This window comes from Mus caroli, unplaced genomic scaffold (genome assembly GCF_978045245.1).
Source record: "Mus caroli unplaced genomic scaffold, Mus_caroli_1 scaffold_6, whole genome shotgun sequence".
Lineage (NCBI taxonomy): Eukaryota > Metazoa > Chordata > Mammalia > Rodentia > Muridae > Mus > Mus caroli.
The window spans coordinates 60,168,093-60,240,181 of NW_028227261.1; positions in this window are offsets into that span (position 1 = coordinate 60,168,093).

The window sequence follows — 72,089 nt, forward strand, 5'->3', positions numbered from 1 at the left end:
TTTTCTCTCTCTACACAGTTGCTGTCAGCTCCACTTAATTTTCTTTCTTTATACCACCCATGTTCTGCCCAGGGTCTTTGTGAATGGGGAGATCTGGGACCACAGGATGAGCACAAATGCAATGTTTAAATAGTAAGAGTCACAGAAGACCTTGACACAGGCATCATGAGTCTACAGTGGGGACTCGGGTTGGAGAGCAGAATGAAAATGAAACCCAGGTTCCCTGTCTGCCCAGCCAATTTCCATAACATCAAGATCAGTCCCCAGAGGCAGACTGGCTGTTCCCAATAGTGCTTAGGGAACAACATGCCCCCGCCTTGCCCCTAGGCCACTGCCAACATTTGGATTGTTTCCTTTTTGGTTGTTTATGACTGGAGACAGCACAGCTGTAAACATCCAACCTCTGAGCAGAGATGGCCATTTTATTTTGAATTATTTTTTTCCCCCTGAACTTGCATCTTCCAAGTTGAATTACTAGGTCAAAAAGTACAGACAGTATTAGCTCAAAGAAAACTAGACTCCTCGAGCCTTCCAGCAGGGAGGGACTTCCCATTTTCCCAGAGGGCTTATGAGGGCTGGAGATGCCAGTGTTTGAATTAAATCTGGATGGGCAGACGAGCCCTGGGCTGAATCTTCAGGTCAGCAGTTGATACAACTGTGGCTGGCAGGAAGTTGCACCAGCTAGGAGTGAGATGTTGATGAAACAGTGGTACCTTCTCTAAGAAATGGAATTTGGATTCGTGCTTCTCTCAGATCATTGTGCGTAAGGACCTTATAAATACGTATCTCTGATGTACGGGGCCTGGAATACAGCCCCAAGCTTCTATGTTTCTAGTAAGTTCTGGCTGAGGTTGATTCTCCTGATAAAGAAACTGCATTTTCAGGAAGCAAGGATTTAGATGACCCTGTCTTTATCCACATTATTCTTTTGCCTGACACATTATTCTCAACATTCTTTTGTCTTCAGCTCCAAATATTTCCCTCGACAGACAGGGTTAGGCATCATCCCAGCACCCATTACTATTCCAGCTCTTCCTCCTGTATTCTTCCCTGCATCTGGGTAGGAAAATATAGCAAAGCAGCACACTTGGCTGCAAGATCATTACTCTCCAGTTGGCTCTCATGAATCGCCTTCGCCTCCCAAAAGCCTGCAGTTGGTGACCCTCCTCTGATCCTTGACAGCTTTTTCTAGGCCCCCCAAAATGCCGGCCCTGAACCAAGAATGAACCCAGATAAGTGAATAAGCTCCAGGAAGCTTAGCGTCCCTCACAGGGTGGCTCTAATAAATTCCAGAAAACAAAAAGCAGGTGTTGGCCATCTTTCTTCTGCCCAAAGAGTTATTTACACAAGTTTCCAAAGCAATCGGCTCCATCATTTGACATGCCTATTACACGGTCCTCTTTGGGGAGAGGTCTGGAGTTGGTTAGCTCAGTGGATTAGAGAGCAAGTCCCTCAAGGCCAAGGGTAATGGAAGCCTTTTCCTTCTCTCCACTCCCCTATTCATGGTGCCTGTGTCCTGCCAGGTCCTTATATTAGAGAATGAGCCCAGGCAATGTTCCCCATTCCTCTATCCAGAATAGAGGACAGCCAAAGCTCAGATGGAAGCTGAGCTTGGGCATCACACACCTGAGGTACAACACAGACATCAGAGATCATTTCCAGCTGCATCATCATTTATGTTGAAATAACTTCAAATGTACAGAAAATCTCGAAAACAGCACAGGAACCTCCTGTGTAACTTCTGCCCAGATTTACCAATTTATAACAGTTTGCAAATTTTCCAGATTATTCTCCCCTCACCCCTTTGTTTCAGTCTCTTTGATGGAAGCTAACAAAAATCTTACTGGAATAAAAACCATGGAATTAAAAAGTGTTATTCAAAAGTCACAAAACTAAAATTAAAGAAATAAAAGGACATTTTTAAAGAAAATTTAGTTGGTAACATTTCTACTTTAAGAGCTATTAAAATTTAAAGTTGGACCAAGGGTTTTGAGATATTACATGACAGTAATATATCAGAGTGTTTTCTGGAACCATTTGAGAATAGCTTGTAAGTATAAAATTCCCTTTAGGATGCAGTGAATATGTTAATACGCTCATCTAAGAACAGGGATGTTCTTCTATGTAACCCCTGTGAAGCCTCAGGTATCCTGACAATGATAGAATATTTTATTTAATACATGGTCTACATTATATATTTTTCATGTGTATCAATAACATTTTAATAAACCATATTTTCTTCAAGTACCTGAAGAACCTGTGTACATCTGTTTCTGTTTGCATTCACCTTTATGGTTTTCCTTCTAGGCTTAATTTAATTTATTTTTAATTTTTATTGTCCAGCAGTTTCATATACTTATATAAAGAATTTTAGATTTTCCTGTAGCTTCTCTGCGCTCTCTCTCTCTCTCTCTCTCTCTCTGTTTCTCTCTCTCTGTTTCTCTCTCTCTGTCTCTCTCTCTCTGTCTTTCTCTTTCTGTCCCTTGCTACAAGCTGGAAGCCCACTCCTACTTTCCTGTCTGTTAGAGTGTGTCTCACTTGAGTTTAATCAGTTTCTTGCCTGAGCATGGTCGGAGGTTAGTATGCACGACATTATTACTATAACCACTGGGGGGGGGGGGGCATCCCTTCCCTAGGAAGCATTTGACTATCAGTAGACCCTCAGGGAGGGACGGGGCCTCGTGCTGCTCCTCCTAGTGAAGGATGGTTGTTTGTTTGGTTGGTTGGTTTTTGGTTTTTCCAGACAGGGTTTCTCTGTGTAGCCCTGGCTGTCCTGGAACTCACTCTGTAGACCAGGCTGGCCTCGAACTCAGAAATCTGCCTGCCTCTGCCTCCCGAGTGCTGGGATTAAAGGCGTGTGACACCATGCCCGACTCCTAGTGAAGGATGAACTGCTTATGCACCCGATGTCATGCAGCTCTTACAGATAACCACAGTACAGTGAATTCCAAAGTGCAGTGGCTAGATCACGTCCAGAAGATGTGCCTTGCTGCATCTCTCCCCATCCTCTGTCTCTTGTATCTTTCTACCTTCTTCTACAGACTAATTTTATTTTTTGAACAGGAAGATTAATATGTTTCCAAAGTTAAAATACAAAGCAACAACAACAACAAAAACAAAAAACAAACAATCATACTCAGAAACATCCTCTTTCCTTCTTTCTACTCCAAGGACAGCCCATAATAGGTAGCCCATTATAATCCCTATATTACTCCTAGATTATTTTTAAATTTAAAACAAGGAAGCAGATAGATATGTGTGGGTTTTTGTTTATTCTTTTTTTTTCCTATGTACAAGGTAGAGCCCTATATGGACACTTTTGCACTTTGCTCTCTTCTGGCAGTTACTCCACAGATGTTCATGGCCCCATTCCTTATTAACCTTGCATATTCAGAATAGATTTTTCATAAATTATTTGCTGTTCCTCTCCCCCTTCAGAATTGCTTTGGGCAACAGTAAATAGACTATATCATGTCCTGGACTTCCAAGTCAAGATCTTAGAGGACTGTGGGTTTCTGCTCTTGGAAGGAGCCACCATGCGTACAGAGGCTCAAAGGACACTATTGGGCAGTGAGAGGGCATGATCTGAGTGGTCCTTGGAAGTAAGGACCAGCTTGATCTTTTAGCATCAGTTGAATGTGGTCAGCTGAGTGACCTTAGCCTATATCCTGTGGTGTTGAGGCTTTGGTCTTTTGTTATGTATTGTAATGCTAAATACTGGCCCCCAAGGCCTGGTTGCCCCCAGGGACAAGAGAATGTCAGATGTACACAAAGTGATGCTATGTGACCTTGTCTCCCAAGTTATCTTGATGAATAAAGATTCCTAAAGCCTATAGCTGTGCAAGAGAGATAGTTCCTGGACTTGGGGTCAGAGGAGACTCAAGAGGAAAAGGGAGAAGTTGGAGGGAAGAGAAGACACCATGGTTGAGTGAGTCAGGAAAACATAGTCATGAAGGCTGGCTAACGGGATTTAAAAGCAGCCCAGATGGAAAGTGGCAAGTTATAATTTGAAGTTGGTGGAGAAATAGATTCTAATAGCCTACAGGGTAGTTATCTGCCCAGCTTTAATACATTAAAGGCATGTTATAAATATAAAAGTTGTGTGTCTTTTATCTGGAAACTGAATATCAAAGGCAAGGTAGAAACCTCCAGCTGAGATTAAATAATTACAACACTGGAGCTAAATAGAAACAACCACATGACCAACAGAATGATGAAGGGTACGTTGTGAAATAGCTAAGGCATTAAGGTTTTTTGTTTCTTTGTTTTGTTTGTTTTTGTTTGTGTTTTTTATTGGGTATTTTCTTCATTTACATTTCCAATGCTACCCAAAAAGTCCCCCATACCCTCCCACACACTCCCCTACACACCCACTCCCACTTCTTGACCCTGGCATTCCCCTTACTGAGGGAAAAAAACTTTGCAAGACCAATGGGCCTCTCTTTCCAATGATGGCTGACTAGGCCACCTTCTGATACATATGCAGCTAGAGACACGAGCTCTGGGGGGGTACTGGTTAGTTCAAATTGTTGTTCCACCTATAGGATTGCAGATTCCATTAGCTCCTTGGGTACTTTCTCTAGTTCCAACATTGGGGGCACTGTGATCCATCCAATAGCTGACTGTGAGCATCCACTTCTGTGTTTGCTAGGCCCAACATAGCCTCACAAGAGGCAGCTATATCTGGGTCCTTTCAGCAAAATCTTGCTAGTGTATGCAATGGTGTCATCGTTTTGAGGCTGATTATGGGATGGGTCCCCAGGTATGGCAGTCTCTAGATGGTCCATCCTTTTGTCTCAGCTCCAAACTTTGTCTCTGTAACTCCTTCCATGGGTGTTTTGTTCTCAATTATAAGAAGAGGCAAAGTGTCCATATTTTGGTCTTCTTTCTTCTTGAGTTTGATGTGTTTTGCAGATTGTATCTTGTATCTTGGGTATTCTAAGTTTCTGTGCTAATATCCACTTATCAGTGAGTACATATCATGTGAGTTCTTTTGTGATTGGGTTACCTCATGCAGGATGATGCCCTCCAGGTCCATCCATTTGCCTAGGAATTTCATAAATTCATTCTTTTTAATAGCTGAGTAGTACTCCAATGTGTAAATGTACCACATTTTCTGTATCCATTCCTCTGTTGAGGGACATCTCGGTTCTTTCCATCTTCTAGCTATTATAAATAAGGCTGCTATGAAAATAGTAGAGCATGTGTCCTTACCAGTTGGAACATCTTCTGGATATATGCCCAGGAGAGGTATTGCTGGATCTTCCAGCAGTACTATGTCCAATTTTCTGCAAAACCGCCAGACTAATTTCCAGAGTGGTTGTACAAGCTTGCAATCCCACCAAAAATGGAGGAGTGTTCCTCTTTCTCCACATTTTCGCCAGCATCTGTTGTCACCTGAGTTTTTGATCTTAGCCATTCTGATTGGTGTGAGGTGGAATCTCAGGGTCGTTTTGAGTTGCATTTCCCTGATGATTAAAGATGCTGAACATTTTTTCAGGTGCTTCTCTGCCATTCGATATTCCTCAGGTGAGAATTCTTTGTTTAGCTCTGAGCCCCATTTTTAATGGGGATATTTGATTTTCTGGAGTCCACCTACTTGAGTTCTTTGAGTTCTATATATTGGATATTAGTCCCCTATCTGATTTAGGATAGGTAAAGATCCTTTCCCAATCTGTTGGTGGCCTTTTTGTCTTATTGACAGTGTCTTTTGCCTTATAGAAGCTTTGCTTTTTATTAGGTCCCATTTGTCCATTCTCAATCTTATGGCACAAGCCATTACTATTCTATTCAGGAATTTTTGCCCTGTGCCCATATCTTCGAGCCTTTTCCCCACTTTCTCCTCTATAAGTTTCACTGTCTCTGGTTTTATGTGGAGTTCCTTGATCCACTTAGATTTGACTTTAGTACAAGGAGATAGGAATGGATCAATTTGCATTCTTCTACATGATAACCACCAGTTGTGCCAGCACCATTTGTTGAAAATGCTGTCTTTTTTCCACAGGATGGTTTTAGCTCCCTTGTCAAAGATCAAGTGACTATAGGTGTGTGGGTTCATTCCTGGGTCTTCAATTCTATTTCATTGGTGTAGATGTCTGTCGCTATACCAGTACCATGCAGTTTTTATCACAATTGCTCTGTAGTACAGCTTTAGGTCATGGTGATTCCACCAGAGGTTCTTTTATCCTTGAGAAGATTTTTTGCTATCCTACGTTTTTTGTTATTCCAGATGAATTTGCACGTTGCCCTTTCTAATTCGTTGAAGAATTGAGTTGGAATTTTGATGGGGATTGCATTGAATTTGTAGATTGCTTTTGGCAAGATAGCCATTTTTACAATGTTGATCCTGCCAATCCATGAGCATGTGAGATCTTTCCATCTTCTGAGATCTTCTTTAATTTCTTTCTTCAGAGACTTGAAAACCTTAGTAAGAGTCATGCCAAGGTATTTTATATTATTTGTGACTATTGAGAAGGGTGTTCTTTTCCTAATTTCTTTCTCAGCCTGTTTATCCTTTGTGTAGAGAAAGGCCATTGACTTGCTTGAGTTAATTTTATATCCAGCTACTTCACTGAAGCTGTTTATCAGGTTTAGGAGTTCTCTGGTGGAATTTTTAGGGTGACTTATATGTACTCTCATATCATCTGCAAAAAGTGATATTTTGACTTCATCTTTTCCAATTTGTATCCCCTTGATCTCCTTTTGTTGTCGAATTGCTCTGGCTAGGATTTCAAATATTATGTTGAATAGGTAGGGAGAAAGTGGGCAGCCTTGTCTAGCCCCTGATTTTAGTGGGATTACTTCTAGCTTCTCACCATTTACTTTGATGTTGGCTACTGGTTTGGTGTAGATTGCTTTTATCATGTTTAGGTATGGGCCTGGGATTCCTGATCTTTCCAATACGTTTATCATGAATGGGTGTTGTATTTTGTAAAATGCTTTCTCGGCATCTAGCAAGATGATCATGTGGTTTTTGTCTTTGAGTTTGTTTATATAGTAGATTATATTGATGGATTTCCATATATTAAACCATCCTTGCATTCCTGAAATGAAACCTCCTTGGTCACAATGGATGATTGTTTTGATGTGTTCTTAGATTCGGTTAGCCAGAATTTTATAGAGGATTTTTGCATCGATATTCATAAGGGAAATTGGTCTGAAGTTCTCTATCTTTGTTGGGTCTTTCTGTGGTTTAGGTATCAGAATTAATTGTGGCTTCATAGAATGAGTTGGGTAGAGTACCTTCTACTTCTATTTTGTGGAACAGTTTGTGCAGAACTGGAATTAGATCTTCCTTGAAGGTCTAATAGAACTCTGCACTAAACCCATCTGGTCCTGGGCTTTTTTTGGTTGGGAGACAATTAATGACTGCTTCTATTTCTTTAGGGGATATAGGACTGTTTAGATCATTAATCCTTTCCTGATTTAACTTTGGTACCTTGTATCTGTCTAGAAATTTGTCCATTTCATCCAGTTTTGTTGAGTATAGCCTTTTGTAGAAGGATCTGATGGTGTTTTGGATTTCTTCAGGATCTGTTGTTATGTCTCCCTTTTCATTTCTGATTTTGTTAATTAGGGTGCTGTCCCTGTGTCCTCTAGTGAGTCTGGCTAAGGGTTTATCTATCTTGTTGATTTTCTCAAAGAACAAGCTCCTCCTTTAGTTGATTCTTTGAATAGTTCTTCTTTTTTCCACTTGGTTGATTTTGCCCCTGAGTTTGATTATTTCCTGCCTTCTACTCCTCTTGGGTGAATTTGCTTCCTTTTGTTCTAGAGCTTTTAGGTGTGATCTCAAGCTACTAGTGTGTGCTCTCTTTAGTTTCTTTTTGGAGGCACTCAGCACTATGAGTTTTCCTCTTAGAAATGCTTTCATTGTGTCCCATAAGTTTTGGTATGTTGTGGCTTCATTTTCATTAAACTCTAAAAGTCTTTAATTTCTTTCTTTATTCCTTCCTTGACCAAAGTATCATTGAGAAGAGTGTTGTTCAGTTTCCACGTGAATTTTGACTTTCTATTATTTATATTGTTATTGAAGATCAGCCTTAGTCCATGGTGATCTGATAGGATGCATGGGACAATTTCAATATTTTTGTATCTGTTGAGGCCTGTTTTGTGAACAGTTATATGGTCAATTTTGGAGAAGGTACCAAGAGGTGCTAAGAGGAAGGTATATCCTTTTGTTTTAGGTTAAAATGTTCTGTAGATATCTGTTAGATCCATTTGTTTCATAACTTCTGTTAGTTTCACTGTGTCCCTGTTTAGTTTCTGATTCTATGATTTGTCCATTGATGAAAGTGGTGTGTTGAAGTCTCCCACTATGATTGTGTGAGGTGCAATGTGTGCTTTGAGCTTTACTAAAGTTTCTTTAATGAATGTGGCTGCCCTTGCATTTGGAGCATAGATATTCAGAATTGAGAATTCCTCTTGGAAGATTTTACCTTTGATGAGTATGAAGTGTCCCTCCTTGTTTTTTTTTTTTTTTTTTTTTTTAATAACTTTGGGTTGGAAGTTGATTTCATTAGATATTAGAATGGCTACTCCAGCTTGTTTCTTCAGACCATTTGCTTGGACAATTGTTTTCCAGCCTTTCATTCTGAGGTAGTGTCTGTCTTTTTCCCTGATATGGGTTTCCTGTAGGCAGCAAAATGTTGGGTCCTGTTTGTGTAGCCAGTCTGTTAGTCTATGTCTTTTTATTGTGGAATTGAGCCCATTGATATTAAGAGATATTAAAGAAAAGTAATTGTTGGTTCCTGTTATTTTTGTTTTTAGAGTTGGGATTCTGACCGTTGTGGTTGTCTTCTTTTAGGTTTGTTGAAGGATTACTTTCTTGCTTTTTCTAGGATGTGGTTTCTGTCCTTGTATTGGTTTTTTTCTGTTATTATCCTTTGAAGGGCTGGATTCATGGAAAGATAATGTATGAATTTGGTTTTGTCGTAGAATATTTTGGTTTCTCCATCTATGGCAATTGAAAGTTTGGCTGGGTATAGTAGCCTGGGCTGGAATTTGTGTTTTCTTAGTGTCTGTATAACATCTGTCCAGGCCCTTCTGGCTTTCATAGTCTCTGGTGAAAGCCTGGTGTAATTCTGATAGGCCTGCCTTTATATGTTACTTGATCCTTTTCCCTTACTGCTTTTAATATTCTATCTTTATTTAGTGCATTTGTTGTTCTGATTATTATATGTCGGGAGGAATTTCTTTTCTGGTCCAGCCTATTTGGAGTTCTCTAGGCTTCTTATATGTTCATGGGCATCTCTTTCTTTAGGTTTGGGAAGTTTTCTTCTATAATTTTGTTGAAGATATTTGCTGGCCCTTTAAGTTGAAAATCTTCATTCTCATCTCTCCTATTATCCGTAGGTTTGGTCTTATCATTGTGTCCTGGATTTCATGGATGTTTTGAGTTAGGATCTTTTTGTATTTTGCATTTTCTTTGATTGTTGTGCCGATGTTCTCTATGGAATCTTCTGCACCTGAGATTCTCTCTTCCATCTCTTGTATTCTGTTGCTGATGCTCGCATATATGGTTCCAGATTTCTTTCCTAGGGTTTCTATCTCCAGCGTTGCCTCACTTTGCGTGTTCTTTATTGTGTCTACTTTTCTTTTTAGGTCTTGTATGGTTTTGTTCATTTCCATCATCTGTTTGGTTGTGTTTTCCTGTTTTTTTTTTTTTTTTTTAGGGACTTGTAACTCTTTAGCAGTGTTCTCCTATATTTCTTTAAGTGAGTTACTAAAGTCCTTCTTGATGTTCTCTACCATCATCATGAGATATGCTTTAAATCTGGGTCTAGCTTTTCGGGTGTGTTGGGGTGCCCAGGACTGGGCGAGGTGGGAGTACTGGGTTCTGATGATGGTGAGTGATCTTGGTTTCTGTTAGTAAGATTCTTACATTTGCCTTTTGCCATCTGGTAATCTCGGTGGTCCAAAGATCGCGTGGAGAGTCCTCCAGTGGACCCTGGGGATGTCTGTGCTGGTGCTGACTAGAAGGGATTTGTGACACCAGTCATACTGGGGTTTCTGTCTCCCCAAAGCTTTCCCAGGTCCCGAGTGACTGGATTGGAACAGAAATTGTGTTCTACTCACTGGTGGTCCCAAGATCGCGTGGAGAGTCCTCCAGGGGATCCTAGGGGTGTCTGCCGACTCTGCACCCAAGGTGACCTGGTACTGGCACTGACCAGAAGGGAGGCACTAAGTTTTGAGATGATGTGTTACAAAACAATCTAAAAATGGAACTAATTATTCCACTATGAAGATACCTAATCTTTTTTTTCATTCATTCATTCATTCATTCATTCATTCATTCATTCATTCATTTAATGAATGAATTCTATTCCAGATTCTATTCCCCTCCTGGTCCATCCTTCAACTGATCCACATCCTATACCTCCTCCATACCCCTGTCTCAATGAGGATGTCCCTATCCCCCAACCCCGACTCCACCAGACTTCTAAACTCTCTGGGGCCACCAGTGTCTTGAGGGTTAGGTGCATCTTCTCTGACTGAACCCAGACCCAGCAGTCCTCTGCTGTATGTGTGTTGGTGGTCTCATATCAGCAGGTGATCCCTTGAGAATAGGATTTGTGGAGATCGATATTTATATTTTCTGAATATTAAGGTTAATTTGATTTTAAAATGTGTGTTCAAAGAAAAAGAAAAGAATTCTCCATTCATTGGTTTGCACCCAAACAATGGACATAAGCTGCTGACCCCTGTGGTTGAATTAGGGGAAAGCTAGAAGAAGCTGAGGAGAAGGGAGATCCTGTAGAAGAACCAGCAGTCTTAATTAACCTGGACCCCCGAGATCTCTCAGACACTGGACCACCAACCAGAGAGCATACACTAGCTGATATGAGACCCCCAATCTTTACATATTCAATTTTACATAATACTCTAATGAATGAATTTGCATGTACTTTTGTATTATTGAGGGCATATTTCAAGGACAAAACCCCAGAAGTGGGATTTAGTGATGAACTAATTGTTTAGTAGCTTAGAAATAATAATTTCTTATTTACAGATTTTATGAGCCAGGAATGCAGGCGCAGGTTGGCTGGTGCCTCCATCTCAGGGTTCTTCAAAACAGCAGGCCGAGTTGTCTGTGGAGGCTGCATACATCACAAGGTTTGGCCAAGGTACCATCTATTCCCAAGTACATTCTGTGGCTATTGGAAGTCCTTAGGTCCTGGCTGGCTGGCTGCTCGCTAGAGACAATGGCTCCTAACTCAGTGGGTCTCTCTAGAGGGTAGATCAGAACATGGCAGCTGGTTTCTCTCAAAGCAAGTATATAAATAAGGCTGAAGTCATATTATTTTGTAACCTAAGCTGTGAAGAAGCATCCTATCGCTTTTATATTATCTAGGTCTGGTTCATACTACTCAAGTGGAGCATGATACAAGGGCACGAGTCATGGGGGATGCATAGGGGCCACCTGCCTCAGTATATCTCTATGCTTGAGTGGGCCGCTTATAGGTGCTTCCTTTTTATCTACCCATGATTTTATTCTCAATACTCTCCTTGATGTGAAAGTACTTCATATGTTATCAATCTTAGCCCACAGGAAATGTATCACAAAGATTTTTTTTCTAATTTGTCATTTGCAACTTGCTTTTTTCTAATGGCGACTTTCCATGTAACAGCTTTGTTTTTAATTAGTTGTATCAATCATTTCGTTATCACGTCTTAACCTTGAATCGTAGCTAGGAAACTATTACTCTGCACTCCACTATAGGGAATCAATCATGATTTCCTCCATTGTTTATGTAGTGCATCACCTCACATTTTGTTCTTTGGTGTGCTAGGAATTCTTTTTTTTTTTTTCCTTTTTCCTTCTTAGGAATAGGAATTGTTCCCAAATGGTGAACTAATTGTCATTTAGGAATAGTGCAGCACTATTTCAACTAGAGAGACATGCTCATTCCTAGAGTGTTCCTATTTTATTCATTCTGATTATTGCAAATGAATTTTAGAATAAACTTGTTTATCTCTGTAAAAAAGTTACTGGTCTATTTATTAGAATTTCAGTGAATTAGTAAATTAGTTTAAGGTAAATTCCTATCCTGGTGATGTTGAGATATCTGAATTAAGAGCAGAAATGTTTTTATTTGCACATGCTCGAAGCTATGTGTCAGATGTGTTTTATAGTTTTCTTCATATACTTTGTGGATATTTCTCATTAAAACCTACACAAAATTTGGGTTGGTAAGATGGATCAGTAGGTAAAAACCACTTGCCACAAAGACTGATAATCTGAATTAAATCCCTGATTTCTACATGACAGAGGGAGAGAATTGAGTCCTACAAGTTTTCTTTTGACCTCCAGACACTTACAGTAAATAAGTAAGTAAATAAATAAATGTAATAAAAATTACAGAACCTTAAACAAGTCATTTATTTTTCTGATATTCAGACTTGTCATTTATAAAAAAAAAGATCATGATATAGTTCTTGAAGAAGACTAAATCAAGATACAACATAGGTTGTATGTAAGCCCTATTTCCGGGCAACTCTTGGATCACCTCTTACTTGATCTTGGGAAGAGAAGAGCAGAACCAGTCCTCATGATAGTTTAGGAAGAAAATGATCCAGGCCAATCAATAAGTCAGTTACCATGATGGAATTGGCTCTCCCATGTACCAGGGACTGTGGTAATTGTTGGTGATATAGTGGTGAGAAAATCAAACAGGATTCCCATTCTTATTAAACCACTGGTTAATGAGCATTTGCTGTTAATCATACAGCACCGTGTCAAAGCCAAATGGAGAGGCAATTAGCAAGCTAAGCCTTGGAACTTGCCAGATTCTCACATTTCCTAACAGAGCAAAAGTAAAGGCTTTTCATTCCAGATCTCAGATCAGCTTACCCTGAAAGAAAATACTACTTAGCAAGTATGAAAACAGGAGCAGGGGAAATACCCTGAGGAGGGAAAATGAGTTATGAAGGAACCCAGTGGCTGATCTGGACCTAGAATCTCAGGATCCAGGCTCCTGGGATGGAGTAGTTTCCAACATACACCCACTGTCACTTCAAATTCCATCTGTGACTCCTGTTACTGTCACATATGTATCAAACTTTCGGTTGTCTATGCCAGTTGCCTTAGGGACACTGGTGAGAAAAGGACAGTGCATTTCCAAGAAGGAGCTAGTATCACTAGACATCCTATGTCACTACTTCAACTCAGTCCACAAAGAGGGCTACAGAGCAAATGTTGACTGGTGTGGTGGTTAGACTAGGTATGGGCCCCATAGATTAATGTGCTTAAATGCTTGGCCCAAAGGAAGTGGTAATATTAGGAGGTGTGGTCTTGTTGAAGGAAGTGTCACTGTGGAGGTGGGCTTTGAGGTCTCAGATATAAGCTCAAGCTACACCCAGCATAGAATCAGAGCTCTTTCTAGCTGCCTGCAGAGGACAATCCCCTTCTGCTGCCTGTAGATCAAGATGGAGAATTCTCAGCTCCTCTAGTCTATCTGCCTGGGTGCTGACATGCTTCTCACCATGATGATAATAGACTACACATCTGAAACTGTAAGCCAGGCCCAAAGGAGTTGCCTTGGTCATGGTGTCTCTTCACAGCAATGCAACCCAAACGAAGGCAATTGGTAAAACTGAGATGTGAACATTGATTTAGTTTTGTTTTTAAAGTCAAACATAGAAAATAATCTGTTTTCCATATGACTCTTGATTTCACTGACCTTTTCCTAATATCTTCCTTTTAAAATGTATGTTCCAGAACATTATTTGTAGGGTCTCTATAAAGAACTGTTTTCTTCTTTCTCTTTTATGATAGAACCCCCAGTTATTATCTGGGTATATGGCTGTCTGAAATAAAGAGAATATCTCCTGGGTTTCCGAGGAGGGATAACTAATCCTCTGCTGTGGTCCACAGAACTGGTATTTTCAGATTTCACAAAGAAAAACAGAGAGAACTGTGGACCATATGACTCTCTCTCTCTATTTCTCTCTCTCTCTCTATTTCTCTTTATATATATTTCTCTCTCTCTCTCTCTCTCTCTCTCTCTCTCTCTCTCTCTCTCTCTCTTCTTCTTCTTCTTCTTCTTCTTCTTCTTCTTCTTCTTCTTCTTCTTCTTCTTCTTCTTCTTCTTCTTCCTCCTCCTCCTCCTCCTCCTCCTCCATTTGGTGGTAATACAAGGCTGGAAACTGAAGCTAGATAAGCAACTGAATACAGGAACTTTTAGCACTGGCATCAGGGATGACAAAGGATTCAAAAGAGAAAGAGAGGAGAGAAGGGAGAGGACAGAGGACAGAGAGTAGGGATAGAGAAAGAGGGAGAAATAGGGAGAGAGGGGGCAATAGTGGGGAGAGGGAGGAGAGGAAACAGAAAGAGAGAGAGAAGGAGGGAGAGGCAGAGACAGAGAGAGCTCATCAGTTAGGAGCTTGCTGTTCTTCCAAAGGACCTAAGTTCAGTTCCCAGCACCTATTTTAGGCTGTTCACAACTGTCTAAAATTCCATCTCCAGGGGAGCTGATACCTTCTTCTGGCTTTCTTGGGCATTCACACATGTGTGGCATTCATTCACACAAACAAAATATACAACACACACACACAAGCTTACACATAACTAACAATTAAACAAACAAATTGGAGATGCAGTGAGCCTCACATAATTTCTGGAGAACTCTCTGATACTTAGATGTAAGACTGGGATGTCTCTCATAGGAACATGAGGATGTCCGAATACTACTGACTCATTACTGTTAGGGTATCTGTTGCCTTTGCCTGTCTGGCTATTGTTTTTGTTTGTTTGTTTGTTTGTTATTAGTTTAATAACACAAGCTCATCTTTCTTGAGAGACTACTCCTTCCTCCAAATCTTAGGCATATCAATTAAGTTGCATTTCTTTCCCCTAAGATGAACTAATTGAACTTTGAATTTGAGTGAAGTCTGGCTCTTGGATACAACAACTCAAACACTAGGAATGTTGTCAGAGTAGATATGTCCCAGAGAATATTAGCTAAGAAATACAGCAGAGAGGCTAAAAATAGAAAATTATAGTTTACATCAGTCAAAGGACTGGGTCTAATCAAGAGTCATCAACAGAAGATGTTAAAACCACTAGTAAAACAAAGTAAAACAAACTAGTAAAAACAAAGGTAAGAGAACAGGACAGTTACTCAGCTCAGAGATTACTTACAACTACAAAGATCTAATGCTACCTCTATAATTCTGAGGTCTGGTGTAGCCCACTCATTAGATGACCAAATAAAATATCATCAGTGATTGAGTGGCCTGTAGACCTGTGCAGCTCTGTGAGGCACTAGAAAGGAATATATGTCACCTACGTAGTGTCCATATCAGAACAGAGCAGCCTGAATCTAATTAGGGAGAAATAACCAGGGATTCCAAACGGAGGAGTATTCTGTACTTATATTCTCCATGAGGCACTGTTGTGACAGGCCAAAATGGAAGAGAGTCAGATAAACAAAATTCCCTGGGGGGATTTTTCTAGATGCAATGAGACTAAGAAAATATAAGAATTAAAATGCACGATTCTCAACAGCATTGTGAAAAAACAAAACAGATATAAAGGGAGGTTTGAGGAGACAAGAAATTTGAATATAGACTATATATAAGACAGTAATTTGTGTCAATATGTACTTTCTAAATGTTAAATTCATATAGAAGACTATTCTAGTTTTTTCTGTTCTTAGGATACCCATATTGAGTCCTTTGGAGCAAAGAATCATGTGATCTGTAATTAATATTGAAAACATTCAGTGAACGCAGTAAAATGGTCACACGTAGATTCCTTAGGTTCAGGAAGAACCCACTAGGATTCCGTGCCTTCTGCCCCACTAAAGTTGTCTCCAAGATGGTTCAATGGCTTTGCCTCTTCTTAGTCCACTCAGTGCTTCTGGGTTGATTTTACCATGAATTTGGTAGGACTGATTGTCTCTTTCTCAAAACTCTGTCCTCTGTATCTCAGTGACAGAACTCTCCAATTCTCTACTATTACCAAGTTCTTAACAAGTTGAGACCATTAGAGAGGTCATTCTGTCATGTCTGTGCTTCCTTCAGGTTAGTCTCTCTTACTCCAGTGGAGAAGAGCCCAAGTCCTCACCATGCAGAGACAGCCTTCTCCCACTTATGGATCTTTCCCAATTTGCCTAGCTCTTTTCTCACTCAACTCCTTTACGTTTTTAAATTTAGGTTCACTATGCCCAAACTAGTCTAGATATGCTGTGCTTGCTGCTTGAGACCTCAAGGCTCCTCATCCAAAGTGGGCTTTCCCTTGACCTATTGACCTACATTCCCTTCAAACTTCAGCTCAGCACTTTCTTTAGTGAGGCGTTTCCTAGTCTCGACCTAATCCAGAAGGTACTGCTCCACTAGCCTTCCTCCTGACTGGCTTTAGTCCATCCTCTCCCGCAAGAGGAAACAAAACTCGTTCTTTCTTGATCAGCCTTCCCACATGACTTGGGGAGCTTCTGAAATTAGCGATGGTGTCTGATCCATTTCCATTGCAGTGTTTCTGTCACAGGGGAGACATTTTTCATGGATGAAAGAATGAGTGAGCTGAAGGTAAAGGACTATAGGCTTCACGATGGTAACACCAAGGACCCCAGCAATGCTGCTGATGACAGACCTTTATAGAGTGCCAAAGCAGTGCACAAATCACTTTTGCTAAATTATTAAATCCCCAGAAGAATCATGGTGTATTAGCACTAATAACAGACAACCACTCCCGACTTACAAGTCTACTCATTGTGCATGCAGACTCACGAAGCTCACAAGTGCTGTATGAATGACAATACAAGTATTTTCATTTGCTAATGAGCATACTGGAGCTTAATTTTGTGAGAGGTTATTTGCTGTAGGTCACACATCTAATAAGTGGAGGAGCTGGGACTTCCTTCCCTAAAGTCAATGACTAGACTCCAGACTAGCCTTCCAGTGACCCTGTGGGCATTTACAGCAACTGTTACCACACTGACTACTCCAGTGCTCAGTGCAGTCAGTGAATATTTCTGAACTTCAGACAACACTTGAAATGCACATGCCTATGTGAACAACAGCTCTGAGTTGCTGCCACTCAGACCCAGAGTCAGTGATAACAGACAGTTTGGTTGTACCAGCTGAGAGTCGAGCAACACAACAAAGCAACTTAGCACAAACACAGGGAGGTGACTGGGAGGGCTTTGGAAAAACTATGCTCTCTGGATTCCCAAGTCATAATCCTCTCATTCAGTGCTTGAAATCCAGCGGTGCAGACAGCAAACAACAGACTAAACATTGAGTGACCACGCCCATGCTGAGGGCCAGCTGTTACAGGAGCCTGACTGGCTGTTGCCTTCCAGTCTCTGGCCCCTTTGGTATAGAACAAAGGAGAATCTGGGAAGCTAAGTCTCTGGAATCATTCAGTATCTATGCTTGAATCACGGTGGACCTCAGGGTGAGAGGTTATCTGAGGGTTCTGGTCCCCAGATGAAGAAACTTTGTAAACTAAAGACAAGGGTAAAGGAACTGAGACACATCTGTAGTGACAATGTCTATATCTCTCAACTTGGGGCTTAGATTCAATGCTCTGAGATTTAGTCTCTGTATGAGCCTGGGCAAATTACTCAGCCATCTTTGGCCTTCAGTTTTATCATCTATAAACAAGAGCAACAGTTTCCACCTCACAGGCTCGACAGAACAAAGGTTATTATGACTGGGGAGCTCTGGTGAAAATAGAAAACATGTATTGGGCAATTCCCATGCCAGGTACTGTCTGAAGAATTTTAAAAACAGGTATCAGTTTACCTGACCTTCTCAAGAACCCTATGAGAACAGGAAATGAAGATCAACATACTGTCCTTGGACTCTAGAAGCCCCAGAACCAAGACTGGAATTGCTCAGTGCACTGACTGTTTGCCTGGAACACAAGAGATCACAGAATCCGTTGGACATGTTCAGTTCCCTGACAGTGCCACATAATGTGTGCATCTTGGGAAACTCATGGATGACCCGAATGTCAGCTGCTTGCCTCTACTCCTGATGATGCAGCTCAAGGTGGGGAGCACAGATGATTTTCTTAGCCCATCTTTTCCACAGACTCCTGAAGTTCCCCAGGCAAATGAGTTAGCCCTCTGAGCTATAGTTTTCTGATTTATATCAAAGGGGGTAAATCAGTTGAATGAACAGGAAGCAATGAAAGTTAAGTGGGATAAGATCTACCTTAGTAGGTGCTCAGTAATGAAGTTTCTATCGTCATTATCATTTTAATTGAGATGCCCATATCTAGGCAGACCATACTTACAGCTCCACCCTGACTTCTGACCAACTTTGCTGGTCTCAGTCCCATTTGCACTCCCCAGAGGGGGGATAAACCCATCCACACCAAAGTGAATTGTATTGGAGACCATATGAAGAAGCAATTCACAGGGCACATTTTAGAACAAACAGGTAGGATATTCTACTGAGTCTTTGTGTTGGTGCTGCCTCTAAACTAGCTAATCTCTGTACTGTGTGGGGCTCTGGTACCCTGTTTCTTTGCTGGCCATATTTCCACACCTTCACCCTTCCTGCCTTAGTTATTAATCAAATTTCTCATTTAAACATGGACAACCTAGTCAACCAGCCAAAGTGATCCCATTAGCCAACTGATCTTTTTAGAAGAGTTTAATTCCCACAGATGTTTTCATGACCAAACGAGTGGACCTTACCCTCGATGCCTGCAGCAGGTGGGAGAACTGGCCTGGAAGTCATGAGAGCTGGGGAGCTAGCCTCACAGCAATCGAGAGAGCTAGGCCCTGCACCTCACATGGGCACCAGAGCAAAGCTGGAGTGGGTGGAGGTGAGCCTGAGGGTCTGCTTGCAGGAGAGCTGGCCCAGTCACTTGCCAGCTGCAGCACTTGGGTGAGCTCTTAGGGGTGGGGCTAGGGGGTGCTGGAGAGCTGCTGACCCTGGTGGTGTGAGTACAGGAGAGCTGGCAGGTGACCACCTCAGCTACCACCCAGGCCCAGATCCAGAGCTTTGAGTTGGAACCCTTCTATGAACTGCTGGTGTATGTGAAGAAGGTGGTCCTGCAGATCCAAAGCTGCAGGATCTCCATGACACAAAGCAACAACAGGATATCCTAGAGGGAGCCCTGGTGAAGATCCAATATTGACAGTGTACCAGAAGCCAGAGGCCTCAAATCAGACCAATGACTGACTCACTGCAATGGACATTTGCAAGTAAAGATGTGTGGACAAAAGGGTCTACTGTGTGGCACACTGTGACCCAGTGTAATTTCCATACTGAGATGTTTTGTTTGTTTTGTTGTCGTTGTTTCTCTTCTTTTGCATTTTATTTATTTATTTATTTATATTCTGTTTTCTTTGAAAGGAGAGGTTGCAAGAGTGGAAAGATGGAGAGATGAGTGGGATTGGGTTACATGATGTGAAATTCACAAAGAATCAATGAAAAGTTATAAAAAAAACAAAACCCATGCAGTGGAAAAGTGTCCCACTACGTGCTCTCTATTTCTCTGTGCCCCAACCCATACTGCTAATGCTCTACAGCCTGAAGGGAAACTTAGCAAGGAAGAAGAGAATGTACTATTGTTCCCATTTATCCTTACTTAGGAAAGCAGATTTCTTACTGACGTCTCCTATCGAAGACACTTTGATGAAAGGGGAAAATCACAAATGCAAACATTCTAGAAACAACTTGCACTGAAGACAGCCTCCTTGTGTGTGTTAAAGGGATTCTTTCCAGAATTTGAAATGGAAAAATATTTTTAAGGGTAAAAGTTATTTGAATATTGTCAACTAGTCAACTCAGTAGCATGTTGAATTTGCCCAGGAAATGGACAGACTTAGAATGTATAACATTAACAAAAGTTCCACAGTCACAGAAAGAAAAATCCACATGTTTTCCCTCATGAGCAGAATCAAGCCAATGCTATATGTATACGTGTAAACTAATGGACGAGTGGGCACAGTGTAAAATGTAGACAAGAGTACGAGAAAGGCTAAACACTGGAGGATGACGAGGGACTGGGGACAGATGATGGACACGGGCCAGGAAAGAGGATATAAAGCTAATTGTTTGTCTGGTTCTAATGATTTTTTTTTTTCATTTTTGGCAGTGGATGAATGCAAACAAGTATAAAATCCAACATGAAACTCCGCAGCTCCATCCCTAAGAGCTATTCTAGCCATACAGAAGTTCATTGACTCTGAAAGTCTTTGGTCCTAGTTAATTTCAGGTTCCTTTTATTTTATTTTATTTTATTACTCTTAGTTGCAATGTTTTTGGAAGAAAGTTTTAAAATTTTAATTTAGAAAGAAAAGTTTAATTAATATGTTAGTGCTTAACAAAGATGACAAAATGCTATCTGCAGCTGCTCTATGCTTCACTGTGGTTTCTTCTGTTTCCCATGGTTTCAAGATAGGAGAGAAAGAAGGATAGAAGGGAGAAAGAGAGATAAAGATCCATGAATATATATTTTTTTCTTCTTTCCTCTTTGAGCATGACTACTAACAAATCCCACCACTGCCCCCTGAACCAACCAACAACCACCTACCATACCTATTGGCACTCTAGCGTTTATATACCCTCTGCAGATTTTCCAGAATTTTAAACGTCACACAATTGCAGAAACTGTCTGCAGCTGGCAAAACCATGCCTCTGCCAGAGCAGGAGGCAAATCATAGTTGTTGCGAAGCAGTCTCATATCACCCCACCTGGGATTAAAAGGAAAGCATATCTTAAAATCTTTCTGTGTTTTTAAAAGAAACTGAAATTCCAGAATTCTCGATACAGCTACCTGCTTTTTAAAAGCAGCTGCCTTTTTTGGCTGGTGTGTGATTCAAAACTGCTTAATGCCAATGTCCACTAAGCAATATTTGAGTGAAAGTCTCCAAGTTTTCAAATATTATTCACTCTATGGTCAAGTGACTCAAGAGGAAAGCCTCATGGAATCGACCCAGATGTGGATGTGTGCAGATGAACACACTGATTGGGTTTCAAGCAGTTTCCTCTTATTCCGGTTATCTTTCTAAATCAGTAACCTGACCCCAGGGAAGAAGGCCAGTCTGCTGTTCTCCGCAGAAAGAATGCACCCAGGGATTCTATTCTCTTAGTTAGAGCTATCTGTTTGGAGCAGAAAATTTATAGATCTCAGTAGTTTGTCACAGCTCTAAAGGCTTTTCTTATAGCTTATCATTACCGTCATAGTCGTTACCACCATCATCATCATCACCATCATCTCATTACCATTTATGGAGGGTGTGCATGGTTAAGGGGCATGAAACCAAGGGAGAGTATTGGGAAAGAAACAGAAATGAAGGCGTGGGAAAGCATTTGCTGAACAACCACTACATATCCCAGGCAGATGTAAAATACCTTTCATTGACACAATGTTGTTTAATTTTTATTGCATTCCAAAAGGTCAGTAGTATTGATCCCGTTAAACAATGGATGGAATCGACTTTCTCAAAGAATAAGAGGCTTACCAGTGTTCTCAGTGCATCCAAGGGGCCGAACCGCTTCCTGGACCTCTTCAGAGCGGAATGTTTTCAGAATACCACAAGTCTGTGACACAAAGGAGAACAAATTTGCGATGGCTTCTCCAGCCAGGATCCTGTCATGCCTTTGAGGTATGTGGGACTCAGGGTGGTGATTGCTCCAACTTTGAACACAGTTTGCAATTTACCTGTAAGGTTCTCCTGAAACTTAAAATATTCTCAGACTAACTTGTAAACTGCTGCCACTCTTGACAACACCTTCTGCGAGTCCCAAGGCTATTTTCTCTGCTACCTCTGACACCTATGACCCTCATCTAGGACCTTCCAGTCCTCCCTGTTGGTCAGCAAACCAATGACTAAGACATTGCACCTTGCTGGTCTACCCACCCACATCCAAGTCTCAGCCGATCCATTCTGCCTCCGGCCTTCCTTGCTTCTTGGTGGCTAATAATTTTGAGTATGTTCCTGACCCCAGCTTCCTTCCTCCTCTTTCACAACGGAAAAGTAGAGAGTTCTATCTTTTTTAACATTGGCCCTTGATTTCGTAGGAGGAAAAAGAAATGGACAGAGACAGAGAGGCAGAGGGAAGGTAATATATTTATGACAAGAGACAGAGATGGATTTGCATAAAACAAGTAAGGCTCTGGGGAGATGGCTCAGTGCTCAAGAGCATTCACTGGACACCTATGCAGACTGAGTTCAGATCTTCAGCACCCATAAACAGACAGGCGTGACCTGTAACCCTGGTGTCAGGCGTCTGGTGACTCTCTGCCTCTTCCCAGTACTTTGGTTGTTTCTGTCAGACTTCGTCTCACAGATGTGGGATATTACTGGCAGCATTCCTCGGTTCCCTTTCAATGCCTTCTTGCCTACTCCAGGTGTCAGTGACTAGTCTTCAGGGAACCCAAGGTCAAAGCCCTTTCTGGAGCGCTTCGCGACCAGTGACTGCCTCAGCCACCGTTCTGTGATCTCTGAGGTCACAGAGTTCTAAGTGGGATAAACAACATCACTTGAAGATCTCACTATGGGCTGCCCCCTCACTCACAGGCCTGCCTCCATCTTCTCCCTTTCCTCTCTCAACCATCCTGCATGCTTAACACTTGAGCCTGGTTTCTTAGGAGACCACAACATGTGACAAGATTCTATCACAGAATCTTCTGATAACCCAAAAGCTTGGAGAAAGCAAGAAGCAAGAAGCAAGACACTGCCCCCATCTATTCCTAACCCACCAGTAGGGGGTTATTTGGTTGGTTTTTGGTTTTGTTTTGTTTTATGTAAATAGCAAATACAGGAACCTGCTCACTGAACTGTTCAGTGAAGGCAGACTAGTTGCGATGCCCTAGGATAGCAATTATACCATTCAAATCGATCAGCTCAAACACGCAATTCTGAACTATTATTTCTGTTCCCATTTTGCAGATGAATAAAGTAAATCACTTTGCGGCTCTAAATTCTGCCTGAGGACACATATTTAGGGGGTGGATCTGGCTCCTAGTCACTTATTAGCGCTGCTTATATCCGTGTGGCTATGTATCTCTCATCCACCAGTGTATTAAGCAGGGACAGAAAAGCACTGAACGAGGAAAGAGAAACAGTCAGCTTATATTTCACAGGCCTAGAATCATCACAGAACATTTCTGGTAAAGAAATGTCTGTTCTAAGAGTGTGGTATATTAAGGGTACCAGCTTGTCGAAGCACCCTGGAGAATTTTGATGCATGGGTGAGTTCTGGTGCCATTAATGTAGTTGTTGGCACACTGAAGATGCATTTTAGAGCCCTTCAAGGAAGGATTGGGCATGGCCACCTTGGCAAGGAGAGGGAGCAGCCCAGACTCTATCCTTTTCTAGTGGGTCTGGGGCCAGGGCTCTTTGAGCTGCACTTCCTGAGATCTGGCTAACAAGCTGCCTGGGTATGGGGAGCCACAGACCTAAAGCCTGAATCCAGGGATTCCTCAGGAAGTGGAAGCTTTGGGGGAGGCACCGGAAAGGGGAGGGGGAAACCATCGGGAGGAGGTGAGCGATGCCCCCTCCCTCCAAGCATTGTGCGTTGCTTCCTCCAACAGGATGCCAGGAGCACCACAGAATGGGGACTCATTTGTCTTCTTTTGAAGCACAATAACTTGCCTACCGCTGGCCTTTTTCTCCGGCTTTGCAGAGAGCAACAGGATGTGGGTTCTGCCAAGAAAGAAGGAAGGAAGGAGGCAGGCCAGGGAAATGACAGGAGCTGGGGTTGTGTAGCCCTCCAGCCTGACCCTGGACCCTGAAAGCCTTCAGACTGTCTGGGCCCAGCTGAGCCAGTGCGCAGCTGAAGGGAGCTAGGAGAAGCTGAGTTATAGCTGCTGGCCATCCGAGTGGCCTGCAGCCGGCTTTTACCTTAATCTAGTTTGCTTTGAACATTTCCAAAGAAAAACAGACGATTTCAGTTCAGAGTAGAGCTTTTTTTTCTTTTTTACCCTTAGTGTTAAAATGAAAAACATATATCCTTTGCAGTTAAACACACAAAGAAACAACAACAAAAATCCAAAACAAAAACAACAACAAACCCTTGCTTTGCAGTTGAGATTTTTTGTACTCACCCAAGTTCCCCAACACTCAAATCTACACACACACACACACACACACACACACACACACACACACACCTTTACTCTCCTCTTCTCACTGCTGTGCAGTACAGTAGGGCAGAGAAGGAAGCTTACCAAGGACATAGATAGGGAGAAGTGACTTAGTGGCTCGCCTTGAAATGCTGGAATCAACATTTCATTCTACTACAAAGGAATAGAAAATAAAAAAAAAAAATGTCAATGAGCTTTAATGAATATTTGTTAATTATTATGAACTACATGTATATAGCAGAAACTGGGCTTCGGGTCAGTCCCTCAAAGCTAACCCAGAAACTCATAGTTCAACAGGTCCTCAACCAAGTAGTCCACAACCTACAAGGTTAGGACTGTCCACATCTCAAGAGCCAGTGTCCAAAAGACCCAGAGGCTTTCCTAAAGAGAGGTTATATTGTAGTTTTCGTTCCAAAATTATTTCAAAAATCACAATTTTTATTCTATTTTACTTAATTTCATGATGTGTGTGTGTGTGTGTCAGTGCATGTACAGAGGTCAGAAAACACAATTTGCGGGAGTCAGTTCTCTCCTTCCACCATGTGGGATCCGGGGATCAAACTCACGCTGGCCCTGACAGCAAGTGCCATTATCTGCCGAGCCATCTCTAAAGCCCAAGATCAGAATTTTTCAAAAGCATACTGGTAGTTCTTTCTGTTTTCTGCTTTTAATCCAGAGGTGGGATGCAGGGATCCAGGGCCTGAAGGAGTTTTTGGTGATGGGTCCTGGAATAAGACTATGAAAGAAAATAGGCCACTAATCCTGATAAACTCCCACCGCAGCCCTGGACCCCATGTGTGGTCCCACTAGGTTCTTCCTCTCTTAGTGTCACTCAGGGGTGTTGTTGATAATTTCTCAGAAGAGATGAGAAACTACAAGGGTGAGGGAGAATGAGTAATATGGGAGACAGAAGGGTGGAGGCAGCCATCACTGACTAAATATGTTCTGTCAGGCATGTTACACACGCTTTCTCTCAGTTCCATCAGGACTCAGAAACAGCACACCAGGTACAGCACTTTGGGATGCTCAGTGCTATGAACTGAAGGGGCCTCTGAGGCCTCAGAAGCAAAGTCTCTGTTATGTACCTGTCTCCATCCTCCCAAAGCTCATCAGAGGGAGCAGAATTCCTCCTCTCCAAGGCTATGGGGACATGAATGCCCTTCTGTAAGGTGAGCCAGAAAACAAAGGAGGGTCACCCTTGCTCTTCTCGTGTCTTGTTTCAGAACTGTCCCCTACACCTGGGAGGAAGGTACGTGGATGCTTCCTTCCCCCTGCCTATTAGCACCCTTTATGTTCAGTCACATTTCTCCAACGCTGTCTTTTCCTCACCCAACTAAAGCATAAAAATGGACAGCATGGAACTGGACTCATGGTTCAGTGATTAAGACCTCTCGTTGTTCTTCCCCACGACCCAAGGTCAGTTCCCAGTATACACAATGACTGGCTGTCTCAGTTGTCTGTAACTTCAGCTCCAGGGGACCTGATGTCCATGCCCTCTTCTGGCCTCCACAGGCCCACCCCCCATCATACACATATATACTATACACACACAGATATATATATACACACACATAAATAAATAATAAAATAAATCTTTAAAAACAAATACATTTCCTGGACTTTCGTTTTTAATACCTGAAGGTTCTTGTGTTATATAAAGCTTGGAAAATATTACATCTGTTTTGCTTTTCTCTTGCTCTCCTGGCTTCTGCCATCCTTATGAGGAGCCATGTCACAGCTGTTCTGCCTCTACCATCTTTATTAGATTCTGGGATGATGGTGGTTCCACAAGGTCATACCGTTGTAATAAGCCTCTCTGGGGTTCTTCACTCCAGCCTCATTTTCAAATACGTGTTTTTGGGCTATCCTACCCTCTGACTGAAAAGCCTTCTCTGATTGGTTTTATCATCCAATGAAACCAAGATGTGGTTGGATGTGGGTGATGTTCACCAGGGAAAGGACTCAAGTCTCCAGTGGATGACAAGCAGCCTACAAAGTAAACAAAAGGATTGTTTCTGTTTTCTTCCTCAGAACATTAATGATTCTTTTACACCTCATATCCCAGTCTGTTCTCCATCGCTATGATAAACTTCATGACCAGAATTAACTTGGGAAGGAAACGGTTCATTAAGCTTACAGGTTTGAGAGAGTCGATCATCAGGCAAGGAACTCAAGGCGGCAGGAAACCTGAAGGACAAACTGAAGCTGACCCCATGAAGGAATGCTGCTTCCTGGTTTGTTCTCCACTGTTCGCTCAGCCTGCTTCATCCTCCCGACCAGGAAAACCTGCTTAGGACGCTCCTGGGCCCTCTCACATCAATCTTAGTCAGGAACATGCTCTGCTGACATGCCCACAGGACAATCTGATTAAGGCCGTTTTCTCAGTTGAGATTCCCTCTTCCCTGATGACCCTAGCTTGTGTTGAGTCAAGCAAATCTAACAAGAACAACTTGCAATTTCTCCTTTAAGTTTCACTAGATATACAATGTTCTTTGGCATTGGAACGAGGGAAATGTTGCTTATTTAAGAGTGAGAATTCTGCCAGCTAACATGGAACCCTTTCACTGTATCCTTGCGTATACAAAGAAATTTGTTTGAATGGCCGAAACCTACCCACAACCTTTCAGAGCCAGAATAATAAGAACCACACAGGCACACATCTACTTTAAGGCCCAGGTCACACCATAGAGGGGATATCACTTATAATAAGATCTGGGCTCAAATTCTAGGCCTTACTTTTGACAAATGAAGACCTTGAGATACTTCCTTAATTCCTCTGAAATTTCTCTTCTTGTGATGAAAACCTAGACAGGTGATTAGCCTTGGAGAAGTGAGCTCTGTTTTACTTCTTTGCCTGTACTCAGCAATCTAGGCTCTCTACATCCTTCACCCCATCTACTTTTCCCTTTAAAAAGAATCCTTTTAAAAGTGTGCACACTATAGAATCAACTCTGAGAGGAACAAAATCCTTTGTCACATGAAGCACAGCCACTGGGTCTGTGTTTTCCAATATGGTAATTACCTGCTGCGTGTGGCCACTTAGCAGTAACTAAGTAAAACAGAGCAATTCAGTATCACAGTCATGCTAGCCACACCATTGGTGCTCAGGAGCTGCAAGTAACTGGTGACTGGGCTGGGGACATCACCGAGACAGAATATTTCATCTAGTGGAGAGTTCTGGTGGCTAACATAACCTTAGGTTCCTGTGATTTCATCCATGCCATGGCTAACTGTGTATATGCACACAGTAGGAACTCAGTAAGCACTCCATGCCTTAAGTACTGTGGTTTCATATATAGACATTGGAAATGGCATGCGAATCCCAAAGCTTGTTTTTCAATTCCCAGTAGCTTACCTTGAGTAGGTTATTTATATTCTATGACCTATAGTTTTAGCTTCTACAACTTTTAAAAATTTTTCTATTCTTTAATCAGTTTTTTACAGTCATTATCATTTACAGTCATTATCCCCCTCCTGGTCTGCCCTCTGACTGTTCCTCATCTCCCTACACCCCATCCCCCATCTTCAAAAGGATGTCCCCACCCCCACCCCTACCCCACCAGACCTTCCCACTTCCAGGGGCCTCAAGTCTCTCAAGGGTCCGCTGCATCTTCTCTTACTGAGGACAGACTAGGAAGTCCTCTACTATATATGTTGGGAGCCTCCTCTCAGCTGGTGTATGCTGCCTAGTTGGTGGCTCAGTGTCTGAGAGATCTCTGGAGTCCAGGTTAGTTGAGACTGCTGGTCTTCCTATGGGGTTGCCCTCCTCTTCAGCTTCTTCTAGCTTTTTCCTAATTTAACCCCAGGGCTCCCCAGATTCTGTCCATTGGTTGGGTGTAAGTATCTGCATCTGACTCTTTCAGCTGCTTGTTGGGTCTCTTGGATCGCCAGCCATGCTAGGCTCCTGTCTGTAAGCACACCATAGCATCAGTAAGAGTGTCAGGCCTTCTATAAATTTAAAAACAACAAAGCAATAATATCTTGTATGAAGTTCTTTTTATTTATTTTGAGAGATGCATTAAGTTTATATCTTATAGAGAAACCAGTTCCTTCCCTTCCCCCACCCCCACCCCCCGACTCTACCATACTCCTGTACTCAGGTTGGCCTTTCCAATTCTTTGTGTAGTGGATAGTAACCTCGAATTCCTAATTATCCTGCTTCTATCTTCTGCATTCTGAGATTATGGGAATGAGCCAGCAAGCCCAGTTTATGCAGTACTAGGGAGCAAACCCAAGGCCTTGTGCATGCTAGGCAAACATTCTGCAAATTGGGTGACATTCCTACCCTGACTGTTGCAGTTCTAAAACTCAAAGTTTCAAAACCTACAAGCCAGCTTACTGCTAGGCAGACAATGACACTTGGTCAGTCTACCTATGGGGTCCTTCTAGTTATAAAATGGTCCTAGACAACCCTGAGAATGGAGGCCAAGACTCCTCACACTTCTACAACCAGCAGGGAAGTATGGAAGAGTTCAGACATTGGAATCAGCTCTACACCTGGTCCTGATCCTAATGCCATCACTCAATTTGCATGTGAACTTAAGTCTCTCATTTCTCTCAGATTCAGTTTCCCTCTTGTCAGAAATCAAGTATTCTAGTATAAGTTGTTACTTCATGTGCCATGATGGTTAGAGGCTTTGTAGTGTGAGCACTTGGAACCACACTGGAAGTTAAGCTGGGAGATTCTGAAGAAGCTACTAGAGTCACCCGTTAGTGAGCCTGGGATTCATTCAGCAAGGCATCTGCCAAGTGGCAGCTACTTGCCTAGGAGCCATCCAGTTCCTCATTACAACTTCCACAGTCTTAGCCACAGACTTGTGCCTAACAGACAACAGGGAAGACTAGTTAGAGTGTGTCAACTTTCCTGCCCTGGCTGGGAGAAAGTGACTGACACAGCAAGTTTACTAGTTCACAAACTAATCCTCATCACCAAAGTAGGCTTTTGACAGTGCTCTGGTAAGAAAGCAAGAGAGGGGGAAATGGAATAAAAAGAAATGGCCCCATGTTGCCGAGACAGCTCTCTATTTAGACAATTAAATCTGGAAAAGCAAGACAGTTCCTGTAATCACCTCCCACACCCCCTACTCAGAGAACAAAAGGTTTTGTTGAAAGTATTCATGCAGATATTAATACCGACACTTTAATGAGCCCCTCAGCAAACGCATCAGCCAGCCATGCTGTTGCAGTGGGAAGGGTACAAAGGCATATCTCCAAACATTCGTCACTTGCAAGTTAACCCCCCAGTCACATAGCTGCCTACACCTAATGGCTGATTCAGAAATATTCCTTGACACTCCTGTGGCTAAAGGAGACAGACCGCGTTGGAAAGTACAGAGAAGGAAAAGTATGCTTTTATGAAAGACCTTCACATCTCAGGAGAGTTTTGAGGCAACTGGGGTTACTTATTATAGGTCAACGGATGGATTAAAGGTAGCAGAATTTCTAGTACTGCCCAACTCTTGTAGAGTGCCAGGCAGGACAGTGAGCATTGTCTCTATCCTATCGGGCTGAATCTTCACTTAAATCCCAGAGGGGGGGGGGCAGGAGGAGGGGAAGGGATATATTTGTAATGCCTGTTGTACAGTAGAGGAAACTGAGGCCCAAAGGCTAGGAAGGATTTTGTCTAGTCTCATTGACTAAAATGGTAGAACCAGAGATTTGCATCTAGGCTCTAAGTGAGACTTGGATATACATATGAATATAGTCACTATATGTATTATATATAACTATCCTTAGTCATTCTATATATTTGTGTGTGTGTGTGTGTGTGTGTGTATGTGTGTGTGTGTGTGTGTGTGTGTGTGTGTATGTGTGTGTGTGTGTGTGTGTGTGTGTGTGTGTGTGTGTGTGTTTGAATGTGAATTTGTTTCCTCCTTATGGAAAAGTTCATATAAGAGACCAGAGCTTAATTCCCAGGCCTACGACTGTTCTAGCTATTCCCCTTTTCTTCTTTCTACATGCTGATTTATACAAATAACATGGTCCTTATAAGAGCCACCAACAATGAAAGAAAATGGATTCATAAATGTGAATGGGAGACTATGGTCCTAGCCACTCCAGACAGGTACTTAGGCAAATTATAAATTCAAAGCCATTCTAGGCAATTTAATGAGATCCTATCTCAATGTAAAAAGCACAAAAGGGCTGGGGACGCAGCACCGAGGTAGAGTATTTGCCAAGAATGCACAAGGCTATAGATTCAGTTTCCAGTATGATGGGGGGGGGGGTGAAAAGGAAAAGAGAAAGCAGACTTGGTTTGACTCCTCGCTTTCATGCTTAATTACTAGCTACAAAATGAAGCTATCTGTGACTCAGTTTTCTTGCCTTTAAAATGGGGGTGACATTCCTTATCTCACTACTGAGATACCGTGAGGCACTCAATAAACTAGCTAACCTGCTCCTCTCCTCACTTTCTTCCATACTGCCTGGTTTAGTCCTTGAAAAAACTTATTTAATAACATAGTCGCATTCTACCAAGGAGGAATGGAGAGTGCGAAAGGGGAAATATGAAGCTGCCAGCAAGCCAACGTCTTCAGCAGAATCCAAATGCAGATCGGTCTTTCTCCAAAGACTGAGCCTGTCTATTACGGATAAACAGGAAAGGGCAAGGCTAAGGGATCCGAATGGACTGAGAGCTTTTCAGTCTCCTTTGACTGTTCCACTGGAGAGCTGTTGAGAAAATTATCCCAATCATGTTAATGAGCAATTGAGTGTGGACTTTCTCTGGGGGAAAGATAGCCAACAAAAGCTCTGGTTGGGGCTGGCAGCCAAGAGCTGAGAGTTATCACAGCTGGTACTACCGAAGGGCTCTCGGCTGGAATAATCAACCCAATTGCCTCCCCACAGGAGTGAACTGGGGCTCATAAATTGTAACCATATAGCTTATGGAAAATGGCTCTTGCATTCCCTGGTGAAGTGTTTTCAAGACCATCTGGTGCTGAGTAGTATCCTTGCAAACTCTAAGTGTACTAGTCCAGGGAAATCATATGCCAAAGCTTAGATATTGGTTTAGCAGAGTCAGGTCTGAATCCAGCCCTCATCAGAGCTGAGCATGGGGCACAGGATACAGTTGTTAACCACTCTGATTCCGGGCTCTTCTCTTATGAAAAGGAGTTAACAAGATTTATGTGACAACAAAGGGACTGGGCAGGTAAAAAAAATGTTTATCTGTTTGTTTGATTGCTTGCTTGCTTTTGGTGCTGAGGATGACCAAGGGCCATAAATGTACTACTGGGCATGTGCTGTATAGCTGCAGCCCCCACCCCATCATTAACACAAGTTCTTAATAAAGGGCCTGGCACAAAATAGGCACTCCCATACTTGAGTGTTCTTCTGCTAGAAGAGATCTCTCTGGGGAAGGGAATGGAGAGAAAAAAGTCGTTCTCACAGAAAACTGAGTTGATTGGCATTTCCCTGCTGGGAAATGACAGTTTCCCGACTCAGAGACTGGTGGACTTGAGTAAGCAAATCATTTTTCCCCTGGGCCATGGGTCTACTTTCATCGGTTTGGTATCCCTCTCACCTACTACCCCTATTCTACAGACGTGTGTTTCCTCTTTTTCTTCCTACCCACACAATCCCTTTATTAAATACTTTCACTATCTCATTTAACAGTAACAATAAATGAGCAGTCTCATGTGACCTTCAGCAACTCATTTGAGTAGATGTTACTGCTACCCCATTTTATAGATGAGTTAAAGTCATAAAGGGGTCATTTAGCAAAAGGATATGGGAGAATCAAGACTCTCGGTCTGGCATAACTAATTCTAATGGTTTAAGTGCTATCGTGGTCAAGTATTCATTGTTAGATTACCCTGAAAGCATTTAGATGACCAGGCTGGGTTGCTAGTCTCTTTAGGAACTCAGTCATTGCTTCTTGGAGTTACACATTTTTCCAGCTGCATCTCTCTAGCAGAGGTATGAAACCTTCATTGCAAAGTCACTGATCATCTTTTCTAAGCCCCTGTAGGTTACCTGACAAGAACCACTGACTTGTAGTTCCCCTGACTGCCTAGCCAGTCTCTCCTCCCTCACATTGTAGAGTCCTGGCCTCTCCTCCCCTAGCCCAGCACTCAGTAGGTAGTTACTATGGTCTTGCAGATGTGGGGTTGAGCTTATATCATAACCTCTTTTTGCTGGGTCAAGTCTAAACACATTAGCATTGCAGTCTAGGTTCATTGTTAGCTCAATTTCTTTTGGACATCTGTTCTTGCTGATTTTGCCTAGTGCCTTCTGCAAAGTTCCCTTATGTCTTTTCTACCTGGAACTCTCTACTTCTTCTAGAGCCAAATGCCATTTCATTGTCTAGAATTTTGCTTATCACCCATTTGAGTTCGGTCTCTTATATCATCCCTAATTGACTCACTGATGATACCAGCCTTAACATGTATCATACTATATTCTTTTGCAATATGGTTGTGAGGTTTGGAGAAGATGGGGAAATTGTCTTAACCAACATCTAACATAGTGGTCAACCCCTAGAATGTCTCATCCTTCCAGCCGTGGATTCAAAGTCACATGTGCCAAGACCAATATATCTATCTTAGTGAGTCTCTCCTTCCACGCCCCATATCTCACCATTCCAGCAGTAAACTAGCTCTTCAGCAATCAGATATACTGTACTGAGGAGATAGTCAAAGCTCTTCTCAACCTTCTCTACAACCGTCTAGCCGAGTGGCAGCGACCAATCTAAAACTTAATGCCAGCCTGACTATTTGGGATTTCTATCATTCCTCCCTAGGGACTCAGCCACCGTCTTGACTCCCAAGGCAGCATTCCTGTCTCTGGCTGTCTCTCCTGTTGGGTTTGTGATCCCTATCCAGTCAACAACCTAAGTCTCAGATGCCTTGGCCGCAAAAGCCGGCAATAATAATCACCTGTACATGTTGTTGAGGGTATACCAATAGTAAAATGATACACGGTAGGGGGCTAGAGAGATGGCTTAGCAGTTAATAACACTGGCTACTCTTGCAGAGGACTCAGGTTTGATTCCCAGCACCTACAAGGCTGTTCACAACTATCTCAGACTCTTGTTCTAGGAGATACAATGTCTCTGGGCTCTGAGAGCCCTGCACTCATGTGCTGCACCCACACACAGATACACATGTATGCATAGAATCTAATAAAACATCCTTAAAGAATATACTATTTTAGAATAATATTAATGTGATAGGAATAGGATAGACATAGCACACAATTACTGTTAATCACTACTATCCTAGAGCTGTAAGAGTTCTAGAAACAGGATCCTACAGAGGGGACTCCTCACCCGCCAGTGCCCCAGTACCAACCCAGATTCCTGAGACCAGACACCAGTTACTCTGTGTTTAATATCACAAAGAAGGGTAAATGTATATCTCTCTTATATCTCTCTCTTTCTCAACTTGGCAGGCACAAGGTCAGGATGTCTGCCTTATCCTTATTACTCTCCACTGAGTACAGTGCTTACTGTGTGATATATGCTCAGTACATTACTTTATAATACTTTGGATTTTACTATATAATGCCCTCTTTTAGTTACTCTTCTGTTGCTGTGAAGAGACACTGTCTTAGTTAGGGTTTAATACTGTGAAGAGACACCATGACCATGGCAACCCTTATAAAGAAAAACATTTATTTTGAGCTGGCTTACAGTTTCAGAGGTTCAGTCCATTATCGTCATGGCAGGAAGCATGGCAGTAAATGGGCCAACATGTTGCTGGAAACTAAGCTGAGAGTTGTATGTCTTGATCCAAAAGAAGCAAAGAGGAGACTGTATTCCACATTGGACAGAGCTTGAACATAAAAGTGCACCTCCATAGTGACATACTTTCTCCAAAAAGGCCATACCTACTCCAACAAGGCTATACCTTCTAATAGTGCTATTCTCTATGTGCTAAGCATTCACACACATGGGTCTGGGGTGGTCATACCTATCCAAACCACCACAGGCACCATGACCAAAGCAGTTCATAAAAGAAAGCATTAAACTTAGAGCTTGCTTACAGTTTCAAAGGGTTAGTCCATTGTCATTACATCATGAAGCACTGCAGCAGGCTTCTCAGATGGGGCTGAGAGCTTACATCTTGATCAGAAGACAAGCAGAGAGAGAGAGACTGTGCCTGATGTGGGCTTTTTCAATCTCAAAGCTCACCAGCAGTGACACACCTCCCAAGATCACAGTTCCTAATCTTGCCCAAACAGTGCTACCAAATTGGAACCAAGTATTTAAATATGTGAGACTATGGGGGCCATTTTCATTCAAACCAGCACCTGCCCTCGGTAAACTCCAATTTATAACACAGGTGTGGAGGCATAGAGATGCTGCATACCAGAGACCACACTAGTGCATCAGTAGCCCACCTTGTTCCTTCAGCCTGATGAGCACTAGGAGGCTCTTCTTATTCTCTGCAGCTTCAGGAAGACAAGAGGATTGCCAATGTACAGTATTATTCACAGGTGGGGTATAGCCCATTTTATACAAGAAATCACACAAGAAATATATCAAGCTCAATGTATTTTAAAATAAAATGATTTAAATTTTTTTAAAAATTAAAAGATCATTCCCAAGTCCCAGCTCAATGCAACGTAGCTCCAGGTGGCCGTGGACCACTTCTCTCATCAACCATGTGGATGTAGCATTTATATGGAGCAGCAACTCATCTCTGTAGGTCTGGGTTCTCTCTGAGTCAAAGTCTGTCTCTATAACCTCACTCCTGAGCTTCTTTTCTCTCAGAATCCTCACCCCTAGGGAACTGGGGTTGGTGTCAGTTCTATTCTACCAGTATCTGTTAAATAACAGTAAAATGCATGAGTTTGTCATTTAGCACAGCCACCCTAGTCATTTTCTTCCTTGTATCAAGAATTGGATGCTGGGTGTGTGATCAGAGTAAACTGTTCTTGTCTTGATGCAGTCAGACCAGAAAACAGAAGCATTCAAGAGCATCCTAATGCTGCTCTTTGTCCTACTGCTACTGCATTTGTCTGTAGTGCTGAGGATCACACTCAGAGCTTCACACATGTGACACTTGCATTGTCTGTGTGTGTGTGTGTGTGTGTGGTGTGTATGTGTGTGTAAGTCATGTAAGGTTTTCTATGCTCCAAGACATGTATTATCAAATAAAAATATGACTACCACCAGATTTGGAAAAAAACAAAACAAAACAAGCAAAATTAATTTACTTTTTGTCAGACAGAAGGAAGTCACATCACCCAATACACCAGTTTAGTTGGCGCCCTGAGGCAGAAGTTGAAAGGCCTATGTGATAAGGGAAAGGAAATGAGATTACGACATAAAGCAAGGTTCTTGGTTCAAGACTCCGTGGTTAGCAGATGGCACAGCTTCTTTTGCCAGTGCTCTGGCAAAATACCTGTCAGAAGCAATATAAAGAAGAACAGCTTGTTTTAGATGATGGTTTAAAGGGACACAGTCAGTCCTGGTGGAGAAATCATAGCAAGGAACAGGAGGCAACTGGTTACCTTATAGCTCTTTACTCAGGAAGAAGAAACAAACAGATGCTGGTTGGCTCATTTTCTCCCTTTTTCCTTTTTATTCACTCTAGGACCCTAGTCCATAGGACAGAGCCATCCATATTCAGGGTGAGTCTTCCCTCCCCAGTTAATCTCTTTGTGTCCAGTCAAGTTGACAGTGAAGACTAGCCATCACAGCTGATGAACTAGCTCTTATCTTCTTTGTTATTCTACCATGCTGACCAAAATCCCAGAAGAGTTCTCAAGGAAGTCCACAATGCCCACATCAACTCTCTGGTGTAATCCAGGGTCCTAGCGCAGGAGATTTCCCATGAAGATAGCTCAGATTGGCAATGACTCGCAACAATTTGTTTCCTACGTGAAACTTATAGATAGGAACTGTAAGAATATCAAATATGAGTTGTTTCTAGCAAATACTATAAAACTTGTGTTTAGGACAAGAAATTAAAATCATTTTATCTCTCCTACTTTGTAAGACAAATGTTTTAATCCTCCCCACCCAGTAAAACGTTTTGGTTACACAGAGGTCCACTGCTCTAGTCTAGAATTTGCTACTAGGAGCAGTAACCCTTTCCTAGGAAGAGTTACCCCTTGCCCTTTCTTTCATTTCCTATGTGCCAATTATTTTCAGCCAGTGGGGAAAAGACAGAGCCATCACCTGAGTTAGAATAAAAGTCAAGTGCTCTTCCTGAGAGCACTCTCTTGATCAAGGGTAAAGTTTATTTTGTCCAGATATTTCAGCTGAAGTAGCAGCCCTGTTGCAACCCCATACCTATTTCTAGCAGAACTGAAATTCAGACAAGAAATGACAAAGATACACATTGGTTTCAAAGTTCCCACCTCTTTGGGTGGCCAAATTTTATTGAAAGCCTCAAAAATTAAATAGGACAAAGGGTGAGTATAGGTACCACTGCAGGAAATCATCCTCAACACAAAGCAGATAAAACTCAGATTCTCTGGAAATTTCACCAAGTGATGCAAATGAACCTTATCATTTCATCAGAGCCTTTCTTGAAGACTATGACAAGGGGAATTCACAGAGCAAAGATATGCAAAACCTAATAAAAACGCAATTCTCTTAAATCTTTCAAACTTCCCTTTTTAGAGCGCACTTGAAATGATTGTATGACTTCAGAGGATATATATATTTTTTTAATTGCAAACTGTATTAGCATTGGCTTAATCCCTCCAGCATGGTATTAACAGCAACCAAAAGTAATACAGCTTTTCAACTAGAATCACTTACATTGAAAATGAGAAATTGAGTACGAAGAAAGACTTCCTTTAAAATGAAAAAATTTAAGTTTCAGTATGTATAGTGAAAGAAGACGAATTTTCATTGCATTTCCCCCTTACTGTTAAATATACAGACTATAACATCTTTAAAAATAAAATAACTATATAAAAGAATTTTAATAAGAAACATTCAAATGGGAAATTAGAAAAGATTAATCGAGAAATTTACTGGGTCAATAATGTTTTAACTTACAATTATTCAAACATTTATTATGTACCTCCAATTGGTGAGCCAATATTGTCTTAATTTTGATCTCCACAGTAAACTGTAGTACTTTCTCTTAGAAGGAAACATGATAAACTCGACTGACCACTGGTTGGTGCTTTGGGAAAAACTTAAATGAGATAAACACAAAATTACCACGTGAAAGCTTGCTTTCCAAACGAACACTGCATCTACTTCACTGAAACTCAGGGATCCAGAGTAAAGGCCCTGGGATGTGTTCACCACACAGAACTTCAGCTGCACCGCTGAACCCTCCTGCTGCGTACTTCTTTTTGAGATTCCTCGTATAAACATCTAATACAAGTGAAACAAGACTTGATGCATTTATGGTATAACTAGCTTTATGAAAACACTCCGTGATGCCAATACAAACACACACACATACATACCCACACACACTTAGAGGAAGGGAAGGAAGGAAGGAAGGAAGGAAGGAAGGAAGGAAGGAAGGAAGGAAGGAAGGAAGGAAGGAAGGAAGGAAGGAAGGGGAAAGCTTGGGCAGACTCAGTGCCTTTCTGCAGAGCCACCTTTCATAGTTTCTTCAGGACTTTCATAATGACACACAATATTGAAACGCCCAAATGAGGAAGTCTCAGGGATGCCGACTATCACTATGCTAACTAAACCCAATGCCAGTTTTCATCAGAAGTAATTACAAGATTTTGTGGCTTGATGTCAGCAAAGCAAAGTGTACAATTTTGCTTTAAGAATGGTTTCATTCTGTAATATCCTAATAATGCTGTGATCTCCACTTCAGTAAACACTGATATAACCACAAATAGCTACCAGGTGGCTATGGATATTTGCAAGTACTGTGTTTCCTAAGTTGCCCTCGTCAGGGTATTTTATCCCAGCAACAGGGTATGTTATTCCAGCAACGCAAAAAGGAACTACTGCAGAGGCTTTCTGGGGACTGACTACAGGTAATCACAATGCAGAGCCTGAGACCTCCCTGTGAGTCCTTTCATGACTGTGGCCCGAAGCAGCTGTGATGTCAGTGTTGTCATTCTCTTGTCTCAGCCCAGCTTTCTGAGAGTAAGAAACTGCAAATGATGTCTCCATGTTCACACAGACTATGATGGGTAGCTAGGCATGCTGGTCATCTTTATGTCTCCTTCCTGCAGGACTGGACAGGTCCAATATGCATACATACCCTTTATCCCCCATCTGTATGCAGCCCTGATAATATTCAGCTCTAAAACTAGGATGATGTAATCTATCACCTTGGATTCTCTAAGTCCTCACTACTTGCAGTGTGGTCCACAGACAAGCCTACCAGTAGCACTGGGATCCAGCTGGAAATACAGAACTTCAGATATACTAAATTATAGTCTCATTAACAAACATACACATTAAAGTTTGAAAATCCTGAATTAAAGGATGTGGAGGTGTTCTGAAAACTGTGAAGTCAGGTGTACCATGTTAAGAGTAATATGATAAAACTGAGTGAGTAGCTATGATGCTATGCTGTCTTGCCAAGACAGGCATTTCCCTAAGTAAATTGGTTTATGGAATCACAGTTATATGAAACATATAAAATCTTTCTTAAATTTTACTTTTAAGATTATGATATGATTACATTTCTCCCTTCCCATTCCTCCCTCCAAACATACTCCTTCTTGCTTTCCTTCAAATTCATGGCTTCTTTTTTCACCAATTATTATTATATGCATGCATGTGTATGTATATATATATATATATATATGTATGTATATATATATTCCAGTCTATATAATGTTACTTGTATTATGCTTTTCAAGGCTAGTTGTTTGGCACTGGACAACCAATTGGTGTACTATTCCCTCCAGAAGTTGATCACTTTTCATGCTCTCAGCTTTCCTCCATTGCGGATAGTTCTTTGTGTAAAGTTGAGGCTTTATGATTTATGAAGGGAGAAAGTCCCTTCATTTTGGCATGTCCATTGGTATGTTCTCATTCAGCTTACATTTGGGCAGTTATGTTGATGAGACTTGATGGGTAGGATTTCTGATATTAGTAGGAGACATGAACTTACAACAAACTCTCTGGCTCTTACAATCATTTGGCACTCCCCCATGCCCCTGCACTGTTTCTTGAGTCTTTGGTGCAGTGAAATCTTGTCTATATATATATACATTGAGATTGGGATTAATAACCCTGCATTTTGATTGGATGTAGTTTTGTGTAGTGGTCTCCCTCTGTTGCAAAGAAAAGTTTCCTTGATGAGGGTAAGGACTCTGGGCTTGGCCTGGACTTTTGAGATCTCAAAGACCATCCCCAATAATACACTTCCTCCAATAAGGCCATACCTTCTGTCTTGGTTAGGGTTTTATGTGCCTAGCCTCTAACAGCTGAGCTATCTCTCCATCCCACTAGTTAGGGTTTTACTGCTGTAACAAACCACCACAAGTAAGAAACAAGTTGGGGAAGAAAGGCTTATTTAGCTTATAGTTCCACAGTGCTGTTTATTATTGAAGGCAGTCAAGACAGGAACTCAAACAGGGCAGGAATCTGGTGGCAGAAGCTGATGCAGAAGGAATGGAGGGTGCTGCTTACTGGCTTGCTTCTTATGGCCTGTTTTATTATAGAACCCAGGATCATCAGCCCAGGAATGGCACCACCCACAATGAGCTGAGCCCTTCCCCACTGATCACTAGTTAAGAAAAAGCTTTACTGCTGGATGTCATGGAGACATTTTATCAACTAAGGTTCCTTCCTCTTTCATGTCTCTAGATTGTATCAAGTTGACACACAAAATGAGTTTAGAAGGTGTACCTCCTTTCAAATAGTCACAATCCCTTGTGACTAAACATTCAAATATATGAGTCTATGGGGGTTGTTCTTATTCAAGTCACTATATTCCACTCCCTGGCCCCCATAGGCTTATAGCCATATCATAATTTAAAAAGTGCATCCAGTCCAAGATCAAAAGTTCTCGATCTATCAGTTTCAACAATGTTTAAAAGTACAAAGTCACTTTTGAGACTCATGGCAATTTTTTTTCTTGGACATTTTCTTTCTTTCTTCCTTTCTTCCTTCTTTCCTTCCTTCCTTCCTTCCTTCCTTCCTTTCTTTCTTTTTCTTTTTCTTTTTTTGAGACAGGGTTTCTCTGTGCACTCCTGGCTGTCCTGGAACTCAGTCTGTAGACCAGACTGGTGTTGAACTCAGAAATCTGCCTGCCTCTGCCTCCCAAGTGCTGGGATTAAAGGTGTGCACCACCACCGCCTGCCCATTTCAAATGTTTTCCCCTTTCCAGGTCTCCTCTTTAGAAACCCCCTATCTTACGCCCCCTTCCCCCTTCCTCTCCAAGGGTGCTCCCCCTCCCACCCACCAACTCCCAGTAAAAGAAAAATCAGAAAGCTAATCACACACTTACAGCATACAGAATATACATTACCATTCCAAAAGAGAGAAAAAGGAGTAAAGTCAGGAAATCCTGGATCAAAGCAAGACTGAAAGCCATCAGGACAAACCTTAAATTCTACTTCTATCTATGTCTGATGCCAAAAACACTCTCCAGGTCTCCAGCTTCTTTCAGCTTTATTGACTATAATACACTTCTCTCTCGCTCATTACACTCATGCTCCACAGCTTTCTCCAGCAGGTATACCAACTTTGGCATCTCCAACATCTTGGGGTTTCCAAGGCAATCTACACTTCTAGCTTTATACTTTCACTGAGTGGTCTCTCTGCACATCAGAGGAAAGAGGGAGATTCTACAACTTCTTTCTTTTACCTTTGACTCTAAAGCCAGAACCATGTGGCTAAAGCTGCCAAGTCTGGAGCTTGATCCCCTTGTTTAATAACATTTGCACCAGCTTTTTGGTTTCCTTCACTGCTTAAGATTTTGTTTAATTCCTTTCCCTAAGTTAGAAGCTCATCTAGGTGAGATAGCTTTTATCATGGCAGGGAGCATAGCAGCATACATGTAGACATGATGCTGGAGCAGTAGCTGAGAGCTACATCCTGATCTATGGACAGAAAGAGAGAGACAGAGACACAGAGAGACAGCGACAGAGAGACAGCGACATAGAGAGAGACAGAGACTGAGAGGGAGAAAGGAGAGAGACAGAGACAGAGAGACAGAGAGAGGGAGAGGCAGAGACAGACAGAGAGAGATAGAGTGATCACCACTCACTTTATTTCATTTAGCATCAGATTTTTCTTTAAGCATTCGATCTCTTTGAGCAGTGGACATAGCTCCATTATACTTTCTTCCTGGTGCTATTTTTCTGCTCAAACCATACATTTTATATTTTTTCTTTGCTCTGGTTGCTTCTTTTCATTAGAGATCTGCATAACAGTGACCACTAATAACCACATGACAGACTCAATACTAGACTGTCTTGAAATCTCCTCTGCCAATACCATCACTTTAAAACCCTTCAACTTAGGCAGATTTTTAGACAAGAGCAAAACTCAGCCTCATTCTTTGACAAAATATCACAAGAAAAGTCTTTAACCCAGTTACAAATGTTTTACTCACCTGAAACCCTTGAGACAGGTCCCCACATTGTCCTCTGCATCTCTCTCTCTCTCTCTCTCTCTCTCTCTCTCTCTCTCTCTCTCTCTCTCTCTCTCTCTTTCTCTCTCTCTCTCTCTCCCATGCTGCTATTAGGATGGTTCACGAAGCCACTTAAAGTGTCCAACCAATTTTCTAGTCCAAAGTCCCAAAGTCTTTTATGCTCCCCCAACAAACAGCATAGTCAGGCCTACCAAAGTACTTCTGGTACCAACTTCTTTCTTAGTCATTATTCTATTGCTGTGAAGAAACATGACAAAGGTAAGCTTTATAAAAGAAAACATTTTATTGGGAACACTTTCAGAGGTTTAGTCCAGTTTCATCAGGCAGGGAGCATAGCAGACATGATGATCAAGTAGTAGCTGAGAGCTACATCCTGATCTGCGTGTGTGGGGTGTGGGGGAGACACACACACACACACACACACACACACACAGAGAGAGAGAGAGAGAGAGAGAGAGAGAGAGAGAACAGATAGGCAGGGATAGACACACACAGAGAGACAGACAGACAGATAGAGACAGACTGAGACAGACAGAGATAGGCAGAGTCAGACAGAGACAGACTCTGGATTTGTCATGGGCTATTGAAAACTCAAAAGGTACATATTTCTTCTAACAAGGTCACACGTCCTAAGTCTTTTAAATGTTTCCAATATTGCTACTTCCTGATCACTAAAGTAAGCATTCAAATATATGAGTCTATGGGAGTCTGATGGATTATATATGCTTACTCTAGGGAGTGCACTATTAGGAGGTATAGCCTTGTTGGAGTAGGTGTGTCACTGTGAGCATGGGCTTTAATACCTTCATCTTAGCTACCTGTAAGTCAATATTCTCCTAGCAGCCTTCAGATGAACATGTAGAAAGAAGTCTCAGTTCCTTCTGTACCATACCTGCCTGGGGGCTGCCATGTTCCACCTTGATGATAATGGACTGAACCTTTGAACCTGTAAGCCATTCCCAATCAAATGTTGTTCTTATAAGAGTTGGTTTGGTCATGTTATCTGTTCATAGCAGTAAAACACTAACTAAGACAGGGGGGCATTCTTATTAAAACCACCATAATAACTAACAATCGTATATAGCTATGATACCTATGAACCATATCAACATCAAGAATGTGTCCATAACTCTGAGTATGAAGTAGTGACATGCATACCATGACAGTAGCCAACAGCTCTCTCACTGGATTTAAGACCTACTCAGTAAGAAAGAAACCATGTCTAGCTTCCTACTAAGTACTGGACACTTAGTAACTACTCACTGCTAGTGAAATCATGGTTATTGAAGGAGAGTCTAATAAATTAAAAAAATATTACCAATCTGAAAGTCAAGTTTACTTAAATATCCTGTACTTTGTCTGGCAATATTGCCTTAAGTGGACCCAATTATTCAAATATATTCCCCAAAGTTTTGTGTATTCATTTAGTTGTGTTGTGCTGTCTCCTGACCCTGGGTGAGAGCAAGGAGATGAAGGAATCCCCTGAGCACCTATCATGTCTTAGTCAGTTCAGTCACCAAGAGTGGCTGCAGGGAACTACTCGGCTTCTTAGACACATAGCATCTCAAGCCTGATTATAGACCTGAAGACTCGTTTGCATTACAGTAATTGACACTTTTGGTCAGGCACCTGTAAGTAAGGAATAGTCTAACATTGCTTTTTATCTTTTTCAAAATGATAAATGATACACTTAGAGTAGGGTTAGGTGGACAGAAAAAGTGAGCATAAACAGGGGATTTCCCAGATGTCTCTTGCACCATCATCACCTTGCATGTTAGTTGCAATGCTGAGCTATCGTTATGGTCTTAGTAATACAAGTCCATAGTTTTCACAAGGGTTGCATTGTCCTGGCCATTATTGTGTCAGAATGAATGGTTTCACAGTCCCACAAATCCTCTGTGCTCCACATAACTCTCCTTCCTCCTACTGTTACTCTGGTTTGTTAAAAACAAACAAACAAATAATAAATAAAGACAACAAAAACAATCTTTCTATAAGGAAAATTGAGTTTCCAATGATGAAATGAATACAAAGATGAAATGATATGCCCAATATTGCTAACCTGAGTTTTCAATTCAAGTCTGTCTTCCTTTCCAATCTGAGTTTTCTAAAATGGCCAGGGAAGGAGATGTTGTTATTCTTTGCGATGGTTCCCATTGTAGTCCCTGTTGGGACTTCAGGATGTTGGGACCTTTGACCTACTGAGAAGTCCACGGAGGCCCAGTTCTTTAGCTATACTGTAGTTGAACTTCCAGGGTGAATTTCCCTGTGAGTTGTTTTGTGCCTCATTCATGTGGTTTACAATTTACAAATGGGAAAACTGAGAAATGCTATCAACCCTGAATGGTTTTTTCTAATTATCCCTTAATCAACTGCTAATGGGCCTTAACTGGTAGCCCTAGGCTTCTGATATAGATCCAGCTGGCTGAAGTGAGGGAGAAGCTGAAGTACTGCTGGCCTTATCAGTGGGAAACCTCAAGGTGTGGTGGAAAGTGTCTTTATTTTTCCTGCCCTGCCCTTTTCTCCTAGAGTTCCAGGACAGCCCTGAGGTATCTTGACAGATCTAAGGTAGTCAAAGCAGTGAGGAGCCAAACAAAGAGTGAGCTATTAGCAAGGAGAGGATATTAACCAACAAATGTCCATTGTACATTTACAAAGTACTCAATATTTTGTTGAATCTTCTTGATATTGTGAGGATGGGTGGTGGAGGAAAAGTAAGGATGTGTAGATAGGAGAATTCAGAGTATGCATGAGAGAGGAAGTCATGAACCAGATGGACCTATAGGTTAATAAAAGAGAATAGGAAGTTAACATTACTGATCACTCTCTTAAGAGTCTCTTTTAATTAATTATCATTAAAATGAAGTATTAGAGGGAGGCTCTAGGTATCAAACCTAGGGCCTCATGCATATAAGGCAATGCTACCAACTTAGCAATATCTCCAAAACAGTTTAATAATATACTTCTAATAGTAGCTGCCATGAGTTGTGTATCTATGATGTATACATTAGATCATCAAAATGGCCCAGTAAATGGAGTTTTACTGTATCTATTTAATACATACTGAGGCTAAAAGTCACCGAACTTCCTAGCACTGTAATCATTGGAACTCTGTTCCGTGATGGCTCTTGTCATTTCATTCGCTTATAGTTTGAGATGATGTAATACAAATACATATTTTAAAGATCAAAAGGAAAAGGAAATAAAATCCCATCCTGTGTTAGTAAAGACCCAATCAGGAGAATTATTTTAACAGATAAAATTTAATATACAGAACTGCTGTCTGGGAATTTAAGGATTTAAATGACAAATGATAATGCTAAGGTAATATAGGGATAAGACTATAGGTAGTAGCTACTTACAAGACTAGGTAACAGAAGAAAGAGACTATCATTACAAAATATAACTATGGGGTAAAGACCTTCAAAGAGCTGAAACTCAGACTCTGAGAAGGGACACTAATGCTGTCCCAGAGTTTGAAGGACAAGTTGCATTTACCTGGGCCACAGATCTCTGAGGAAGGGCTGGTTTACTGGTGCCACTCAGCAGGCACAATGACACAGATTCTGTTTTGAAAAAAATGAGAAGTGGGTTGGATTTAACTGCTGACCCTAAAAATGACTGCTACGTTCAGAGTGAACATGTCTTCACTCACACTATAGACTGGAAATAAATATAAACAAGAGTCAGGAAGAAACAATCCATTCTTTTGTCCCTCCATGTGTGCAGGTTTCTCCTAGTGACCCCCATTGTCTGAGTTCAACAGATAACTAGGTGGCCAAGCTAAAATGTCACAGAGTCCTAGTCCTGACATCTCAAAGCATACCTTGTGGTGTACTGAAATGTAACTGAAATTTAGCCTTTAAACACTTCTAACTAGTTTAACACCTTTAACTAGCTTCTAACAAGTTTCTGCTTTCGCTCCTAATTCCCTTTAATCGATTACTAATGTAACAAGACTGTTTGTCTCAGTGCATAGATCATAAAAGCATTTCTCTACCCAAAACTACAGATCTGATTCCTTTAACTGGAAAAGCCATGTTTTATCCTTAGTATCTTAAGCCTTGGCCTAAAGTATTTCTCTCAGTGGTCACCACTATACTTTTGAGTTTCTTCACTACTTTGAGTTTCATACTACCTCAGGGACTCTAAACTCACTTCTTCCTTGCCATGTTCTCTCTCAGTGCTTAATCTAACAGCTTTTCACAACACATCCTTTAGTTATCCCATATCCAAGTCTAAATGGACCACATCCTTGTACCATTTTCTCTTATTTTATACTTCATATATTTCTGTATAAAGTGCTTCACACAAATTTCAGTTATTTAACATTTATTTGCCCATTAGATTTTGAGGTTCATTAGAGGAGAAATTCAGTTCATTTTGTTGTTTCTTACTAAGCACTGGCTGTGACATACAGTCATGATTCTGAAGTACTTGCTGAGCCAGGGATGGGCTTTTCTGTAGTCCGCACATTGTTGACTCTTCATATTGTACTTAAGACACACAGGGATTTACCCTTCCATACCCTATCTCACACAATAGTGGGTAGACATAAGCATGGGTGAAATGTCATTGCCTCTTCGTTTATTATGAATACTCGAGTACAAGGTCATTTACAGATCTAATGGATTCTTTGGTGCATTTCAAGGCACTGATCTGAAGCTGATGGTGGATACCCTAGAATGGGAACTAGGGAGGCTGTAACCACAGCTATGCATGTCAACAACAACCACATAAAGGAGTAATGGAGAGTGAAGGCTATGGATTTCCTGGCTTTAGAACCCATCCATACCATTGTACTAGCCACATGACCTTAGGAAAGCTACTTATTGTATTTAAGCTTATTGAGTATTTATATAAAGTTCAGTACAAACATAGTTGCCAGTGGTAAAAACAAAGTTAAGACATTTACCTAGGGCTGTCTGTGCATGGAAATATAAACACCGAATAAATCTCACCACTTGCTTCTCAGTTAACTCTTTTCCTGTAACAAACCACACCTACCTCCTGTCACTCACTTCCAAAATAGATTATTATTATACAGGGTCCCAAAACCTGAAATCTTTACTTTTTATCTCTATCACACAAGCTTGAGCCTGTCTGTCTTTTGCTCATCCTACTTCTAAGTATAACTCTCAAGTGCTCCCATCTCAAGGGGATTCTTGTACATTAATTTGGATCTTTTAAATGTATTGTATATTTTTCAAAACTACATCTTAGTTCTGTGCTATTCTTTGTTTTGCTAATGAGATTTTGGACACAAACTTGGCTCAGTTGTAATTGCTTAAATCCATTCCAATACATGGTAGAAGGCCCTCTGGGTACTGGTTTAAGACGCTGTAGCACTTTTCACTAGAGACAACCATTCTAGTCAGTTAAAAAAAACACAGAGTTTATTTTAATTAAGTATGGAAGAAGATTATTATTCACCACTATCTACTATTTTCCTCCCTTTAATGCTAGACCTTTACTCCAAGTTTTAACTGAACATTTATTTGGCTACCTGTGTAAGGATTGCTCTTTCCATCCCTTTATGGCTGTGCAGTGTCCCGTGGGTATGATAAGGTTAATGGGATATGTGTGAATATTATGCATTAAGTTTTACGTAATTTACTTAATGTACTTTTCCTCCAGATTTCATTTTAAACTATGTATATGTTGGGTTGGGGATGGGGAATATGTATACATCATTGGAGATGCCCTGGATGCTAGAAACGCAAGTTCTCCCAGGAACAGAAGTTACAGGAGGTGTAAGTTGACCAACATAGCAGCTGGCATGCAAACTCAGGTCCTCTGCAAGAGCAGCAAGTACTCTTAACCTCTGAGCCCCAGCCCTAAAGCCATTTACTTAAAAAGAAAAACAGTAATGGTGCTTACTGTCAAGTCTGAGAGAACTTAAATTCTATTCTTGGGACCCACAATGTAGAAGAAAAGAACTGTTTCTTACAAGGTGTCCTCTGACCTATACATGCATGTTATAATATGCATGCATGCACACATGCACATACACTTACACAGATATACACACACATACATACATACATACATACATACATACATATAACATGGATAAAATAAACGTTAAAGATGCAGTAGCAGCTTCTCTTGGATTACATACTTCCCACTTCCTATGCCCTAGAATATGCGACATACTGGTGGCGACAGCTTCATTGTTAGTGTTAGAGCAACAGGTAGAAATGATAGTAGGATACAGGATGCCAAGAAATTTAAAACTTGAACACTGAAGTAACAGGGCCACCCTATTGCCCTGTAAAACCCATCAGCTTATAATGTTAGGGAAACAAATGACAAGTTTTCTATCTTGCTTAGGCAACTCTCATTTATACTAACAAAATAGCTGAACCAATGTCTCAGTAGAAAATAACCTAGCTTTAAAATTGCCCACACAGTCACATGACTGGGAAGCCTAAAGAGGCACTCTAGCTGAGCTTTTACAAATGATTCCAAAGTTCTGGGCAATTCTGAGACTTGTCTTTTCTTGTACCTTCTATGAAATAGAAGCCTTTTATTGTAAACCCATTTCAAAATGCTGTGAGTCTGATAAGCTTTGTTATGCTTGTCACCGTCAACACTAGCAGTGTTTGTCTCATGTATGCATATTGTCATCAACAAAATAACTGAGGCCACGTTGGGCTCTCCACCAATAGTGCTATAGAAAAATTTGAGTATCTTAACAACGTTCTCATCCAGGGCCTCAGTTCAGGCAGCAGGAGTATGTCTTCATTTCTGTGTTCTAGAATTCACCCTCATTAATCTCGCTGGCTAAACCTAAATCCTGGCTGGTAATGAAGTTAAGGACCTTCTATCTCAAATATGGCCCCAAGGTGGACTGAAGGAAACATCGAGGCAGGAATGTCCCTCTGTTCTCCTTCAGTTCTTTTCTCCTGAAGCAATTTAGAGGAAGGGTGTTTCTAACTTTTGCCTGAAGGAAGTCATAGGCAATCATCTAAGAGGTAACCTCCCCACAGCAGGGAGCAGTTCCTCTTCAGAGAAAAGTTCACAGAGAAGCATCTTCAGAGACCTCAGTTCTGTGTCCCTCAACCCCCATTTAATGTCCTTAGGTGACACTCTTATGTCAGCAACACTGTCTACTACTTAGTTGACCTATTTATTATTCAGATTTGATTTTTTTGGTCTTCATTTTTTTGGGAGTTCTTCATTTTTTAATGAAGGCCCCTATGTCCATAAAACTTTTTATTATATTAAATATTATAACATATATTGGTTTTCACTAACTATATCTGTAAGTTCTTCTCTCAATAATTGGTCTCACGTTTAGAAGTTGCAGACATGAGTCTGGTGTGAGTGAGTAAAAGGGGTTCTTCCTCTCAACAGAGGAACACCTGGCGTTTTAGAGAAGGACTTCTTGTCCAAGTACCACACACGTACTGGAACAGGAAGGATGTTCAGGGAAGCCTTGAGCAGGTGGTGCATGAATTGATTCCCAGCAGAGATGCATCATAGCTTTATGACAGAGCACTTGGACTCTGGGTGAGATCATGCTGAACTTCATCCTGCCAATCATTACCTAGGACCTCAAGGAAGCTCAGTGTAAACCTGGTTGCAAAGGAATGTTTCCCCCACCTGAGATGGAGATGGAGAGGGAAAGGAAGAGGGAGAGAGAGTGAGATTGTTAAAAATAGTGAGTCGGTGTGGTGTGAAAGAAATTAGTCCCCGTAGGCCCTTAGTGAGTGGCCCTATGAGGAGGTGTGGGCTTGTTGGCTGGAGTAGGTGTGGCTTTGTTGGAGAAAGTATGTCACTTAGGAGTGGGCTTTGATTCTCCAAAGCTCAAGTCAGATTACTTCCTGCTGTGGATAAAGATGTGGAACTCTCTGCTCATTCTCAGGTACCAAGTTGGGCTGCATGCTGCCATGCCTTCCTGCCTGGATGATAATGGACTAAGCCTCTGAAATTGTAAGCCAGCCTCAATTAAATAGTTCCTTTATAAGAGTTGATCTGGTCAAGGTGTCTTTCACATCAATAAAACTCTAAGACAGTTCAATTTCCTTCCCCTTTGGTGTGGACTCAGACATCTTTTAAGTCAGTTAGTATACCCTGACCTATATGATGTATGCAGATCAAGAAGAACAGACAGTTGCAAACCCTGTGAGGGCTAAAGTTATGTTTTAAGTTTTAATTACTGTGCTTAGGACATCTATAAAACAAAAATGCCTCTAACCTGTAAGCCCCACTTGTTCAAGGACAATAACTTCCTGGAATGCTGGGGGCTATTGATTATGTAAAATAAGCCATTCATTTTCACTTCTATAAACAAAGTTGGTTACCCTAATTATGTAAGATGTGCTTAGTCACATTTAGGCAGGAAATATATAGATAGGAAGTATGTCAGGATTTATGACTGCTCCCAATTGGAGCAAGGTGAGACCTTTATAAGCACCCAACTAACTTAATTCATGGAAATTCTCTGGGAATCCTGGTATGAACCTGGCTATACCCAGCAGTATCCTGTCCATTATCCTGACTGGTATTTAATAAAGCTTGTTTCCAATTAAATTAAAAAAAAACAAACCCTGTAGTAGTGGTCTTATTTTCACTTGGTAGAATTAACCTCAGACACACCATGTACACGTATCATCTCATTTTGAGTGTGCAAATAGCTGAACACACATTCCACAAACAGCTGGTTTGCTTAGCATGTTCAGAAACAATCAGCACAGGCCAGGTACTCACACTACAGTACAGTAGCCAGTACCTGTTCCAAAGGGAACTAATATTTGAGGAATGCTTAGCCCTGACTTCTGCCTGTCTTTGACTTTCCCAAAGTTCCTTGGTGTTGTGGCCCTTCTTGGCTTCCCTACCTTTAATTATTTTCAAACATGTCCTGGCTTCTTCTGAAACACAATTATAGTATGAGTTGGGCCTCAACCCAATATTAATGAACCCTGGTTTCCAAATGAGACTGTCTCTTATTCTACCCTGGTTGTCTCCTGTGACCTCAGGCATATAGCCCAGAGGGCAGGAGAAGATTGGAGACTTGCTGTTGTTTTGAACTGTGGTGAAAGATGAAATGTTAGAAGATGTTCACTTAACCATGTGGCTCTGAGACCTAGAACACATTTCCTAATGAATCAAAAATATAGAAAGCCAAACTGAGTTCTAATAGATTGCAATCCGGAGAAGCAGGTTGGGGTTTGAAAATATATATGAACTTTCTCCAAATGAACCCAATTCTCCTACCATACCAAGACACCATCACACTGGAAAAGCAAGATTCATATCTAAAATCACTTCTCATGATGGTGATAGAGGACTTTAAAAAGGACATAAGTAACTTCCTTAAAGAAGTACAAGAGAACACAGGTAAACAAACAGCTAGAAGCCCGTAAAGAGGAAACAAAAACCCTTTAAAGAATTACAGAAAAATACAATCAAACAGGTGAAGGAAATGAACAAAACCATCCAAGATCTAAAAGTGGAAATAGAAACCATACAGAAATCACAAAGGGAGACAACCCTGGAGTTATAAAACTTAGGAAAGAGATCAGGTGTCAAAGATACAAGCATCACCAACAGAATACAAGAGATAGAAGAGAGAATCTCGGGTGTAGAAGATACCATAAAAATCATTGACACAAGTCAAAGAAAATGCAAAAAGCAAAAAGCTCCTATCCCCAAACATCCAAGAAATCTAGGAAACAATGAGAAAACAAAAATTAAGGATAATAGGTATAGAAGAGAGTGAAGATTCCCAACTTAAAGGGCCAGTAAATATCTTCAACAAAGTTATAGAAGAAAACTTCCCTAACCTAAAGAAAGAGATGCCCATGAATGTACAAGAAGCCTACAGAACTCCAAATAGACTGGACCAGAAAAGAAATCCCTCCCATCATATAATAATCAAAACACCAAATGCACAAAACAAAACAAAAAAGAATATTAAAAGCAGTAAGGGAAAAAGGTCAAGTAACATATAAAAGCAGACCGATCAGAATTAACCAGACTATTCACCAGAGACTATGAAAGCTAGATCATCTTGGGCACATGCCATACAGACCCTACGAGAAGATAAAGGCCAGCCCACGCTACTATACTCAGCAAAACTCTCAACTACCATAGATAAAGAAACCAAGATATTCCATGATAAAACCAAATTTACACAATATCTTTCCATAAATCCAACCCTACAAAGGATAATAGATGGAAAACACCAGCAGAAGGAGGGAAACTACACCCTAGAAAAATCAATAAAGTAATCTTTCAACAAACCCAAAAGAAGATAGCCACACAAACATAATTCCACCTCTAACAACAAATTAACAGGAAGTAACAATCACTTTTCCTTAATATCTCTTAACATCAATGGACTCAATTCCCCAATAAAAAGACATAGATTAACAGTCTGGAAACGTAAACAGGACCCAGCATTTTGCTGCATACAGGAAACACACTTTGGTGTCAAAGACAAACACTACCTCACATTAAAACGTTGGAAAACAATTTTCCAAGCAAATGGTCCCAAGAAACAAGCTGAAGTAGCCATTCTAATATCGAATAAAATCAACACTCAACCAAAAATTATCAAAAAATGATAAGGAAAGGCACTTCATACTGGTCACAGGAAAAATCTACCAAGATGAAGTCTCAATTCTGAACATCTATGTTTCAAATGCAGGGGCACCCACGTTCCTAAAAGAAACTTTACTAAAGCTCAAAGCACACATTACACACCACACAATAATAGTGGGAGAATTCACCCCACTCTCAGCAATGGACAGACCATGGAAACAGAAACTAAACAGAGACACAGTGAAACTAACAGAAGTTATAAATCAAATGGATCTATCAAATATTTATAGAACATTTCAACCTAAAGCAAAAGAATATACCTTCTTCTTAGCATCTTACAGAACCTTCTTCACAATTGACCATATAATTGGTCACAAAACAGGCCTCAACAGATACAAGAAGATCTAAATAATCCCATGCATCCTATCAGATCACCATGGGCTAAGGCTGGTCTTAAATTCCAACAAAAACAACAGAAAGTACACATACACATGGAAGCTGAATAATGCTCTACTCAATGATAACTTGGTCAATGAAGAAATAACGAAATTAAAGGCTTTTTAGAATTTAATGAAAATGAAGATACATCATACCAAAACTTATGGGACATAATGAAAGCAGAAGTAAGAGGAAAACTCATAGCTCTAAGTGCCTCCAAAAAGAAATTGGAGAGAACTTACATTAGCAGCTTGACAGCACACCTGAACTAAAGAACTCTAGAGAAAGAAAGAAAGAAAGAAAGAAAGAAAGAAAGAAAGAAAGAAAGAAAGAAAGAAAGAAAGAAAGAAAGAAAGAAAGACACCCAAGAGGAGGCAGGAAATAATCAAACACAGGGCTGAAATCAACCAAATAGAAACAAAAAGAACTATACAAAGAATCAACAAAACCAGGAGTTGGTTCTTTGAGAAAATCAACAAGATAGATAAATCCTTAGCCTGACTAACCAGAGGACACAGAGACAGTATTCAAATTAATAAAATCAGAAATGAAAAGGGAGACATAATAACAAAATATATCTTAAAATAGTTATTGCTTGTTGAATCTTAAGAGTTGAAAATATTAAAATCATGTTATTAAAAAAAAAGAGAATGCAGGAGCTAGCTGGTCTAGAGATTTTTAAATGCTAATATGCATACAAATCACCAGGCTGGTTCAAATGCTTAGGATTCTGTACATTTTTCAAGCTCCTACTGATGCTGGTGTTACACAGTAGAGCAGCATTGGCTAGGTAATGTTTCAGAAGTCTTCCTAGATCCTGAGACCTATGAACTACACACATGATTTTAATAACAAAAACACCTTAAGTATTTTTCAGTGTACATACTCATACACATACCTGTCAAGTTGCACATACAACAAATGATTACAAAATTCTGACACTACAGAAATATTTTGAAAAATATCAAGGCTAGAAATGTTTCGAGGACTCTCTTTCCCTCAAGAAAGAACTATTAGCTCGGCAAAGCATTGTGCTGTTAATTGTCTTATTTTTTATATTTATATTTCTTCGAGTAAACATTTTAAATAAACAGTGTCATTGTTAAAAAAAAAAAAAAAGACTATGACAACCTTCTAGAAAGTTCATGATGTCTTGCTGTCCCTGTGCTCAATCAGCCTCCAATGTGATTTTAGTTTTGGAGTTTTGTTGTTGTTTTGATTTTTGTTTTTGTTTGTTTGTATTTGGCAAGCATTAAAATTTCTTCTCTTTATCAAAATCATTGTAACACTAAAAATGGCACATGACAAGGTTGTGAGTTTGGACTAAGAAGGCAAAAAGCCAGAGGTCTTTGTGAGGTATCTTCAGGTATAGGTTTAGAGCTTGTGACTACAGAAAGGGATCTTCACAGAACTAAGGGGTGGGATGGTGTGGAAATACAGCCTCAAAATTCTGACTGTTGTGTGTAGCTTTTGCTACCCTGCCGAAGTTCTGGGAATGGGCCATGCTACCAGCCACTGCCCAGAGAATATTAAGTCTGTGGATGAGAAACACAGACACACACAATTGCTCAACTTCAATTTGCCTTCTTGGTCAACTGCTGGGCACCTTCAATCTACCTCAGCTACCATGCCCTTCCCAGCACTCCCAGCTTCAGGTGCTCAGCCGCCCTCAGCCCCAGCTCAGCATCCCCGACCTCCTGCCTGTAGAAATGGCCTGTGGCAGCTCAGCTCAAGATCTCACGTGTCTGGTTGGTTTTTCTCCCTCTGCAGCATGGCAAACTCTCCTGCCTCTCCCAGCTTCTAGAGAGGCCCCAGAAGTCCTGCTTATCCTTTCACTCAGCAATTGGCCATGACATCTTCACTGATAGATCAAGAACCAATTGTGGAACAGGACCTTAGCATCAGAACCACCTTTACATCTGACCACCAGGGGTTTTTCAAGTAAGAACTCTCTCCTGCTCAGTCTCTCCTCAGGGGCACTGCTCATATTTTAGGAGCCTGACTGCACTGTTTCCTCTAGAAAATGCCCAGTGACATCAAAGAGATGAGACAAAGAGAGATGGGGGTTTCTTCAGGGACAGCTCAGGAACAGCTAGGCTGTGGTGACCCAAAGCAAATTCCATTGGACCAGGGACCCAAGAGATGTGTAAATCCTGTCTCCTGTGATCTCAGGCATATAGCTCAGAGTTCTAGAGAAGATTGTAGACTTGCTGATGTTTTGAGAAAATTCCTGAGGAAGATTCCCAGTTGACCTTAGGACTGTATTCAAACTATTTTCTATATGGTAGTTTTCTGGGGAAAGACGCTCTGGATCCAGGGTTAAAGTTGGCATGAGCTCTAACCTGTCAACCATGTCTGGTGGACTCTTTGGTGATATGGCTGCTTTTTGAGCTCTATTTGCTCTTTGTAGGTACCCTTACACATATTTCTGTTGATGAGTGCAATAAAACCCTCATTGGTTCAGTTATTACTTTTGTCTGTTATGGGTTCTCCTTCTGGGCTGAATAGACATGTATATGTTGTGTCTTACCAGGAAATGTCTGTCATAGAACACTATCACAGCTTTTCATCCCTGAAAAACAACCAAATAAACCCAATTAACTAAATTAAGGGAGGAAGTAGTCATTTTGGCTCACAGTTTCAGAAGCATCAGGCTACAATCAACTTGCTCCATTGCTGTAGGCCTCATAGTAAAGCAGAGCATCAGGCATCAGGAGGACGTGGTAGAGCAGCACTGCTCATGTTGTGAAGGTTAGGAAGCAGAAAAACACATAAAGAGTGGCCAGGGCAAGGTATAACCTTCAAAGATATACCTCTCTCTGACATGCTTCTGCCAACCAGGTCCCGCTTCCCTATGATGCCAGAATAAGAAATCATCAGTAGGTCCACCCATTTGATAAAGACTCTTATAATCCAATATTATTTTATCTTATAATCCAATTTTAATGTTATTCAGATTATATTAGATATATATATATAAATTAGGGCTAGTACTCCTCCTAGTTAGACTATATAAGGATTGCATCTCCCATTTGAAGACCAAGTCTTCAGCACATGAGCCTTTTATACATAGGGATAGTCAGTCATACATAGACCACAACAGCCTTCCCTTTATCCTGGAACTGTGTATTTTCTTCTGTGGTTCATCTCATCACTCAATATTTGTTGAATAAATGGAAATATCATCTACTGAAGGAGAGTTAAAATGAGAATTGCTGATATTCAAGCATCAGGCCATTGATCATGTGACCTATGGATAGATGCTGAGAAGACAGTGTGACGTACTAGACAACACACTGGTTTGAGATAAGAGTCTGAATGTAGAGAAAGCCCTGATGACATGCTAACCTTATAAGCACTGTTCATCATTGTCTTTTATGGAAAAAGATTCCTATCATTCTCATATGATGAAATGAGATAATATAGGCCTTAGTTCCAAATCCACACCCCCATTCCATCCTTAACACACACACACACACACACACACACACACACACACACACACACACACACAATTTTAAACAAACAAACAAACAAACAAACAAACAAACAAACAAACTGGCAGTGCTAACAGCATTGTCCTAAATAGAAGGACTTTGTCCAGGTAAACAGAAGGATTGTTATTAAGTAAACAAACCTAAAGGCAGGTTTCTGTTTACCAGAAAAGCAGATCTTCTAAGCTGGGTTTTCATTTGTTAGGAACGTGCATTAACCTTCTCCCAAAGGTCAACTATCTTGGGTGGATATACCTAGTTCCCAACAGTCTGTACAAGCTCAGATTCCCACCCTGATGTCATATAAAATCTTTATGCTTTTTTTGCTATTTTACTCTTCACTCTGCCCATCTCTCTGCACAAGAGATGGCCTTGGATGTTTGATCTCCAATAAACCTTTCTTCCTACCCATAGAGTGGTCTAGTTTGGTAGTTTCTTCTGTGCTATTACTTACAATAGATATGAGATATCCAAATGCCAACTCTTACAATGAGAGATTTAAAATAGATATGAAAGTACTGTCACCAGAATTGGGCCTGGGTCCACATACATATCATGATGATGTTTTTTGTTACAGGCACATATGAACCCACATCCCACCCCATTCAGTACTCTGGACAGACTGCACCAAGCCTTTAGTTACAAACAGAATTTCTGTTTTGTCAGCAGTTCCTGTCTGGAAGCTGCCAATAATTGGGCTGAAAAGTGAAATGGACACTTGTTACTTCAGTTGATTCATTTTCTGTCAGGTCCACAAGGCCTAGAAGGAATGCTAACTCCACCCCAGCCTTCATGAGAAGAGTTTCAGGGTGTTTCTTCATGAGAGAGTCCAGGGTGAAGTACTACAGTACATTGGACCAGGTTCTTCTACTTTCTGATGGATAGCCTCTTCAATAAATGATGCTGAGAAAACTGGATGTCCACATGAAGAAGAACCCATATCTTTCAGTAAGAAAAAAAAATCAATATAAATGGACCAAGGACCTTAATTTACAACCTAAAACTTTGACACTTCTAGAGTGTCATAGGTAAAGGTCCTCAAGTTATAAACTTACCAAGGACCTTTTCAAAAGGACTTCAATAGCACAAGCTAGAAACCCCAACTTGACAAATGAGATTGCATGGAATTAAAAGGCTTCTGAGCAGTGAACATGAAATCATCCAATCAATAACTGTGCTGGGGCTGACTTTAGCTCAGTGTTTGCCTCCACAATGCTGCCAACAAAATAATGCTAATGCATTGAATACACAGTTTTCAAAGGAAGAAATACAAGTGAGGAATAAACATTTGAAAAAAGTTTCCATGTTGATGAAGATGACTTAGCTATTCTACTCATGGACTCTCTGCAGCTGTGTTTATCTGCACAAAAAGGACCATTTGCAGTGAGAATGGAGACCAATAAGATGGGGGGGAGGGGGAGACAGGGATGGCAGTATGTCTGAAGGACAGCAGGGAGCGGGATGGGGTGTAAGTACGACCAATTTACAATAATTTATGTGTATGAAAATGTTACAATGAAAACTTTTTCCAAAAAAAAATTGAGAAAAATTCCATGACTGAACGAACTTAATTTAGTATAAAACATATACTGGGTTTGAAAAACAGTGCATAAAAGTATATTTACATATATAGGCATATGCAACACACATGTGTGCCTATGAATGTGTGTGTATGTAGAGGGCAGATGCAGATGTGTGTCTTTCTCAATTGCTCTCTGCCTTATTTTTTTATTAGTGTCTGATCTTCCAGTGAATCCAGAGTTCTCTAATTCAGCTAGCCTGGCTGGCCGGGTCTCAAGCACCTTGTTTCTGCTTGTCCAGCAGCAGGGTTGTAGGTGCACGCCTTGTACCCTGCTTGGTAAGATGGTTGAGGGGTATGGAACTTATATCCACATGCTGGTATTGTACCACTTTACTGAATGTGCCATCTCCCCAAGCCCAAAAGTAAAACAACACCCTTAATAATTTTCACACTGGATTACATGGGTAGATGGCAATATTTGAAATAGTGAACAATAAAGTATTAAGTTTTAAAAAGATTATTAATGTTTAACAAAACTATTTTAAACATCTAGCTTGCCAATTAAATAGAACTTGTGCCCTTGTTGGCTTTAATTTTGTCCTGTATAGCCTTTTTTATGTTCATGTATATCACATCTATTCCTGATTTCTTTGAGGAGGGCTTTTATCATGAAGGAGTAGTCTATTCGGGCTTGTCAAATCGAAACGAGCCCATGCCTCACTGTGTGTTTCATTACATTTATTGATTTCCATATGTTTAACTAAGCTTGCATCCCTGGAATAAAACCAACTTAGTACAGGTTTATAATCTTCTTAATGTCTTCTGAAATTGAATCTGCACGCACTGATTAGGAGCGTTTTCATTTGTGTTCATTGTGGAAATTGGTTTGCAGTTTTGTTTGTTGTGTCCTTTTCTGGTTTTGGTATTAGATTAATACATCACAATGTATTTGACCACGTTTCCTCATTTTCATTTTGTTTAAAAGTTTGAGGAGTGCTGGGCTTAGCTCTTTCATAAAGGTTCGCCAGAACTAGGAATTTAATCCACACAATCGTCTGTTTTCCTTTGTAAGGCAACTTTTTGTTACTTCTTTAATTTCACTGTTTGTATGAAATTGGTTGTGTTGTTTATGTCTTGTTGATTTGACTAGGCCATGTGTGTTGAGGAAACTATTCATTCTTTTAGGTTTTCCAGTTTGGAGAATATATAAAAATTTTCAAAGCATTCCACAAATAATCTTCTGGATTTCCTTGATATTCATCATGACATTCTTATTTACATTATATTGATTTAGCCCTCCTCTCTTGTGTGTGTGTGAGTTTCACTAGAGGCCTTCCAATTATTTTTTTTCAAATAATAAATTTTTGGTAGATACATGTTAGATGGAATATACTGTAGGTATCTATTGAGTCCTTTTTTTGTTTATGCTGGAATTTTATTATGATGTTACTTTACTTTTTGTTCTGCCTAACCTGTCTAAAGATGAGGGACATGGTTGAAGTCATCCACTGTTACTGTATTAGAACTTATCCTTTTATGCCCATTACTGTTTATGAAATTATAAAAACAATATTTGGTGCATTTCATATCTGTGCAGAGAATCTATTTAATAAAAATATAGCAGAAAGTTCTTTAAATGGAAATGGACGTAGAACTACAAGAGGCATTTAGAGCCCCAGATAGATAGGACCATAGAGGAATATTATAATAAATATGTTAAAATATAAATAACTATAAATATAACAACGTGAAAAATTGTTAAGGGAAAATACCAAATCACCTACAAAGGCAGACATATCAATACCATATATGATCTATGATCAGCAATTGGTACTCTTGCAGAAAACCTAGATTCAGTTCCCAGCATCCACATAGCATGATACATATATATTGTTATTATACATATGATTTATAATTATATGTGATTATTATATATATGAACAATTCCATTTTTAGTATTTAGTGACCTTTTTTAATATCTTCTGACTACTTTTCATTTGCAGTATCCTTTATCAGATTATTAAAATAGATATGCCAGCTTGGTTTTGATTTGCATTTGCTTGATGGATTGACTACCAACCTTCAACTCTCACATTGTGGGTGTTGACAAATGTTCACAAATTCCTGCATTTCTGTTGTGTTTTTGGTTGATCAGATTTTTGTTTGTTCTACTTTTCCCCTGGGAATATCAGGTGTTTGATTGTTTACTGTATTGGATAGAAGCAAGGCATGACTTGGTCTCCTATGTTCATCTGTCTCATGAAACTTGCTTTTCCTTGTGTTCCTATGATTGCACATATCACTCTTCTTTCTCTGTGTACAGTATTCCTTTAAGTATCTTCTGCAATTCTGGCTTAATGATCATGAAATTATTTTGAGCTATCTTGAGATATTCTTAGTTCTCTGTCAATTTTAAAATGTTATAGGATATGCCAGCTTGCTTTGAGAATTATTTGCCTTCATGGCTTGAAATATATTGTTCCATGATTTTCTAGTTTTTCTGACTGCTGATGAAAGGTCTGATATTGTTGCAATGTATTTATCTTTGTAGGTGATTTGGTATTTTCCTTGAACAACTTTTAATTATATTTATATTTTAACATGTTTGCTCTAGTATTATTCTCTGATCATGTCTATCTGGAGTCCAAAAGCCTCTTGTGATTGGATGTCCATTTTTATCTGTATATTTGAAGAATATCCTGCTATATTTTCATTGAATAGATTCTCTGTAATTTTACTTTTCACCTTCTATTCTTAGGGTTCTGTTGAATAATTCCCAGAGTTCTTACACACTTTGGTCATGTTCATTATTTTTTTGTTTGTTTTTTTTTGATTGATGCTTGAATGAAGTATTTTTTGTATCTTGTTCCACATAAGACTCTGTTCCAAAAAAGAGTGAGAAAGAGAAATAATAAAGAAAAAGAAAAAGAAAAGTCTTCTGTGCTGGTGTTGGTTTGGGGGTTAAAGATGGCTCAGTAGTTCAGAACACGTTTTACTCTTGTAGAAGACCTAGGTTCAGTTCCCAGCATCAGCATAGCAGCTCATGACCATTTTAACTACAGTTCCTGGGGACTTGAAGCTCTCTTCTGGCTTACACAGGCACCAGGAACACACATGGTACAAATACATCAATGCAAACAAACACTCATTCACATACAATAAAAATAAACTTTTTTAAAGGGCTCCTCTGGAAAAGAATTCACATTTAATTTGAAACACTCATGAGTGGCTCTCCTACACGAAGTGTCAAGTTACTGATTTTAGCTAATTTAGCATCCCTGTATGTGAAGTCCTATTTATACTCTACAAGGTCAGCAAACAGAGCATTCCCAGGGGAAAAAAAAAGGGAGAACTGAAGACAGGAAGGCCTCATGTAGATCACTGATACTTGGTGAAGGATAGTTGATCACACTGTAAACCTCAAGACTGTGTTATTTTTTTAAAAAAATGCTGTTTCTAGTTGTGTTATGGTTCAGCCTTGGTACACACCTTTAATCCTTCTGGGAAGAATACAGACATGCCCTTATTACACACCTTTACCCCAAACAATGAAAGTAAAGTTAGTTTATAGAAGGAAGCACACATGTTTGAAAGTAATGTCTAATAGAGTGGCAGACAAGTGATGAATCAGAGTAAAATTTGACAGAATAGGATACACCCAACTCTCAGAAGAAGAGAGAGGAAAGACAGGCTATTTAAGAGAGAACAGTGCAGAAAAAATAAAAAATAAAAAAAAGAGTAGGCAGGCAGTTTTACCAAGAGAGCTTTACAGAGACAGATTAAAGAGTGAACAAGCTAAACACAGGTGAAGACAGAATGAGCCAGAGAATGAACCAGAGAATGAGAAGAAGCCAATTTAGAAAATATAATATATATATATATATATATATATTGGCAATATAATATATTGCCAAAGTTAGTGTGAGGTTAAGTACACAAATCCATTCAGGAGAGACAGAGAGAGAGAGAGAGAGAGAGAGAACAAATTGAATCAGTCAGCTTGGAGAGGAGTTTGAGTCAGAACAGCTGAGTTGGATCAGCCTGGCAGAGATCAGGAAGAATAGGAAGAGGTGAGTTTATTCAGAAGTCTCAGAGGCTTAAAAACAGTCCAGGCCTAGATTAGATTGTATGGAGGCTAGAAGCATCCAGGACTAGGACTAGGTTATCAGATGATGCAGTAAGCCTCATAGACAACAATTACAACAGGAGATTAACAGTTATGTTTATACATATTGCTTGCATTACAGCAGAGATGCCCTGCAAAGTGGACTTCCTCTCTACCAGGAAGAGTGGCCCTTGACTGTCTCCTAAATGTGTGTCATGGCTTTTCAAGTTGACCTCCCCCTCCTAAAGCTCTACCACCTATAGGTGCTCACGGCTCCACCACCTGCCTTCTCCAGCCTCCAAAGGTGTTAAATGCTAGAATCAAGTAACTGCCTGCTTCTCATCAATGCCTCTGTACTGCTAGTTTTATGTCCGTTCGACACAAGCTAGACTCATTCGGGAAGAAGGAACCTCAGCTGAGAGAATATCCCCATCAGATTGTCCTACAAGTAACAGTATGGAACCTTGTCTTTATTGATGATTAATGAGGGAGGGCTCTGTTCAGTGGAGCCAGTGCTGTCCCTGGGCTGGTGGTCCCAGGATTAAAGAAAGCATGCTGAGCAAGCCACTAAGAAGCCCTCCTCCATGCTTTCTGCTTCAGTTCTTACTTCCAGGCTCTTGCCTTGTGTTCCAGTCCTGACTTCTGTTAGATCTCAAGCCCAGAACAAAAAGCTAAAGTGCCTACCCAATATATCAAAGCAAACCTGGCTACCAGGCTCTCCCTATATCCCTCATCCAGTACCTGGTACAGGGTATGGCTGCCATATCCTTCCATCTAACCTAAACCCTAGTCCTTCCCCGCAGCTGCCCTTTCCTATATAATCCAGTCTTTTAGTTACCTGGACTTTTCATTTACCCTTTACCTTCTTGGCCTCTTGGGCTTGATCTCCCCTCCCCACACCCTCTCTTCATGTGGCCTGGCCTGGGTCATAACCACTCTGGAATCTCCCAGATGTCCCTGTCTCTGGCTATGTCTCCCTTTTATCTATAATAAACTTTCTCCTCTGCCATACCTAGGTGTAGTCATGTGCTTTCCTTTTTTTATTTTTTTATTTTTTATTTTTCCATTCAACTCCCTTTGACAATGGAATGTGACATGGAACTGTAACCTTGAAATAAATTATTTCCTGCCCAAGTTACTTTCAGTTATGACATTTTATTACATCAATAGAAACCCTAACTAAGACAGCAGAGATGCCCTGCAAAGTGGACTCCCCTCCCCTCCCAGGACTCGGGCCTCTCTGCCCTTCAGTGGATAGAGAGGTCATCTATCAAATCTCGTGGACAGTCTTCAGTTTGGCCTGTTCTTGTCCACCTGAGATATTGCACACCAGTGATCTCCCTTGGAGGTACACTGCCCAGAGTGAAGCTAGCAAAATTGTCAAAAAGTTTGATGAGAGGTAGGGAGAGGGAAAAGGAGAAGGGAAGGGAGAAGCAAAGGAATTTGAGTCATATTTTCTATTGGTACTAATAGCAGAAGTCAAGCATTACTATTCCAATTACAAGGATTGAGTGACTTGTTCAGGACACAGAGCCATCTCGAAGGGGAAGCTCAGGACAGACAGATAGATCAAGAACTCAAACTCCAGGCTTGATTGCAAGCCATATCTGTTCATAGCACCACATTGCCAGAGACTGGTGTTCTCTAAGGGCCAGGTACAGATGAAGATGGCTAGTGCTGGGAGAATAGGCATAGTGGTCTCCCACTACAAGGAAGGGCTAGCTAGGTAGCAGGCAAGGAAGGCATCCTTGTCTACAGTGTTGATGGGGCCTTTACAGGCCAGTCAGTGCTTACTCATCCTCCAGCTGGGAAGGGATACACTCCTCCTCCAGAGGGTCAGATAAGGGTGAGAAAGTTTCTGTAGAATTGGTCTGAAGAAGAAATCGGGAACCTGGAAACACTAGCCTGATTGGTACCGTGCAAGTCTAGGCTTGGATCCCAGCCCTGCCTGTGACCCTAAGCTAGTTCACGAACTTGTCTGTTTTCAGTTTGCTGATAATCCTATCCTCCTTGACAAACTTTCCTGTCCCCTCTCTCATTCCTTTTCAGGACTGCCGTGTAGTACCCAGGAGTAATCTTTTACAAATGTGAAACTAATAAGTCAGGACTCGTACACTACTGAATTAGTTTTCAGTAAATAAACCCCATTCATTTCTCATTGAACTTGAGACTAAATCCTCCATCATTCTCCTGTGGTTTCCTGTGTCTCAAGTGACCTGTTCCCTCTCTACTTCTCTACCTCAGGACCCACTTCACAGACATTCTTCCAGCCCTACTGTCTCAGAGCACCCCACCCCCACTCAAAGAGCCTTCATGTCCCAAAGCTTTCTCCTTTGCTAGCCCCTCCTTTCTCCTAGTGAGTGCTAATCATTTGCATGTCTCAGCTTCTCCTCTGAAAAGCAAACTGCCTCACACACTGTTGAAAATCAATCACTGCTTTGCAGTTTCTTGCTACTCTGTATTTTCTTTCAAAGTATGAAGCAACACTTGCAGCCATGCATCTGAGCGTGTGATTCCTTGATCATGGTTATCTCCATAAGTTGTCAATCCTTTGAGAACAAGGTGTGAGCCTCATTTGATCCATTCTGTCTAGCTTGGAGCCATTCCAGTGCCCCCGTTTATATTAGTTTACAAACTCAAGAGATGCATGGGATGTGGAGCACTGGTGGCTGAAGAAGGATATGTTAAGAATATTGAGAACCTTTACGAGATCTTTGCAGCTCTGTCCCTGCTGTTACCCCCTCAATGGATATAGTCAGAGTATAGTTCTCAGAAGTGGGTACAGCTCCTCTTTCCCCCAATTAAGAAATCCTGACATGGACCCTTAGGGGTTCACTGAAAGCAGTCACTGTGCCTGTGGAGCCAAGCTGAGCAGATCGGATGGCAGACCCTAGTACCCAGGGGATCAGGAATAACCTAGCAGGGAGTTTGGAAGGTGCTGGGGAGCCAGCCCCTTGGGTCTCATCAGACTGAGCCCTCCCTGTCTCTCCCGCCCCCTGCAGAAAGCTGCTCTGCCTGGTCCGATGCCAACTGGGCTGCTGCTTGTTTTGTTGTATGTGCTGCTAGGCAACTGGCCTGTTTTTGCTTATTTACCTCCCCTGGGCCATTTCACAACACTTAGTAATAGGCCTTGCTCTCTCTGGTGCACATCTGGTTTACATTAGCCTGTCAGATCCCCTTTGCAAGGAGAGCTTGCCCTTCTCTCAGTGGTGACCAGCGAAGGCTCCCAGGACCCAGGCTGCTCCTGGGCGTTGATCACTCACCCTGTCCCCGGGGGCCTCCACCCTGCAACCTCCTACATGGTTTTCAACACTTTACACATTTACAAGCCCATAGAGGAGGAACTTTGGGAGGAGAAAGGCAAGGGAGGGTTCAGGACTATAAGAACAGGAATTAAAGTTAGAGAGGATGCCATCAGAGTGCCTGAGCCCCAACAGTGCCCTGTTGACTCACAGAGAGGGACAGTTGCCTCACCCAGGACACAGGGACTCAAACCTTCCCACCAAGACCACCTAGCATTAAAAAAATTGTGGTTTCTGTGAAGGGTCAGTTGAGAATCAAAACTTTGATAAATGTCATTTCAAGACAGAAAAAGAATAAAAGTTTTTTGTTTGGCTTTGTTTTGTTTTTTTACCTGTCTACATAGGATTCATTGCAAAGCACAGTTAGCCAAAAATGAATAAGAAGGACCAAGATCAAATTCAGGGCACTTCTCTGGTCTCTTTTGCTCCACTGATCTGGCAAGCATGGTCTACTCAGAAGGTAGCCCACAGCCTTCACAATGACATTCAAGGCACTTTAGATCTGGGCCCTATTACTTCTCTGACTTCATCATCCTCCCATCCAACCCTGCTTCCGTAGTGTATACCATGAAAAAGAGTGAAGGTTTCTATTTTATGGATGCACTGAGCAGGTATGCACAGCTCTTAGAACAGAGCAAGGCCTGGGCTACCACTCCACTTCTCTATCAGTCTAGACCACTGCATAGTAAACAAAGCGCTTGAGGTCATGAACTCGTATCCAGTGCTGTGTTTTAGGGTTTCTATTGTTTCAGCTTGCAATTTTCAGATCACGCTCCATCACTGAGGGAACTCAAGACAAGAACCTGAAGGAATACTGCTAACCAGCTTGCTCCCTATAGCTTGTTCAGCTCCTTTTCTTATACAACTAAGAACCACTTGCCCAGGGTTGGCACTACCCACAATAGGCTAGATCCTCTGACATCAGTCATTAGTCAAGAAAATGTCCAACAGACCTGCCTGCAAGCTAGTCTGATACAGATATTTTCTCAATTAAGATTCCTTCTTCCAAGATATGTCTAGGTTTGTGTCAAGTTAGTACAAACCAACTAGCACACTCTGATAGCACTAAACACCACCCCCACCACCCCCATTCGCCAAGAGCTTATACATGGAACAGTGTTGTACATGGATTAGACTTAATCATATGTAATGAATAAATGATTATGTCTGGTTTTCTTCTCAGCTGTCTTACATGGCATTTTCTATACTAACCTTTCTCTTACAAGATAAAATGCTCATCTGTCATGTTAGACTATAAGTCCTCATGCGTATCCCTTCTCTCAGTGCTAGTTTATGGTGATCCCATACCTCTCTGGACAGAGAACATAGTTCTTTCTCCACTTAGAACACCCTTCCCCATCCAACTCTGCCTCCCCAAACCTCCCCCATGGATTTGACCTGTTCCTTCTCATGCCAGAAAGCCATCTCAGCAATTGCCCAATGCTTATCTCTGGTTTTCAGAAACAGTAGTTAATCCATTCAGGCTATTACAATACTGACCAATGATAGACAGGACACTGGAGAGCCAGCTGTATGACCATGAAGAGCAACAAGCTATGGCCTCCATTCTTGAGGGTTCTCAATATATTGAGTATTCTTTGGATTCATATTGTCAGTTGTTGACCTTGGATGTAGAGGTCTTGCAGTTCAAGAGTATGGGAATTTTGCCTGCATGTATATCTGTGTATCACATGTGTACCTGGTGCTACAAGTTAGGAGAGAGTGCCACATCCCCTGGAACTAGAGTTTCAAATGGTTGAGAGCTACAACATGAGTGCTGAGAACTAGACCAGGGTCCTCTGCAAGAGCGGCTATTTCTGTTCACCACTGAGCTACTTCTTCAACACCAGTAGTTCAAAAGTATGGGAAGAGGCAACAGCAAAATCTTACTGAGTGTCTCCTTTTACAGTTCTATCTGCCCATTTCCCACCCAGAGGGGAAACACTGTCCATGTGGTTTCTTACAACAAAATCCAGGATTGACCAATAGTCCTAAATTCTATCACATCACACAATTCCTGCTAAACTCCACTCCTGCCCCTGCTTGCTTCCTAAGCATCTCAGTCCTCCGAATCTCTCCTCCTACACAGTCCTAATCCCTAGCCTTGATGCCTCATCACAGGCTCTTCCTTTTTCTTCTTTCTTTATTTTTTGGTTTTTTTTTTAATTTATTTTTTATTAGGTATTTTCCTCGTTTATTTTTTTTTAGTTATTTTATCTATTTACATTTCATATGTCCCCCTTCCCAATTTCCCCTTTGCAGCTATAAGGGTACTCCCACCTCACCCCCTCTAGCATCCCCCTCTGCTGGGGCATCAAGCCTCCACAGGACCAAGGGCCCTCCCTCCCATTGATGCCAGATAAGGCCATCCTCTGCTGGAGTCATGAAACATGAGAATTACATACATATTCACATGTACACACACACACACATATACATACACACCTCATAAAAATACCATTGGAAACCATAGTATGCAATCAAAAGACCAGTAAGGTTAAAAACAAACAAACAAATATGAGATTGGAAAAAATACTCAAAAGAGTTCATTTTATGTTAGCCATATGATGTGAGCATAGGAACTAAACTTAAGTGTGGTTTGTATACCCAGAGAGAGTCTTTTAAAGATACTACTTTTTTGTTTGGCAAGCAGTTATTAATTGGAGATAGTTTCTTGGTATGCTGATTAATTTTATGTAAACTTGCCATAAGCTAGAGTCTTCTGAGAGGAGGGAACCCCAACTGAGAAAATGCCTCTATAGGATTGGGCTATCGGCGGCAAGCCTGTACACTATTTTCTTAAATAATTGTGGATGTGGCCATCCATTGGCTTGAGGTTCCGGGTTCTAGAAGAAATCAGGCTGAGCAAGCTATGGGGAGCAAGCCAGTAAGAAGCACCACTCCATGGTCCCTGTATCAGCTTCTGCATCTAGGTTCTGCCTTGTTTGAAGTCCTGTCCTGACTTCCTTCAGTTGTAGACTATGGATGTGGAAGTATAAACTAAATAAAACTCCACCCAAAATTGCTTTTGGTCATAGTGATTTATCATATTAACAGTAACCCAAACTAAGACAGTTAGGGAAGGGAGCTTGTGCCCATTTCTCCATCTCAGCATAGGACCCCATCAAGTTTGGACCTATTCAGACCCTGGGCATGCTATCACAGTTTCTGTAACTTCACATATACATCAGTCCTGATACATCTGGAAGGCACTGTTTTCCTGCTATCATCCATTCCCTCTGGCTTTTTTACAATCTTTCTACTCCTTTTCCGCATAGTGTGTTGAGCCCCAAAAGGAAGGATTTAATGACTACATCTCATTTAAGATTGAGTGTTTTATGCTTCAATCTCACTTGGGAGGGAGAAGAAATCAATCACAGGAGGCAGAGAGAGGGAGAAGTCTCAATGGGAGGGGGGGGAGGAAATATGATCATGTATGGGGGCATAGAACAGCAGAGAAGCCCTGAGGGCCAGCAGAAAGAATGGAAACAGGCAACCTGAGGGGTAGGGGGAGAGGAAGGAAGACTCTCTAGAAAGCACCAGAGACTTGGGCTGTTAGAGACTCTCAGAACTCAAAGGGAGGTACCTTAGATGAAATTCCCAACAGTCGGGAGAGGGAACTTGTAGAGTTCAACTCCAGTAGAACAACAGGGCATCAAGTGGACAGATGGGGTTGCCATCCCACAGTTAAAAAGTTCTGACTCAGAATTGTTCCTGTCTGAAAGTACTTCAGGGACAAAAATGGAGAAGAGACTGAGGGAAAGGAGGTCCAGTGACCCGCCCAAATTAGGATCCAGCTCAAGGGGAAGCCCTAAGGCCTATGAGGCTATGGTGTGTTTGCAGACAGGAGCCTAGCATGGCTGTCCAACAAGCCAACAAGCAGGTGACTGAGATTGATGGAGATATTTACACCCAACCAATAGACTGAAACTGGGGAACACTGTGATTGAATTAGGGAAAAGCTGGAAGAGGCTGAGGAGGAGGGAGACCCATAGGATCCCTGAAGACCACCCCAAAGATCTCTCAGACACTGAGCCACCAACCAGGCAGCATACAGGAACTGGTCTGGGCCACCTCCCCCCACCCCCCACCCCACCCAATATACATATACAGCAGAGGACTGCCTGATCTGGTCTCCGTGGGAAAAGACTCACCTAACCCATGAAAGACTTGAGGCCTCAGGGAGTGTGGAGGCCTGGCAGGGTGAGGGGAGTGATGGAGACATCCTCTTGGAGACAAGGGGGGTGGGAGATGAATAGGATGAGGAACTGTGGAAGGGCAAACCCAGAAGGGGGGAATGACTGGACTATTAAAAAATAAAAGTAATAATACTAAAAAAAGACTGTTTCAAGGTCTCTCTACATATACTGTCCACTTGTGGGTCTCTGTATTAGTTCCCATCTACTATAGAACAAATCTTCTCTGATGATACCTGAGTGAGGCATCTATGGATATCAGTGGGTATAAAAGAATGTTGTTAGAAGTCATTTGACTGCTATAGTGCTTTAGCGGAACAATAGAATTTGGGTTTCTCCTAGGTCCTTGGACTATGCCAAGCCATGTCAGGTATGGGTTCCATCGCATGGAGAGGGTGTTCAATCCAATCAGATAGTGGCTGACTACTCCTGCATTTGTGCTACCTATGTACTGGCATATCAGGAAGGCAAGTCAACATTGTAAATGGAAAGGTCTTTAACAGGGTTAATGTTTACTTCTCTCCTCTCATAGCATGCAGAGTGCTTTCTAGTACCATCTAACACTATGTAGTAGGGATGAAGGTTGCAGTTAGGTACCAGCTCAACTTCTCGATGTTTAACAAGATACATAGGTGTTGTATTCAGCCAGAGTGCCTTACTATCCATTGGCAGGGAACAACATTTCCATGGGGCTCCTTTGGTCAAACAACTCAATTAGAAGTAACCTATTCCTAGCATCGGAGGTTTCACTTGGTGGAGAGGTGTCAAGTTGGGACTTTTTATTCCTCATCATTTGGTGATTCTATTTAGATTTCTTTCACATATGTATTTATGTAAAGAAGCTTCTACTGTCAGAGATTTCCATATGGTCTCTCAAATGGCCCTTAATGTTATCTGTTTCTTGATATATTCCCTGTTCTAGGTTTCTTTCTTTGTTCCCCTTTCCTCCCCCTTCCCATAATCCTCATATACCAGCCCCCCTGCTGTTTCTCTCTAATTATATATTGTATTTATCGTATTTCCCCTTCCTTGAGAGATCGTTCCTTCCCCTTAATTCTTCACTCTATAGATAAGCCATTGTGGTTATTCACTTAGTAGCATGCCTACTGAAGGATAAAGTGTTAACATCTACATATAAAAGAATACATACCAGTTTTGTCACTTTCAGGTCTAAGCTACATCAATCACAATGATTTTTTTTTCCAGCTCTGTACATTTACCTGAGTCCAGGTCAGGAATGGTCACTGGAGATCCCAAGTTGAATTCTTTTTCATTTGTAACATACCAGTTACATTAGTTACTTAGGCACATATCCAAAAAGGGGCTTAATGAAGCTCACATTTCAGACTTATTTTTCTACTTCCTCCAAGAAGACTCTCTCTCTCTCTCTCTCTCTCTCTCTCTCTCTCTCTCTCTCTCAACAAAGAATGGGTTCTCCCATATTGGCTGTTGTGTTAGAATAAATGGTAGTGATTAAACTGGCAGAACCTAACTCAGTCAATGCTGGAAATGAGAGGACTGCCTTAACAGCCCATGAGCTCCAAAGAAGAACTATACAGCCAAGTGCTGGCAGGGCAGTGATGAGCTGGGATTCAAGCTTTGCTGCAACTAGAAGCTGGAGCTCCCATGCGTGGTCCTACCAGTTTTTAAAATAGTTGTTTTTGCTGCTGTTGCTTGTGTCTGTGTGTTGGCTGCATTTCCCTGTCTACATGCATCCTGCCTTTTTCCACAGAGTTTCAGTACATAATTCATTACGTTCTGCTATAACTGACTTGTTTTCTTGCCTGGATTTAGTCTCTCAATATAATAAAGTTCAGTGGGGTAAAGATGTCATGCATATATTGATTTATGTATCTCCTATGCCCAGTATGGTGTCTAGAGTATAGAAGGCACTCAACGAAAATTAATTGGATAAGTAAACTATCCAAAAGATACCTAAGTAATATCCTACAACTTCAGGTACTAGAGAAAGGCTAGTCTAGCTTTCTAGCTTCCAGCTTTCTATTTATAATGGTAGATTAGGAGCTGTGTCAACCACTTAGTTAGTAGGTTGCTTGCTGTTTAAGCAGAAGGACCTGCACTCCATCCTCAGAACCCATATAAAAATGCCAGGCAAGGTGACATGTTTATAATCTCAGCATTGAAAGACAGGCATATCCCCAGGGCTCAATGGCCAGAGAAGCTTAGTTAGCAAATTCCAGGCCAGTGAGAGACCCTGTATCAAAAAGAAAAGAAAAGAAGAGAAGAGAAGAGAAGAGAAGAGAAGAGAAGAGAAGAGAAGAGAAGAGAAGAGAAGAGAAGAGAAGAGAAGAGAAGAGAAGAGAAGAGAAGAGAAGAGGAGAGACAGGGCGGGGTGGGGCGGGGCGGGGCGGGGCGAGGCGAGGCGAGGCGAGGAGAGGAGAGGAAAGGAAAGGAAAGGAAAGGAAGTAAAAGAAAGAAAGAAAGAAAGAAAGAAAGAAAGAAAGAAAGAAAGAAAGAAAGAAAGGAAGGAAGGAAGGAAGGAAGGAAGGAAGGAAGGAATTAGGAATCTAAGAAAAGACATCTAAGGTTAACCTCTGGCCTCTGTACAAATGCACCCATATACACACACAGAGGAGAGAGAGAGAGAGAGAGAGAGAGAGAGAGAGAGAGAGAGAGAGAGGAACTTCAACAAATGAAGCCTTAGGGAATGGACAGTGGTTCAATTAGGTTGTATGTTTATAGTTGGACTAAACACTTGTGACTACTAAATACAATAGTATCTTAACATATGTGTAAAGAAGAAAGGGTAATGTTTTATAAAACAGCGATCTAGGAAATCTCCATGGGGTCAACACACTCAGAGTGTGTGGGGGCACATAAAATCTTGAGTGTTTATTGTTGAAATGAGCACAGCCATGTCAAAGACTCCAGTGCCTCTCAGATCCACAGGAGTGGCAAATCCTTACCCTG